At 45.1% G+C, this 72,089-nt stretch overlaps 1 protein-coding gene across 1 annotated transcript; it reads left to right on the top strand.

Moving 5' to 3' along the window:
- The first annotated feature begins 43,241 nt into the window (after positions 1 to 43,241).
- LOC142929098 (uncharacterized) lies at positions 43,242 to 51,778 on the top strand. The gene is made up of 3 exons (XM_076069550.1): positions 43,242 to 43,257; positions 43,311 to 43,469; positions 50,036 to 51,778. The coding sequence occupies exons 1-3, from the start codon at positions 43,242 to 43,244 to the stop codon at positions 51,670 to 51,672; spliced, it is 1,812 nt and encodes a 603-aa protein (XP_075925665.1). The 3' UTR covers positions 51,673 to 51,778.
- Positions 51,779 to 72,089: the final 20,311 nt, after the last annotated feature.

Raw genomic sequence — 72,089 nt, 5'->3', positions numbered from 1 at the left:
CGGGCTCCGGGCAGCCTCGGAGACGCACTGCTGCAGCAGCCGGCCGTGAGCAGTGGGTTCCAGATTGAAGATCCACAGGAGCAGGGAGGCGGGTTTGTCGCGTCCTTGGACGTGCAGGACTTCTCCCCACAGGACCTGGCCGTGAAGGTGTCTGGAGACAAGCTGGTGGTGGCCGGACGGCGCGAGGTGAAGAGCGGAGAAGTCAGCAGCGGCAGCTACAGCCACAGCTGCCAGGAGTTCCACAGGGAGACGCAGCTGCCCAGGGACGTGGACCCGCAGAGCGTGAGCTGCTGCTTGACTGAAGACGGGAAGCTGAAGTTCAAGGCTCAGCGCCGCGCCCTCCCTGCAGCGGCCGAGAGGGTGGTGGTCATTGAGCAGCCAGCGACAGCGACTCCTGGCACGGCCTCTCAGTCCACTGGCACCACTCACGCGTAGAGTGGCGCCTGGAGCATCCATTCCAGCAACCTGCTTCATTGATGTTTTAATTGTATGGATATTTTGTTAAATCAGTTTCTTCTATTCACGATATGTTCAGTAATATTTACGTGTTTCAGCGTTCACATTCAACTTCACTGGATTAAGTGTATCGCTGTAAAGGATTGTCAAATCGTATCGCATCGTTTTAATTTGCCATTACACGTTCATATATTCTAATAAGATAATGATAAATGTTATATTCAAGTATTTTTCATCATTACACATGACTATTTTCTACAGTCTAATTTTCGAACTACTATAATACTATACTGTTTGTGTGAATGGTAATGATTTTTGTAATAAAATGCCTTTCAATTTCCTGCAACATTTGCAACTGTTCTTTTTTCTACATTGTGTTTGTTTCATCGTTACTGTGGATCAGAGTTCTGGACACAGAATTCCCCAAAACTAAGACAACCGGTAACGCGGCCTCATTGCTCCCTGACCATGACAACTCCCAAGGTGCCAGGCTCACGCCGTCGGCCCTGCCGAGTCACTCCGCACTCAGAATCTGGGATTGGCTTGCAATGATCTAAGATCAATCTTACCACTTCACATTTCACTTGTATCATCCTTCAATTGGTAGTAAATCCTTCGCTAAGGAATTGGTCCTCAAATCGTGGGGACAAGCGTACCACGGAAAGATTAGTTGCCATTTAATGTTTGCGACACAGAGAATGTAAATAGTTACATGACCACCTCGCTGCTGTAGCAGTGTAAGTCATGCTGCTATTAATATATTCTATGTTTCGAGTTTCCTGGCTGGCTGCTGGCTGTGCTTCTCTCCATCCCAACAATAACTCCGTTGTTAGTGGGTGCAGGAGACAATAGGGACACCAACAAGGTGGGAATAACCAGAACAGTATTTGAAGACTGACACGGTTCATTTAAAATTGCACTTTCAATGTATGCGCCAATTAACGTCATTCTTTTTGACAAAATAACTTGTTTTATCCTAGAGAATTAGAAACTAAACCTGAAGACATTAAACTAGTACAATTAAAATGTACGATTAATTGTAAAGTTAGCAAAATAAATAAATGATCTAATTCATATACTATATTCTTGGTTCTTTCGGTAAAGTCACGTAGAAGGGAAACAATAAAATAATAAAGATAATCCCTCAGCTATTTGCACAAACCAATCCCTTAGCTATTTCAATGCTAAATTACTAGTTGCCTCTGTGGATGTGTAGGTTTTGACTTTAACATAGCCATTCCTGTGACCAGTCACAAGCTAATCCCTTAGCTATTTCAATGCTAAATTACTAGTTGCCTCTGTGGATGTGTAGGTTTTGACTTTAACATAGCCAATTCCGTGACCAGTCACAAGCTAATCCCTCAGCTATTGATATGTAAACCCCTTTGTCAAGGTGCTTCACTTATCCCAACCAGCTTAAAAGTCTCTACGAATCTTAACATCGTTAATTGAAGCTCTGTCGTCCCGACAGTTACCTTTCACCTAAAGACGGCCGCTTGCGTTGTGGCCAAAACGTCGTGAGAATTTTATCGTGTCATTTTATTATTTTATTCTCATTCTACGTGACTTTACCGAAAGAACCAAAGAAAATAAAATAATAAAGATATAAAACAATAAAATTATCCAAATCAAAATTCATATACTGTTGATTTATTCACTCCATATCCGCAGTGGACACTGCCGGTTGTGTTCCTTCCTTAGCTCCCATTCCCACGTTAGTCTCGACCACCGGCCGTCATCACTTCAAGTTGTGTGTCCTGCCTCACCCCACCTTTCTAAACTAAAATTACGTCCTTAATTTGCATATGAAGTCCAATTGACGTGTCCGTCTTCCAGTATCAGTGTTGTTCTTAGGATGCGCATCATCTCTACGCTTCCTTGTGCATTTCTAAACATTGGTTATATTTTCTGTTTGTGATGCATCTGTTTGAAAAAAACGTTCTGCTTAAGGCATATGGCTCAGTTACGTTTCATTATTAAGTTAAGATAAAAATAAGCACTTTGCTCTGCCCTGATACGCCTCTCTTAATCATTTTCATCCCTCTTCCCCTTCAACAACCGCCCTACGTGCAAATGCACTTCTGTGTTTTCAAGGCTGTGTCCCTGTTCTTTTTGCGTTCAGTTTGTCATTCCCCCGCACCTCCATTAAAGCATGGTTGGCAGCGTACGGTGCGAAAGAAGTTCACCATGCAAACATACGCTGCGTTGAAAAATGATTCTACTGATAGCAGACCAAACCTGGACAGATTTCTCAATACGAGTGCAATATCGAGGGTACAGATCAATACGACCTGAACACAGATGCTATTTCTCGGACGGTTGGCAACTCTAGCCATGCCCATACAAACGTACACAACATCTTGACCATGAATCGCCTATGCGGCAGATTAAATGTCAAGCATTTTACATTGAATTCCGATCTACTTTTGTTCGTTTTGATTGATTTTGGAGCAGTTTCAAGTAAGTATTTTTTATACAATTATTGTATTGTCATTTACTGTATAATTATGATAATAGACCAAGCACTGAGACATTGCCCAGGGTTGGTCTACAATCGAAAAGGTGGCAACCCCATAGCACACCCTCATGTGTTCCAGTGTTAACACATCGTATGTTTGTATCTTGAAATTCTTTCGCACCGTACGTAGCCCACCGTGCTAATCGGAGGTATGAGATAAGGACAAGGAACTAAACACAATAAGCAATTACTTAAGAAGAGTTTCAATTGAGTATGGGATGATTGCGAGTGCTGTCAATATGGCGGTGTTGACAACAAGCATCCACTTGAAACGAACGCGCTTCCGAAAATCTGCGATTTTATCATTTCATGCCGATACGTGGAGATGAGCGGGTTCACCGCGGGTCTTAAACAGCCCTTCCCCAGCCAACATGCACTGGGGGAAATTCCATCAATATTCTCATTAATAATCTGCTTTGGAAGACGAAGAAGAAAAAAGCTAATCCTGCAGGCATCGCGGATAATAAGATTAGAATATTACTTCGCCCCACATCACGGCGGATACGCACGAATGTTGAACGTCTTTGGGGCCGTCCATAAATGACGTCACGCACCTGGGGGGGGGGCGATCAGACATTTGTGACGATGTGTGACGAGGGGGGGGGTGAGAAATGTGACGTCACATCAAAATGCGCAACTTTAAGTAAATATAGACGACACGTTCTACTTAATTAAATATACTTTTTAATAAATGTTTTCTCCTACAACATCAGAGTGCAGCGCCACATTAAATACGCACTACAATGACAATAGTTTAAAGCGATTTGAAGCATGTTTTATTTGGTGGGAGGGGGGCCAGAGCTTTGTGACGTCATATTTGAGGGGGGGGTCTGACTTTTTGTGACGCCGTGTGACAATGGGGGGGTGGGGTCAAAAATCGTCAGAAGTCGCGTGACGTCATTTATGGACGGCCCCTTTGGCACCGTGCGTCGCCGAATCATTGCTCATCGGAGTGTCAGCTGTATGACAACGCGACGTGGCACGCAGTGCCAACGCACACCTGTCACCCCCTAACCATTGCCTCTCTTATTACAGACCAATTCAGACCTTATTGGTCACCCCGTGCCCCTTACAAATCTCAACGTTCATCCTACAAAATCCCATCACAAGGGGAGAAACACAAAACATTGTTTTGCCCGTTTTGAAACGGCTCTAGTAAGCCGTATGGACCTGAGAACTCAATCTCCCTGTACACCAATACGGGGTAACCCCGTACGGGTTGACACGGCATGCCAACGTGATACTGAATCGCGCCTTCGGCTCTAAGAGATTCGTTTGTGACTGAACTGGAGATTAATGAATGATAAACCAGCCAGGGCTTCCCTCGCTGTACGCGGGTTCGGTTTGTTGCGCTATTTCACGCTGTGGGGGCCGTCCATAAATGACGTCACGCGATTTTAGACGATTTTTGACCCCCCCTCCCATCGTCACGCGGCGTCACAAAGAGTCAGAGCCCCCCCTCAAATATGACGGTACAAAGCTGTGCCCCCCCCCCCCAAAATAAAGCATGCTTCATATCGCTTTAAACTATTGTATCGTGGTGCTTATTTAATGTGGCGCTGCACTCTGATGTTGTAGGAGAAAATATTTATTAAAAAGTCTATTTAATTACGTAGAACGTGTTGTCTATATTTATTTAAAGTTGCGCATTTTGATGTGACGTCACATTTCTCACCCCCCCCCCCCCCTCATTTATGGACGGCCCCAGTACAATGCGGCTACCTCTGACCCAAAAGTCGCTCTCTGGAGCTGCTGTGCACGTGTGTGGTGGGGGGAGCGGTGGGCTACGTACGGTGCGAAAGAATTTCAAGATACAAACATACGATGTGTTAACACTGGAACACATGAGGGTGTGCTATGGGGTTGCCACCTTTTCGATTGTAGACCAACCCTGGGCAATGTCTCAGTGCTTGGTCTATTATCACAATTATACAGTAAATGGCAATACAATAATTCTATTAAAAATACTTACTTGAAACTGCGCCAAAATAAATCAAAACGAACAAAAGTAGATCGAAATTCAATGTATAATGCTTGACATTTAATCTGCCGCATAGGCGATTCATGGTCAAGATGTTGTGTATGTTTGCATGGGCATGGCTAGAGTTGCCACCCGTCCATGAATTAGCATCTGTGTTCAGTTGGTATTGATCTGTACCCTCGATATTGCACTCGTATTGAGAAATCTGTCCAGGATTGGTCTGCAGTCAGTAGAATCATTTTTCAACGCAGCGTATGTTTGCATGGTGAACTTCTTTCGCACCGTACGCAGCCAACCATGCTTTACTGGAGGTGCGGGGGAATAACAAACTGAACGCAAAAAGAACAGGGACACAGCCTTGAAAACACAGAAGTGCATCTACACGTAGGGCGGTTGTTGAAGGGGAAGACGGATGAAAATGATTAAGAGAGGTGTATCAGGGCAGAACAAAGTGCTTATTGTTATCTTAACTTAATAATGAAACGTAACTGAGCCATATGCCTTAAGCAGAACGTTTTTTTTCAAACAGATGCATCACAAACGGAAAATAGAACCAATGTTTAGAAATGCACAAGGAAGCGTAGAGATGATGCACATCCTAAGAATTACACTGATACTGGAAGACGGACACGTCAATTGGACTTCATATGACTTCATATAATTAAGGACGTAATTTTAGTTTAGAAAGGTGGGGTGAGGCAGGACACACAACTTGAAGTGATGACGGCCGGTGGTCGAGACTAACGTGGGAATGGGAGCTAAGGAAGGAACACAACCGGCAGTATCCACTGCGGAGATGGAGTGAATAAATCAACAGTATATGAATTTTGATTTGGGGAATTTTATTGTTTTATATCTTTATTATTTTATTTTCTTTGGTTCTTTCGGTAAAGTCACGTAGAATGAGAATAAAATAATAAAAAAACACAATAAAATTCTCACGACGTTTTGGCCACAACGCAAGCGGCCGTCTTTAGGTGAAAGGTACAGTACTGTCGGGACGACAGAGCTTCAATTAACGATGTTAAGATTCGTAGCGACTTTTAAGCTGGTTGGGAGAAGTAAGGCACCTTGACAAAGGGGTTTACATATCAATAGCTGAGGGATTAGCTTGTGACTGGTCACGGAATTGGCTATGTTAAAGTCAAAACCGACACATCCACAGAGGCAACTAGTAATTTAGCATTGAAATAGCTAAGGGATTAGCTTGTGACTGGTCACAGGAATGGCTATGTTAAAGTCAAAACCTACACATCCACAGAGGCAACTAGTAATTTAGCATTGAAATAGCTAAAGGGATTAGCTTGTGCAAATAGCTGAGGGATTAGCTTGTGACTGGTCACGGAAATGGCTATGTTAAAGTAAAAACCTACATCTTCTTTGGTTCTTTCGGTAAAGTCACGTAGAATGAGAATAAAATAATAAATTTATAAAATAAAATAACACAATAATATTCTCACGACGTTTCGGCCACAACACAAGCGGCCTTCATCAGGTGAAGGGGGCGAGACTGTCTGGTAGGACAGCGCTGGAGTGAGAGAGCCACGTTCAGATCACGGCTTTTAAGCTGTGTGAGAGGAACAAAGAGCCTTGACGAAGGAATTAGCATAAAATTTAGCATTGAAATGGCTGAATGATTAGCTTGTGACTGGTCACAGAAATAGCTATGTTAAAAGTTAAAGCGTACACATCCGCAGAGGCCCCCATTGTTAAAAGGAATTAGCATAGAATTTAGCATTGAAATAGCTAAGTTAAGGCATACACATCCGCAGAGGCACCCCTTGACAATGGGATTAGCATAGAATTTAGCATTGAAATGGCTGAGTGACTCGCTTGTAACTGCTACAGAAATAGTTACGTTGAAGTCAGAGCATACACATTCACTGAGGCACTTAGTACAAATCAAAACAGGAGAATTTAGCATTGAAATAACTAGGCGAATTTAGCATTGAAATAACTGGGTGATTTGCTAGTGACTGGTCACAGAAATATATGTTAAAGTAAGGCCTACACATCCACAGAGCTTCAATGAACGCTGTTAAGATTCGTAGCGACTTTTAAGCTGGTTGGGAGAAGTGAGGAGTGAGGCTCCCTCCTCTGCCGATGTTCTGTCTCAGATGTGAATAATTAGTATTGTATTACAATTCTATAAACAATACAGTGTTGTAGTGCATCACGTGTTGATGTTCCATTGCACAGCCACGTTCCAAATGCTATAATGACGTAAGAGCCGTGGAAACCTCTGACGTCACGGTGACGTCATGGCCCGGTGACGTCACGGCAGAGGTCAGAGTGGAGTCGGCTCCTGGAGAGGAAACCACCTCACCCCACGCTGCTCCTCCACTTCGAGTTCTTCAGAGACCTTCGCCACCATCACCACCATGGCGATCTTCACGGCTGTCCTCACTGTGGTTCTGCTGCTCACGCAGCCGATGGTGGAGCTCCTCGGAGGATCTCGGCGTGGGGGTTCGGACATTAACGCCTCCAACACCACCACCACCACGATCAACTACTCGGGACTCGTGAAGAACGTCTCTGCATCAGCAGGGGTCGCCACCTGGGGACCGATGTTCAGTAGCCACAGTGAGGACATTGTGGACAGCGTGCTCCCTGCCCTCCTGCAGGCTATGGGTGAGCTGAGCAGCAGCTGCCAGGCCATAGTGGACAGCGCGCTCCCTGCTCTGCTCCACGCTGTGGGTCAACTGTACAGCGGCTGCAAGGAGGCCATCAGCTCCACCGTGCTGCTGAACACCCTGCACATCGCCGTGCATCTCTGGCGTTTCATACGTCGCCAAGTGAGTGAGCAACATCCATCATCATCACCACCATCAGCCATGGTCAATCCACTAGTGGGTAGAGACCTCCACGACCCGTCGCCACCTCCCACGATGCCGCTGTGCAGTAATCCACCCAGCACCTGCACGTGGAGCGATTTCATTGCTTCATCTCCCCACTGGGCACCCTCTCGGATGACCCCCTCGCAGCCCGTCGGCATCACTCGCCCCCTTCACACCTCCACCGATCCCCCTCAACTCCACTCACGGTGTCTTCAACAGCCTGGTTGGGCACTGGAACAGTATCCCGGACAGTGCCGGATTAAGCTCGTGCGGGTCCTGTAGCTTATATTATAAAGGTGCCCAGAATAAATAAAAAAACAATTATAAAGCACGAAGTTTTTAACTTGCATAGTAAAGTAATTGTAATTTTACTATAGTAATAGAGCAAGTACAGAATCACTGAACGGGGATTTATAGGGTGAGATCATTTAGCGCGGGGCGCTTGAAAGTGCGGGGCCCACAGCTAATGATTATTTTGTTCCGAGGATATTCCGGCACTGATCACGGATTGAGTATGAGGAGCAGTGATGAGATGTAAAGTATTTTTTAACATGTTATTAAAATGTTATGTTTAATAGAAAATATAATGTTGTTTATCTCTTAGCTGTGATTCGTAAAAACACTGTTGTTACTCAATGGTCTTTCGGTAAAGTCACGTAGAAAAAATAAACAAAATAATAGAATACGACGTTTCGATTGCAACTCAAGCAGTCGTCATCAGGTGAAACTAAAGTTGAGAGAGAGAGACCAAACACAGACAGGGAGACACAAAGATCCCCCGTATAGCCTGAACAGACTGTAGGGGCAAGTGCTGTTAGCGAGCACCTGTGAAGGCCGGAACAGTACACGAGGGGGTGGGTGGCCAGCACCACGCCCGACCGCCTTTGTCTCCCTAGTGGCGATGTTTACACACCGCACCAGGTACTCATTTGAGGCTGAGTCGACCTAGGGGAGGCCCGGGACCGGTTCAGATAATCGTCACTGGTGTTGGCCGTGAGCGGGAATCGAACCCGGGTCGCCAGGTTCATAGCGCAGCGTAGCGCTAACAGCTGCACCACCGCTCCCCACACACAGGGAGACACACAAGCAGAGAAGGACGGTGATCAACCAGGCAAAGTATTATTTGTTGTGTTGGCCGACTCAATGAGTTGCATTACATTTCTAAGTTTGCTGAGTTTGATCCTCTTTCTATCAGCTTGTACCCTCTGTAAATTTCACCCCCACTATCTCGCCCGTTACGGCAGCCCCTCCGCTCCCACTCCCCCTCGGAGTAGCCGAGGGATTAGCCGGGGTATGCTTGCTCTGCGATCTTACATTTACTTGCAAATCCCACCACAAACGTATATAGTGTAACCTTTGGTTGCAGTAGCTCTCTCGCTACATTTCTTCCTGTCTCAGCAGTCCGCCTGCTGTATTATTTCACCTGAAGACGATTGCTTGTGTTGTGACCACGTGTATACTGTTTACTACAGTACTATGGTGTTGTGACCACGTGTATACTGTTTAATATAGTACTATAGTGTTGTGACCACGTGTATACTGTTTACTATAGTACTATAGTGTTTTGACCACGTGTATACTGTTTACTATAGTACTATAGTGTTGGGACCACGTGTATACTGTTTACTACAGTACTATAGTGTTGTGACCACGTGTATACTGTTTACTATAGTACTATAGTGTTGTGACCACGTGTATACTGTTTACTATAGTACTATAGTGTTGGGACCACGTATATACTGTTTACTACAGTACTATAGTGTTGTGACCACGTGTATACTGTTTACTATAGTACTATAGTGTTGTGACCATGTGTATACTGTTTACTATAGTACTATAGTGTTGTGACCACGTCTATACTGTTTACTACAGTACTATAGTGTTGTGACCACGTGCATACTGTTTACTATAGTACTGTAGTGGTGTGACCATGTGTATACTGTATACTACAGTACTATAGTGTTGTGACCACGTGTATACTGTTTACTATAGTACTATAGTGTTGGGACCACGTGTATACTGTTTACTACAGTACTATAGTGTTGTGACCACGTGTATACTGTTTACTATAGTACTATAGTGTTGTGACCATGTGTATACTGTTTACTATAGTACTATAGTGTTGTGACCACGTCTATACTGTTTACTACAGTACTATAGTGTTGTGACCGCGTGCATACTGTTTACTATAGTACTGTAGTGTTGTGACCACGTGTATACTGTATACTACAGTACTATAGTGTTGTGACCACGTGTATACTGTTTACTATAGTACTATAGTGTTGGGACCACGTGTATACTGTTTACTACAGTACTATAGTGTTGTGACCACGTGTATACTGTTTCCTATAGTACTATAGTGTTGTGACCATGTGTATACTGTTTACTATAGTACTATAGTGTTGTGACCACGTCTATACTGTTTACTACAGTACTATAGTGTTGTGACCACGTGCATACTGTTTACTATAGTACTGTAGTGTTGTGACCACGTGTATACTGTATACTACAGTACTATAGTGTTGTGACCACGTGTATACTGTTTACTATAGTACTATAGTGTTGTGACCACGTGCATACTGTTTACTATAGTACTGTAGTGTTGTGACCACGTGTATACTGTATACTACAGTACTATAGTGTTGGGACCACGTGTATACTGTTTACTACAGTACTATAGTGTTGTGACCACGTGTATACTGTTTACTATAGTACTATAGTGTTGTGACCACGTGTATACTGTTTACTATAGTACTATAGTGTTGTGACCACGTGTATACTGTTTACTATAGTACTATAGTGTTGGGACCACGTGTATACTGTTTACTACAGTACTATAGTGTTGTGACCACGTGTATACTGTTTCCTATAGTACTATAGTGTTGTGACCATGTGTATACTGTTTACTATGGTACTATAGTGTTGTGACCACGTGTATACTGTTTACTACAGTACTATAGTGTTGAGACCAAGTGTATACTGTTTACTATAGTACTGTAGAGTTGTGACCACGTGTATACTGTTTACTATAGTACTATAGTGTTGGGACCACGTGTATACTGTTTACTACAGTACTATAGTGTTGTGACCACGTGTATACTGTTTACTATAGTACTATAGTGTTGGGACCACGTGTATACTGTTTACTACAGTACTATAGTGTTGTGACCACGTGTATACTGTTTACTATAGTACTATAGTTTTGTGACCACGTCTATACTGTTTACTATAGTACTATAGTGTTGTGACCACATGTATACTGTTTACTATAGTACTATAATGTTGTGACCACGTGTATACTGTTTACTACAGTTCTATAGTGGTGTGACCACGTGTGTACTGTTTACTATAGTACTATAGTGTTGTGACCACGTGTACACTGTTTGCTACAGTACTATAGTGTTGTGACCACGTGTGTAATGTTTACCACAGTACTATAGTGTTGTGACCACGTGTGTAATGTTTACCACAGTACTATAGTATTGTGATCACGTGTATACTGTTTACTACAGTACTATAGTGTTGTGACCACGTGTATACTGTTTACTATAGTACTATAGTGTGACCACGTGTATACTGTTTACTATAGTACTATAGTGTTGTGACCACGTGTATACTGTTTACTACAGTACTATAGTGTTGTGACCACGTGTATACTGTTTACTACAGTACTATAGTGTTGTGACCACGTGTATACTGTTTACTACAGTACTATAGTGTTGTGACCACGTGTATACTGTTTACTACAGTACTATTGTGTTGTGACCACGTCTATACTGTTTACTACAGTACTATAGTGTTGTGACCACGTGTATACTGTTTACTATAGTACTATAGTGTTGTGACCACGTGTATATTGTTTACTACAGTACTATAGTGTTGTGACCACGTGTATACTGTTTACTATAGTACTATAGTGTTGTGACCACGTGTTTACTGTTTACTATAGTACTATAGTGTTGTGACCACGTGTACACTGTTTACTACAGTACTATAGTGTTGTGACCACGTGTGTAATGTTTACTACATTACTATAGTGTTGGGACCACGTGTATACTGTTTACTACAGTACTATAGTGTTGTGACCACGTGTATACTGTTTCCTATAGTACTATAGTGTTGTGACCATGTGTATACTGTTTATTATAGTACTATAGTGTTGTGACCACGTGTATACTGTTTACTACAGTACTATAGTGTTGTGACCACGTGTATACTGTTTACTATAGTACTATAGTGTTGTGACCATGTGTATACTGTTTACTATAGTACTATAGTGTTGTGACCACGTCTATACTGTTTACTACAGTACTATAGTGTTGTGACCACGTGCATACTGTTTACTATAGTACTGTAGTGTTGTGACCACGTGTATACTGTATACTACAGTACTATAGTGTTGTGACCACGTGTATACTGTTTACTATAGTACTATAGTGTTGGGACCACGTGTATACTGTTTACTACAGTACTATAGTGTTGTGACCACGTGTATACTGTTTACTATAGTACTATAGTGTTGTGACCATGTGTATACTGTTTACTATAGTACTATAGTGTTGTGACCACGTCTATACTGTTTACTACAGTACTATAGTGTTGTGACCACGTGCATACTGTTTACTATAGTACTGTAGTGTTGTGACCACGTGTATACTGTATACTACAGTACTATAGTGTTGTGACCACGTGTATACTGTTTACTATAGGACTATAGTGTTGGGACCACGTGTATACTGTTTACTACAGTACTATAGTGTTGTGACCACGTGTATACTGTTTCCTATAGTACTATAGTGTTGTGACCATGTGTATACTGTTTACTATAGTACTATAGTGTTGTGACCACGTCTATACTGTTTACTACAGTACTATAGTGTTGTGACCACGTGCATACTGTTTACTATAGTACTGTAGTGTTGTGACCACGTGTATACTGTATACTACAGTACTATAGTCTTGTGACCACGTGTATACTGTTTACTATAGTACTATAGTGTTGGGACCACGTGTATACTGTTTACTACAGTACTATAGTGTTGTGACCACGTGTATACTGTTTACTATAGTACTATAGTGTTGTGACCACGTGTATACTGTTTACTATAGTACTATAGTGTTGTGACCACGTGTATACTGTTTACTATAGTACTATAGTGTTGGGACCACGTGTATACTGTTTACTACAGTACTATAGTGTTGTGACCACGTGTATACTGTTTCCTATAGTACTATAGTGTTGTGACCATGTGTATACTGTTTACTATAGTACTATAGTGTTGTGACCACGTGTATACTGTTTACTACAGTACTATAGTGTTGTGACCACGTGTATACTGTTTACTATAGTACTATAGTGTTGTGACCATGTGTATACTGTTTACTATAGTACTATAGTGTTGTGACCACGTCTATACTGTTTACTACAGTACTATAGTGTTGTGACCACGTGCATACTGTTTACTATAGTACTGTAGTGTTGTGACCACGTGTATACTGTATACTACAGTACTATAGTGTTGTGACCACGTGTATACTGTTTACTATAGTACTATAGTGTTGGGACCACGTGTATACTGTTTACTACAGTACTATAGTGTTGTGACCACGTGTATACTGTTTACTATAGTACTATAGTGTTGTGACCATGTGTATACTGTTTACTATAGTACTATAGTGTTGTGACCACGTCTATACTGTTTACTACAGTACTATAGTGTTGTGACCACGTGCATACTGTTTACTATAGTACTGTAGTGTTGTGACCACGTGTATACTGTATACTACAGTACTATAGTGTTGTGACCACGTGTATACTGTTTACTATAGGACTATAGTGTTGGGACCACGTGTATACTGTTTACTACAGTACTATAGTGTTGTGACCACGTGTATACTGTTTCCTATAGTACTATAGTGTTGTGACCATGTGTATACTGTTTACTATAGTACTATAGTGTTGTGACCACGTCTATACTGTTTACTACAGTACTATAGTGTTGTGACCACGTGCATACTGTTTACTATAGTACTGTAGTGTTGTGACCACGTGTATACTGTATACTACAGTACTATAGTCTTGTGACCACGTGTATACTGTTTACTATAGTAGTATAGTGTTGGGACCACGTGTATACTGTTTACTACAGTACTATAGTGTTGTGACCACGTGTATACTGTTTACTATAGTACTATAGTGTTGTGACCACGTGTATACTGTTTACTATAGTACTATAGTGTTGTGACCACGTGTATACTGTTTACTATAGTACTATAGTGTTGGGACCACGTGTATACTGTTTACTACAGTACTATAGTGTTGTGACCACGTGTATACTGTTTACTATAGTACTATAGTGTTGGGACCACGTGTATACTGTTTACTATAGTACTATAGTGTTGGGACCACGTGTATACTCTTTACTACAGTACTATAGTGTTGTGACCACGTGTATACTGTTTACTATAGTACTATAGTGTTGTGACCACGTCTATACTGTTTACTATAGTACTATAGTGTTGTGACCACGTGTATACTGTTTACTATAGTACTATAATGTTGTGACCACGTGTATACTGTTTACTACAGTACTATAGTGGTGTGACCACGTGTGTACTGTTTACTATAGTACTATAGTGTTGTGACCACGTGTACACTGTTTGCTACAGTATTATAGTGTTGTGACCACGTGTGTAATGTTTACTACAGTACTATAGTGTTGTGATCACGTGTGTAATGTTTACTACAGTACTATAGTGTTGTGACCACGTGTATACTGTTTACTACAGTACTATAGTGTTGTGACCACGTGTGTACTGTTTACTATAGTACTATAGTGTGACCACGTGTATACTGTTTACTACAGTACTATAGTGTTGTGACCACGTGTATACTCTTTACTACAGTACTATAGTGTTGTGACCAAGTGTGTACTGTTTACTACAGTACTATAGTGTTGTGACCACGTGTATACTGTTTACTATAGTACTGTAGTGTTGTGACCACGTGTATACTGTATTTGCTATAGTACTATAGTGTTGTGACCACGTGTATACTGTTTACTACAGTACTATAGTGTTGTGACCACGTGTGTACTGTTTACTACAGTACTATAGTGTTGTGACCACGTGTATACTGTTTACTATAGTACTATAGTGTTGTGACCACGTGTATACTGCGGGATTGTGGGTAATCGTCTCCCATGCTCGGTCTCAGTCGGTGTGCCTCACTCGTATAGTCAACATCCGTGCGAACCTATCTTGTTTACTATAGTACTATAGTGTTGTGACTACGTGTATACTGTTTACTACAGTACTATAGTGTTGTGACTACGTGTATACTGTTTACTACAGTACTGTAGTGTTGTGAATACGTGTGTGTGCGTAAAGCATTTTTTTATTTTGTGTCCATGTGTAGTGACTGTTCTTTAGTAACTGTCCTGCAAGTGAAAGTCGTCCTACACAATAACCATCCTCTATCTCGTCTCCCTCACACCAGCCACGATTAAATGTAATTAATAAATTTGATTACTTTATATTAAATAATAAAAATATAAAAAGGTATTTTGTATTAATATTTTTTATATGAATACGGTATTTTTGGTTTGTGGAACGAATCATCTGAGTTTCCATTATTTCTTATGGGGGAAATTCGCTTTGATATACGAGTGCTTTGGATTAAGAGCACGTTTCCAGAAGGAATTATGCTCGCAATCCAAGGTTTCACTTTATTAGTTATTTTTCTATCTACGTGATTTTACCGAAAGATACCAAAGAGTATGCTGTTGTTAGTTTAAATGTTTGGTAAGTAAGACTTAGTCTGTGCTGCTCTCCAGTTGCCTGGATGAAAAGTGGCCCAAGTTTTTCCCAATCCTGGCCTCCTGGCTCAAAAACGTAAAAAACAAACTCGCAAGTCTGTCCCCAGGGTCACAACGCACTCACAGACACGGAGCAGGGAGATTCAGCTAATGACGCCGTTGATGTTTTTCGTAACTTTTGCAGAGAGCGATGAGAATGAGGATGAGGACCGGAAGGAGGAAGATTTCCCGGGCGCTGCAGAGAAAGAAAGGTGGAGGTCTCGGCCGAGCACCGAGTCCCTGGGCTCGTATGGCCGCGGCGCGGAGACGAAAGCGGCGGGCGCAGGGGAGGGGAAACAGCCCCGGCACCAAGCAGAGCTGTGCTCCTCACCTGAAGAATCCAGCTCCACTCAGGCCATCGCTCCCACTGGGGCCATCGCCTCCACCTCCACTCGGGCCATTGCCTCCATCTCTACTCGGGCCATCGCCTCCACCGCTGCCATCGCCTCCCCCGCTGCCATCGCCTCCACCTCCACTCAGGCCATCGCCTCCATCTCTACTCAGGCCATCGCCTCCCCCACTGATATCAACTCCACCTCCAATGCTTCCATCGCCTCCACCTCCACTCGGGCCATCGCCTCCACCTCCACTCGGGCCATCGCCTCCACCTCCACTCGGGCCATCGCCTCCACCTCTACTCAGGCCATCGCCTCCACCTCTACTCAGGCCATCGCCCCCACCTCCACTCAGGCCATCGTCTCCATCTCTACTCAGGCCATCGCCTCCCCCACTGATATCAACTCCACCTCCACTGCTTCCATCGCCTCCACCTCCACTCAGGCCATCGCCTCCACCTCCACTCGGGCCATCTTCTCCACCTCCACTCGGGCCATCGCCTCCACCTCTACTCAGGCCATCGCCTCCACCTCCACTCAGGCCATCGCCTCCACCTCTACTCAGGCCATCGCCTCCACCTCCACTCAGGCAATCGCCTCTACCTCCACTCATGCCATCGTCTCCACCTCAACTCAGGCCATCGCCTCCACCTCCACTCAGGCCATCGCCTCCACCTCTACTCAGGCCATCGCCTCCATCTCTACTCAGGCCATCGCCTCCACCTCTACTCATGCCATCGTCTCCACCTCAACTCAGGCCATCGCCTCTACCTCTACTCAGGCCATCGCCTCCATCTCTACTCAGGACATCGCCCCCACTGCTGCCATCGCCTACACCTCCAATCGGGCCATCGGCTCCACTGCTGCCATCGCCTCCATCTCTACTCAGGCCATTGCCTCCACCACTGATATCAACTCTACCCCCACTGCAGACATCGACTCCACCTTCACTCCTGCCACTGCCTCAACCTTCACTTCTGCCATCGCCTCCACTGCCACTATCGCCACCACCGCCACTCGCACCATCACCTCCACCCATGAGTAATCAAGCTAACCCCCAGGATTGGGAGCTCCCTGCTTTCCACCTGCCTCCACCTCCACCAGAGCCCTGGGCTCCTCCACCCCACCGTGATACCAGACCGGGCCCGGCACACGAGTCTTTTGCTCCCTGTTCTTCACGGCAGCGTTACCGCAAGTCCCGCAACAGCCGCCTTCCTCCCCGCCTCCGCAAACCTCCTCTCGAATCCTCAACTCCACTGCTGCCATCGCCTCCATCTCTACTCAGGCCATTGCCTCCACCACTGATATCAACTCTACCCCCACTGCTGACATCGACTCCACCTTCACTCCTGCCATTGCCTCAACCTCCACTTCTGCCATCGCTTCCACTGCCACTATCGCCACCACCGCCACTCGCACCATCACCTCCACCCATGAGTAATCAAGCTAAACCCCAGGATTGGGAGCTCCCTGCTTTCCACCTGCCTCCACCTCCACCAGAGCCCTGGGTTCCTCCACGCCACCGTGATACCAGACCGGGCCCGGCACACGAGTCTTTTGCTCCCTATTCTTCACGGCAGCGTTACCGCAAGTCCCGCAACAGCCGCCTTCCTCCCCGCCTCCGCAAACCTCCTCTCGAATCCTCAACTCCATCCGCATTGATTCGTCCCATCCACCCGGACCGAGAGCACCTTCCCCCCGGCCTCGCTCCACCTGCAGGGCAGCGGATCCCCCCCCAGCCCAGGTGCAACGGCCGGGGTCCCGCGTACGGAGTCCCAGGTGCCCCTTCTGCCTGGCACCACTCCCACGAGTCGCGCTTCACGCGGCGTCCCGCCCTCCTCCCCACGCCTCCACCGGATCAGTGGATTCCTCCCCACCTTCGTCCCAGCCGAGCGGCTCCTGCTCCACACTGGGCCACCCGTCCCACTTTTGTTCCATGCCGCTCCACAGATTTCCACGACAGACATCATCATCCGCCCCTTGTCCAACCCACACCACTGCATCACCATAGCCCGGCGACATTCACGGACTGCTCACACACGTGACTCCTGCTGGTCGGGTGACCGTGATGAACTATATGTGTCGCGTTGATGGCCATGTGATGGACATTGCTTTGAGTGGCAGAGCAGGTGGTTGTCATGATTAATACATTTGTGTTGTTATTGGACACTGCAGTGTGCGTGTGAGTTGCTGTGCGGTGCAACAGAGCACGTATTTGGTGTCGATCTTCGCGTGTGTGTGATTGTGTGGAGCGGTAGTGTCATGGTTAACGCTACACCGCGCTTCGAAACCCAGGTTTGACCCGAGTTAGCTTTCCGCACACGGCCACAGCCGGTGCAAGCAGTTGCGCAACTCGGTTGCACACAACTGAAGTCACTCTACACGTGGAAGTCTCTGCAACCAATTTGCTTGGCGATTGGTGGCCAGAACCACGAGCGATCCACACAGCACAGGGTGCTGGTCAGTCTGACCAACCACCCATTTCACCTGACTTTCCACAAAATCACCATTAATGTTCCTTTCCCGGGCAGTGACACCAACTCTGCCAAAGTGTGTTAGGAACTAATGCTGTGTATGTTCGGCAGAAACTCTGCACGATTCTGCTGATAAGACACTTAATTTCGAAACCATTTGAGAATGTCGTATTTATAATAAATGTGCACCATTTTTTAGCTGCTTGCCGCCCCTGTACATAGTACCTCTGTATTGATTACAAGTCCTGTGTGCTCACCATTGTACCATGGCATGTGCCTAGGTGGCACTACCGGATGGCTCCCATCCATAGCTGCCAGGCCATCGGCCAGCACGATAAATATTCGACGCCAACCAACAAATATTTATTCCCACGAGGGGTGACGGGAACCGAACCAGGGATGTCCAGAGCAATCAACTCGTTAATGCGGGAGACCTGAATAGTTCCCGGCGCGTGACACAGTAACGCTGTTCGGCTGGCGACAGCACTCTGCTGCCGTATGCAACAACACACTCCACCCCGTTGACAACCTGGGACAGAACCGCGCCAATGCTGGTGTTGGTTGCGTCAGTATCAAGGACGCACGGCATGGCAAAGTCAGAGTAGCGGAGGGGAATTGCGAAGCGCAACAAATGCGGCTTCCTCCTCCCCCCAATGAAACCTCTGACCCATAACCGTCAAGGCGTGGAGAGGTTTTGCGAAGGTAGCGAACCCAGTGACAAACCGGCGATAATAAGACGCAAAACCAATAAAACTCTGCACCTGCATCATCAACGTGGGGGTCGGCCACGTCCGAACACACGTGGTTTTGTCGGGATCTATCGCAATGCCCGATTTACTGACAATATGACCGAGATACCGCACGGATTTCTGAAGGGGGTAACACTTCTGCGGCTTGAATTTGAGATGGGCCGCTCACATTTTAAGAAAGACAGCGCGTAACCAATCAAGATGTTCTTTGAACGTACGGCTGAAGACGATGACATCGTCGAGGTATTGTAAGCATGAGTCCCATTGAAGTCCAGCCAGCACCAGCTCCATCAGTCATTGGAACGTAGCCGGTGCTGCGTGGAGTCCCATGGGAAGCTGATTTAATTCAAACAGGCCTTGAGGTGTTCGAAAAGCCGTTTGGGTTTAGAGGCCTCATTTAGTGGCAAATGCCAAAATCCGGACAGGAGATCAAGGGTGGAGAAGTTCTGTGCTCCCGCCAGAGCGTCCAGGGAATCGTCCATCCGAGGGAGAGGATACGCGTCAGCCACCGATATCTTATGAAGCTTCCTAAAGTCGACACACAACTGCAAGCTACCATCGTGCTTCTTAATGTGGTGGGTAATTGTCAGGCGTAATACGCCGCCACCACTACTGGAAAATATGTAGCTGCAGTCAGGGCCCAACAGGCGGCAATAGCGGGTCCGGCCTGTACCAAGTAGGACTCGTAGGTAAGGCAATTTGGAGGGCGGTTTGGAACCGGAGGTGGACACCCCAGGCCCCCAGTGGGGGCTGGGGGATTGCGCCGACATCCCCGGGGCCGGTGGGTCGTCGTCCTCTTCATCTGGAGACCTGGTACGTATTGTTCGCCTAGTCTCCATAATCTATAGTTAATGAACTAACGTTTGGCCACTTCCAACACCAGTTGTAGTGGGCTCAAATGGAGACTCAGGCTTCTATAGGAGACAACACGTTTATTTAACATTAACACGCTAAAACTAGATTCAAAGTTTTCGTGACTGCAGGAATTACTCTTTGGTTTTTTCGGTTAAGTCACGTTGACAGAAAAAAAAATTAAATAATAGAATACGCCGTTTTTCTAGTGTCGCTCCTCCTATAATTTTGTTGACGGACAAATGGACAAAGGCACAATAGCTTAGTGTTTGTGTATGTATATGTTATGTTTTTAAGAGAAGACAAGTTTGTAAATATATTTTTGCCCCGGGAAACGCTGGGTACTTCCCGCTGGTACTGATATTAAAATATATATTTTAAACTGTGCCAAAATCAATCAAAACGAACAACAGTAGATCAGAATTAAATCTACAATGCTTGATATTTTATCATCCGCATAGGCGAGTGATGGTCAGGATGTTGTGTATGTGTAGTCACATAGAATTGGTCACTACATAGCATAGCGCTGGCTGCTGGCAGGGAAGGGGATCTGCAGAGTGAAGCAGCCCTGATTGACAGCAGACCACGTGATAGACCTGAGAAGGATCTCGGGTAGGACACGTCGAGATCCTGCTAGTAGATTCTAGAAGGGGAGCGTGGCCGGAGGGGAGCGAGGCCGCGCTAAGAGGATTAAAGGGGACCCCGAGCAGGGGATGAGGGCCATCGTTTGGAGTGGGATCGCCGTCGTCGTCGTCGTCGTTGCTGTTGAAGATCGTCGCCTTCGCCGCTGTCGTCATCCACTTGATAATTGTGCTGCTAGCAGTAGTTGCCTGTCTTAGTTCAGCGCCGTCAGTGTCAGATGGCGAGCGTTGTGTTGTAGGCTAGCCACGAGTGAGAGTTGCGTTTAAGCGAGGGACAGAGCGTTGTATTACAGCAGAGAGTGTGTAACAGTATGCTCGGTGTGTAATTAAAGAATTGCCTCGAAGAAGTTACGTCTCCAAGTTAGTCACTATATATTTTTTCATGGGCATGGCTAGAGTTGTCACCTGTCCAGGAATTACCATTTGTGTTTAGGTGGTGGGTATTCATTCTTACGAGATATAGCACCCGCATTGTGTCGTTTACTGTGTAGTTCTGATAATTCTAGACTGAGTGCTGACTGAGAAATCTGTCCAGGCTTGGTCTACAGTCAAAAATGTGGCAATCTCATAGCAGCACCCTCCTGCGTCTCCAGTGTGAATATGCTGTAGAGTAAGTTTTCAACGCAGCGTATGTTTGCATGCTGAACTTCTTTCGCACCGTACGCAGGCAACCATGCTTATTGGAGGTGCGGGGGAATAACAAATTGAACAAAAAGAACAGGGACACAACTTGAAAACATAGAAGTGCATTTATACGTGGGGCGGTTGTTGAAGGGGGAGAGGGATGAAAATTATTAAGAGAGGCGTATCAGGGCAGAGCACAGTGCTGATTGGAATCTGAACTTAAATCATGAAACGTAACAAAGCCATTTTCCTAAAGCAGAACGTTTTTTAATCAGTGGATATGACCTGCAACAACAGATGCATCACAAACATGGCCATTGACGAAGACAATGGAACCAATGTTGAGAAGTGCACAAGGAAGCATAGAGATGCACATGCTAGGAATTAAACTGAGAATGGAAGACGGACACGTCAATTGGACATCATATAATTTTAGTTTAGAAAGGTGGGGTGAGGCAGGACACACAACTTGAAGAGATGACGGCCGGTGGTCGTGACTAACGTGGGAATGGGAGCTAAAGGAGGGAACACAACCAATAGAGCGTCCACTGCGAAGATGGATCGAATAAATCAACCGGTGGGCAGTAGCCAGACAGATTTTTGCATTGCAAATCCGCAAGAGATGGTGATGGCTTCGGACAGAAGTGGAGAAATCACGGCTGGAGATGGTGACGGCTGCATAAGCAGCTTTGGAAAACATTTACACGATATCACCTTCAAAAACAACCATTCACTAAAACACATTTTCATTAAATGTGTATTCAGAAAGATAAACTAAAACAGTACAGGAATTATATCGTCTTTATTTTGCAAATTTTACAATAAAGGGTATGTTTTTTCATTGCACTAGTTTAAGATAAAAACATTTTTTGCCGAAATAATGACATTAATAGGCACATTAATTGAAAGTGCAATTTTAAATAAACCGTGTAATTATTCGATAGTTTTGGTTAGAGTCTGTGCCTGTGTTAGAGTGCCAGAAAAAGTCCTGGCAAGGATTATTCAACATCACCTTGCCAGGCATGCTGAGAAGAGGATTGGGGAGCCCCATTGTGGTTTCAGGCCAGGGCAGCCACAGATGCCACATCTTCCTTCCGTTTGCTACAGCAGAGGAGTGTTGAATTCCGACAGGACTTACATCTCTGCTTTATTGACCTGGTCAATGCCTATGATACCATCAATAGGTCTGGACTCTGGGTTGTTCTTCATGCTTTCGGAGTCTCTGACTCTCTGCTCACAATAATTAAGGACTTCCATGATATTGAGCAGGGCCGAGTAAAGCTACTTGGCCGGAAGACAAAGCTATTCCCCGTTAACCTTGGGGTTCGACAGTAATGTCCTCTGGCTCCGTACACTGTTTAAAATATTTTTGGTCCACGTCGTTCGAGAAAACTTCCATGTCCGTACCGGAGCAATCTATATCTGATATAGATACAATGGGAGGCGGATTGATGCCCGGGTGCGCTTGAGAGCTTGCTCCCGATTTGTCATCCATGTTACGTATGCGAATGATCTAGACCTGGAGTGTGCCACTAGACAGGGGTGGGGAACGTCCGGCCGGCCGGCCATGAGGCCTGCGAAATCATTTGGTCTGGCCCTGCCAAGGCAACCGCAGGCGGGACTCGAAATTCAATCAATCTTGGAGCAAACCTGGAAAAGCAGTTGCGAGTAGCAACATCATCAATACCAGCTAACATCATCAATGCCAGCTAATATCTCCACACGCCTCACCAAAGAGAAGCAGTTCCAGCCATCGCATTAGGGGTGAGTTAACTAAATGTTTGACCAAATATAATAGGCTCATTTTTAAGTTGATGATTTTGTATGGCCCGCGAATAATGTTATAAATATCCAAATGGCCCTTGGCACAAAAAAGGTTCCCCACCCCTGCACTAAGAGGTGGGGTCTTAACCATCAGCCCCACCAAAACTAAGCACCTGCCTCGCTATGTTGTGCCATTAAACAAGGGGTGGGCAATTTTTTTTACTCGCGGGCCACAATGGGTTCTAAAATTTGACAGAGGGGCCGGGCAAGGAACAGATGGATGGAGTGTTTGTGTGAACTAATATAAATGACATGTAAAAATCATTACATGAAAGGATTTGGCCTTTAACAGGTAGCAAAGCATTTATTTGCAAGGCAATTTAACAAATTGCACGAACATGAACAATACAAAAACATGTCGTAACGTGACTGATCAAACATCATGAAAACATCTGAGGCCTGCACCCAAACCAATTACCACATTCCCGGACAAAGTGCTCCATCTAATGGGGAAATGAGGGCATTACAGGTGAAAGGTAAAATTTAATTTAATAATATTTGGACAAGTTCGGGGGGCCGGATTAAAAAGCCCAGCCCATGTCTGCATTAAATCCTCCACCCCTTAACTCCCCATTGGTAATGGGGCAGTTGTAAATTGGATGGTTTTCCACATCTGGATAGTATGCTTATGACCAACTCCGGTTTGACAGAAGAGGTCTCACTCCGAATCAGTCGAGCGGCATTATCTTTTCATCGGTTGCATGACGCTGTGTGGAAGCTACCTGATATCTGTCGCTCCACAGCAGTCTTCGGATCTTCTCGGCCACGGTCATGCCCTTCCTTCTCGATGCTTGCCAAACGTGGACCCCCCTAATGGAACATCTTCGCCGGTAATAAACATTCAGGATGGCCTTCCTACGATCCATCCTGGGTTTAACCAGGCTGGATTGTGTGAGCTCACAATCCTTTACAGATCTGGACAAAGTCCCATCGGTAAGCGCCTCCAGCAGGTAATGCTACATTGGCTGGGTCATGTACCACGCCTCCCTAACCACTGCATTAAAGGGGTCTAAACAGGCGCGGCACGGGCTAGAGAAGAGATTAAATGATGTGGTACAAGAGGATGTGGAACTGAATTGACTTGCGAATGACTGGTACCAGCAGTGTAAAGAGCGGCCTATGTGGAGGAGACTCATGATGGACGATACTGGGCAGTTGGAGGTAGTCGCCCTCCAGCAACAACAGAGGGCAGCAGAGAGACGCTCACAACAACGAGCAGAGCCTCAGGCGTTTAAAACACATCAAGTTGGCACAGTAGGGGAGGCACAGCTTACACATCTGCCACTCATCTCAGTCAAACCATGGCAGCTGGATCTGACCCGTGATCACGTGGCCATAAAGTGCACTTAGCCTGGCACAAGTGCCGTGGCAACGTCACCGCCACTTAGTGGCGTTTGTTGTCCGTGTGTGTGTGTGCAATTGTGGTGACTCATTTCGCCCCTTACGACAAGCCAGCATCAGGATGCAAGGTATTTGAACATAAAATGTTTTTATAAATTTGTATGTATTTTATGTTTCACACAACGATCCCGACAGTCCTCGACTTATGAACTCAATTAGTTCCTGGGACCCGTTCGTGAGTCAAACGGTTTGTAAGTGGGAACACAATAATGTACACACGTGCGCGCACGCACACACGAGCACAAACACTGGAAGCGCGAGGATGACACAACTCGTGGAGGATCGCTCCGCTGAAAAAAGAATAGATCCTCGGTTCAGTTTGCAAGTGCGAGTTCGCGTTGTAATTCTCAATGTTAAAACATGTTTCATGGTAGCTGGTTCCTAAGTGCGGAAATTCGTAAGTCGAGTGTTCGTAAGTCGATGCCTGCATGTATGTGTAATGTTTATTTGTTACTGTAAACGGAAAAATCCGTGTAGCCAGTAATCCAGCTAGTTTCGGTGGAAACAGCTGGAACCCACTAACAGAGTTAATGTTGTGGTGGAGAGAAACCCAGCCAGTAAGGAAACTCGAGGCATAGATTATTGTAATAGTAGTATGACTTACATTGCTATAGCAGCGTTGATGAAAAATACTTGAATAACACATTTAGCATTATCTTATTGCAATATATTAAAGTGTAATGGCAAATTAAAACGACGCGAAACAATTTAGCAATCCTGTACAGCGATACACGTAATCAAATTAAGTTAATTGCAAACGCTGAAACACGTACATATTAGTGAACATATCGTGGATAGAAGAAACTGATTAAACAAAATATCCATACAATTAAAACATCAATGAAGCAGGTTGCTGGAATGGATGCTCCAGGCGCCACTCTACGCGTGAGTGGTGCCAGTGGACTGAGAGGCCGTGCCAGGAGTCGCTGTCGCTGGCTGCTCAATGACCACCACCCTCTCGGCCGCTGCAGGGAGGGCGCGGCGCTGAGCCTTGAACTTCAGCTTCCCGTCTTCAGTCAAGCAGCAGCTCACGCTCTGCGGGTCCACGTCCCTGGGCAGCTGCGTCTCCCTGTGGAACTCCTGGCAGCTGTGGCTGTAGCTGCCGCTGCTGACTTCTCCGCTCTTCACCTCGCGCCGTCCGGCCACCACCAGCTTGTCTCCAGACACCTTCACGGCCAGGTCCTGTGGGGAGAAGTCCTGCACGTCCAGGGACGCGACAAACCCGCCTCCCTGCTCCTGTGGATCTTCAATCTGGAACCCACTGCTCACGGCCGGCTGCTGCAACAGTGCGTCTCCGAGGCTGCCCGGAGCCCGCGTGTGGCTGCTGAGCTGATCGACTCCACGGAAGATTCTCTCCATCCTCTCAATCTCGCTCCTCATGTCTCGCTGCAGCTGCTGGAAGAGACTTTCACCGCGGGGGTTCCAGACCGGCCAGCCTGGCCAGACGTTCCTCTCCTTCACGTGCATCGCAGGAAAGTAAACGCTCAGGGCCATGCTTGTTGATGTGCTAGTTTAGAGAAGACGTCACACAGCTGAACCCCAGGTTTGAGTCACTGCTATTTGCTGTGGATGAGGGAAGCCCTGGGAGCAGCTGCGTCATTCTGGACGCTTCTGGCTCCCCTGGAATCTGCTCGTAGCTACTGCCAGGGCGATAAAAGCAGCTCCTGTAGCTGCACTGGCAGAACATCGGCAGAGGAAGGAGCAGCGCTCACAGCGCTAACAGGTGAAGCGAGCGTCACTGTGAAGCACATCAACAAGCAAGCATAAGATGTCCTTAATTAATGCTAAGACACATATTAATCAAAAACGCTAAGACACCTATTAGCAACATAAGTAAGGATGAGCGTTTTTTGCTTTCTCAATTAAAAAAGAGAGAGGACATCGTCATCATCTCAGCCGACAAGGGCAATTTCACTGTCCTCATGGAAAAAAAAAATACAATAACAAAATTCAGGACCTACTGAATGATGGTAGATTTACCAAAATCAATAGAGATCCCACCAACCGCCTTGTTACAAAAACCAACAATATCATCACTGATTCAACATCTTTAATCGAACCAACCAAGCGGCTTTCCTTAAAACCCTCTGCTGCTAGACCACCCAGACTTTATGGCTTACCAAAAATCATAAAGAAGATACACCCCTTCATCCTATCGTCTTCATTATTGACTCACTCACCTACAAACGGGCCCCATTTCTGTCTCAGACCTTACAACCATTCACTGGTAAGACCACCTCAGCTGTACTTAAATCAGCTCACTTGGTATCGTTAATTAATGACATCTCACTATTTCCAGGTGATTTGCTTGTCAGTTTCGATCTAGTATCGTTGTTTACTAAAGTTCCTGTGCCTTACACCGTTGCAATCATTGACGATTTGGTCCAACAAGGATTGAATGCTGATGTACCGGCCCTGGTTGGACACTGCCTCACCAACACTTACTTCACCTGGAATGGAACACTATACAAAGAAGTTGAAGCTACCCCAATGGGTTCGCCCTTATCTCCAGTTGAAGCCAATTTTTAATGGAAACATATTTTGAGACAGATGCCATCCAGGCATCCACCCTACGTCCTTGTCTAAGAGGTACATAGATGACACGTTCCTCATCTGGCCACATGGCCTACCAGCTTTGGGCCAATTCTTCAACCACATCAATTCCATACACCCAGCGATCAAATTCACCATGGAGGTGGAAAAGGATGGCAAATTACCATTCTTGGATGTTTTCATCGTACAGAGACCAGATGGCTCAATGGGACAATCTGTCTACAGGAAAGCCACCCATACGAATGCCTAACAAAACCTGACTCCCACCACCATCCATCCCAGAAGAATTCTCTCATCAAAACTCTACACCATAGAGCTCGATGTATTTCCGACCATCACCACCTAGCCAGTGAACTGGAACACGTACACCAAGCCCTCAAAATGAATGGATATTCAGAATACACAATCCGAAAAGCTATCACCCCAACTGTTGGGAAAGAACCATCTCAGTAACCAATCAAAACCATCACCTTGCCATATATAGCAGGGGTCACCAAAATATTTCTAAACTCATGAGGAAACACAAGATCCAGGTTCGATTCAACACAGTACATACAATTTGTGATCTGATCCCATCTGTGAAGGATGTGATCCCTGACATGCAATACCCCGGCGTCTAAAAACTAAGCTGTGTCTGCGGCAGTAGTTACATTGGGGAAATTAAGTGACATGTTTCGGACTATGTTCGTGAACATAAGCCAGATCTGAAACACGGTAGGACCAATACCTCAGCCGTGGCTGATCATTGTTTTAATGCTGTGGGCATACACGAAATTGATTTTTCCAAGACGAAGGTACTCTGCAAACCCACTGCCTATCAGCAAAGATTCGTTCATGAAGCAATGCAGATGTGTAAACACAGACACAATTTCAACCGAGAAGATGGGTACAAACTGAGCAATCATTGGAAGGACATTGTTAACCAGTTTAAGTCATAACGGGCCATTATGTTCCCAGCCTACCACCTTCCAATATTAGTTGTTTTTTTCGGCTCTCTGAGTTTTTTACATTAACAGATGTCATTTCTCACTAACACAGCTACCTCGTGTGCCATCCTCGAGGCTGCTGCTTCAGGATCTCCCATTAACATACTAATCTCTCACATTAACATAGCCACCTTGGCGCACTCGCCGTGAAGGAGTCTCGGCGATCTTGCATTGACATGCTAATTTCTGCCTGGCAGCCCTGTGATTGGTGGAAAGCCCACCACCGCCGCGGTCGCTACCCACCACTTGCAATGGCATTGGCTGCTGACATTTGGGCTATGCCCTTTTCAAAGCTTTATAAGCAGTTGTCTTTAGCAGCTAACCCCACTTTTCCTGATGACGACCGCTCATGTTGCGATTGAAACGTCGTGAAATTTTTATTATTTTTTTGGTTATTTTTTCTCTCTACGTGACTTTACCGAAAGACCCAAACAATATGAATTCCTGCAGACATGAACGCTTTAAGTCAAGGTTGATTAAATGGCAAGTATTGGAGATTTAATTCTGATACAATTATGTTCGTTTTTATTGATTTTGGTGCAGTTTATAATAATTATTTTTATATCAGTATTTACGTAACTACACTCATTTCCATTCGGCTGTACTCAGCTCACCATTCCTTTGAACTAATAAAAAACTTCTGCTTAACAATTATTAAACATCCTCAGTTGTGTGTCATTAGGTTCAGTATACAAACTGGACTAACAACATTTGGTTTTATGCAACAAAAACTTTATTTCAAAATGTATTTAAAAAAAAGTGTACTGACGAAAGCAACAAATTTGACGTTCTAAATTATATTGTACGTGTACTGCATACAATGTTAACAGTAAGAGCTCAAAGCAGGAACGTACATGTTCACCAAATAACTATATTCGTGTGTAAACAATAAATTGCTTACAATATTGTACTTAATGTTGCCCGGTGAAATGAATTCTAAATCTAATGAGTCGCATTGAAAATAACATCCTACAGGCTGTTAATATTACTGTTTAGATACGACACATTACATGTCTTTAACATTCTCATGAAGACAAATTACAAAATGCATGACATTGTATCACACTGAATTCCAGCACGAATACTGTTAAATAGTTAGACTACTGGAATGGATGCTCCAGGCACCACTCTACGCGTGAGTGGTGCCAGTGGACTGAGAGGCCGTGCCAGGAGTCGCTGTCGCTGGCTGCTCAATGACCACCACCCTCTCGGCCGCTGCAGGGAGGGCGCGGCGCTGAGCCTTGAACTTCAGCTTCCCGTCTTCAGTCAAGCAGCAGCTCACGCTCTGCGGGTCCACGTCCCTGGGCAGCTGCGTCTCCCTGTGGAACTCCTGGCAGCTGTGGCTGTAGCTGCCGCTGCTGACTTCTCCGCTCTTCACCTCGCGCCGTCCGGCCACCACCAGCTTGTCTCCAGACACCTTCACGGCCAGGTCCTGTGGGGAGAAGTCCTGCACGTCCAGGCTGGCCGGTCTGGAACCCCCGCGGTGAAAGTCTCTTCCAGCAGCTGCAGCGAGACATGAGGAGCGAGATCGAGAGGATGGAGAGAATCTTCCGTGGAGTCGATCAGCTCAGCAGCCACACGCGGGCCCCGGGCAGCCACGGAGACGCACTGCTGCAGCAGCCGGCCGTGAGCAGTGGGTTCCAGATTGAAGATCCACAGGAGCAGGGAGGCGGGTTTGTCGCGTCCCTGGACGTGCAGGACTTCTCCCCACAGGACCTGGCCGTGAAGGTGTCTGGAGACAAGCTGGTGGTGGCCGGACGGCGCGAGGTGAAGAGCGGAGAAGTCAGCAGCGGCAGCTACAGCCACAGCTGCCAGGAGTTCCACAGGGAGACGCAGCTGCCCAGGGACGTGGACCCGCAGAGCGTGAGCTGCTGCTTGACTGAAGACGGGAAGCTGAAGTTCAAGGCTCAGCGCCGCGCCCTCCCTGCAGCGGCCGAGAGGGTGGTGGTCATTGAGCAGCCAGCGACAGCGACTCCTGGCACGGCCTCTCAGTCCACTGGCACCACTCACGCGTAGAGTGGTGCCTGGAGCATCCATTCCAGTAGTCTAACTATTTAACAGTATTCGTGCTGGAATTCAGTGTGATACAATGTCATGCATTTTGTAATTTGTCTTCATGAGAATGTTAAAGACATGTAATGTGTCGTATCTAAACAGTAATATTAACAGCCTGTAGGATGTTATTTTCAATGCGACTCATTAGATTTAGAATGTTTCATTTCACCGGGCAACATTAAGTACAATATTGTAAGCAATTTATTGTTTACACACGAATATAGTTATCTGGTGTACATGTACGTTCCTGCTTTGAGCTCTTACTGTTAACATTGTATGCAGTACACGTACAATATAATTTAGAACGTTTAATTTGTTGCTTTCGTCAGTACACTTTTTAAAAAATACATTTTGAAATAAAGTTTTTGTTGCATAAAACCAAATGTTGTTAGTCCAGTTTGTATACTGAACCTAATGACACACAACTGAGGATGTTTAATAATTGTTAAGCAGAAGTTTTTTATTAGTTCAAAGGAATGGTGAGCTGAGTACAGCCGAATGTAAACGAGTGTAGTTACGTAAATACTGATATAAAAATAATTATTTGAAACTGCGCCAAAATCAATAAAAACTAACATAATTGTATCAGAATTAAATCTCCAATACTTGACATTTAATCAACCTTGATTCAAAGCTTTCATGACTGCAGGAATTCATATTGTTTGGGTCTTTAGGTAAAGTCACGTAGAGAGAAAAAATAAGAAAACATAATAAAAATATCACGACGTTTCAATCGCAACACGAGCGGTCGTCATCAGGAAAAGTGGGGTTAGCTGCTAAAAACAACTGCTTATAAAGGTATAAAGGTTTGAAAAGGGCGTGGCCCAAATGTCAGCAGCCAATGCCAATGCAAGTGGTGGGTAGCGACCGCGGCGGTGGTGGGCTTTCCACCAATCACAGGGCTGCCAGGCAGAAATTAGCATGTCAATGCAAGATCGCCGAGACTCCTTCACGGCGAGTGCGCCAAGGTGGCTATGTTAATGTGAGAGATTAGCATGTTAATGGGAGATCCTGAAGCAGCAGCCTCGAGGATGGCACACGAGGTAGCTGTGTTAGTGAGAAATGACATCTGTTAATGTAAAAAATCAGAGAGCCGAAAAAAACAACTAATATCAGAAGGTGGTAGGCTGGGAACATCATGGCCCGTCATGACTTAAACTGGTTAATAACGTCCTTCCAATGATTGCTCAGTTTGTACCCAAGTCTGTTGAAATTGTGTCCGTGTTAACCCATCTGGACGGCTTCATTAACGAATCTTTGCTGATAAGCAGTGGGTTTGCAGAGTAACTTCGTCTTGGAAAAATCAATTTCGTGTATGCCCACAGCATTAAAACAATGATCAGCCATGGCTGAGGTATTGGTCCTACCGTGTTTCAGATCTGCCTTATGTTCACGAACACGGTCCGAGACATGTCACTTAGTTTCCCCAATGTAACTACTGCCGCAGACGCAGCTTAGTTTTTAGACGTCGGGGTATTGCATGTCAGGGATCACATCCTTCACAGATGGGATCAGATCACAAATGTTATGTACTGTGTTGAATCGAACCTGGATCTTGTGTTTGCTCATGATTTTGGAAATATTTTTGGTGACCCCTGCTATGTATGGCAAGGTGATGGTTTTTATTGGGTCCTCAGATGGTTCCTTCCCAATGGTTGGGGTGATAGCTTTTCGGATTGTGTAGTCTAAATATCCATTCATCTTGAGGCCTTGGTGTACGTGTTCCAGTTCACTGGCTAGGCGGTGATGGTCGGAAATACATCGAGCTCTATGGTGTAGAGTTATGTTGAGAGAATTCTTCTGGGATGGATGGTGGTGGGAGTCAGGTTTTGTTAGGCATTCATATGGGTGGCTTTCCTGTAGACATAGTGTACCATTGAGCCATCTGGTCTCTGTACGATTAAAACATCCAAGAATGTTAATTTGCCATCCTTTTCCATCTCCATCGTGAATCTGATCGCTGGGTGTATGGAATTGATGTGGTTGAAAAATTGGCCCAGATCTGGTAGGCCATGTGGCCAGATGACGAACGTGTCATCTATGTACCTCTTAGACAAAGCCGTAGGGTGGATGCCTGGATGGCATCTGTCTCAAAACATTTTTCCATGAAAACATTGGCTATAACTGGAGATAAGGGAGAACCAATTGGGGTAACTTCACCTTGTTTATAGAATGTTCCATTCCAGGTGAAGTAAGTGTTGGTGAGGCAGTGTCTAACCAGGGCCGGTACATCAGCATTCAATTCCAGTTTGGAGCAAATCTTCAATGATTGCAATGGTGTCAGGCACAGGAACTTTGGTAAACAACGATACTAGATCGAAACTGACAAGCAAATCACCTGGAAATGGTGAGATGTCCTTAAATAACGATACCAAGTGAGCTGATTTAAGTACAGCTGAGGTGGTCTTACCAGTGAATGGTTGTAAGGTCTGATACAGAAATGGGGCCAGTTTGCAGGTGGGTGAGTTAATGATGAAGACGATAGGATGAAGAGGTGTATCTTCTTTATGGATTTTTGGTAAGCCATAAAATCTGGGTGGTCTAACAGCAGAGGGTTTTAAGGAAAGCTGCTTGGTTGGTTCGATTAAAGATGTTGAATCAGTGATGATATTGTTGGTTTTTGTAACAAGGCAGTTGGTTGGATCTCTATTGATTTTGGTACAGCTACCATCATTCAGTAGATCCTGAATTTTGTTATTGTATGGTTTTTTTTCCATGATGACAGTGACATTGCCCTTGTCGGCTGAGAAGATGACGATGCCCTCTCTCTTTTTTAATTGAGAAAGCTCAAAGCGCACATACTTACTGATGTTGCTAATAGGTGTCTTAGCGTTTTTGATTAATATGTGTCTTAGCGTTAATTAAGGACATTTTTCGATTTGAAGCTTTCGTGACTGCAAGGATTCATCTTATTTGGTTCTTTCAGTAAAATCACGTAGAATGAGAATAAAATAATAAAATATAACAATTAAATTCTCACGACGTTTTGGCCACTACACAATTGGCCTTCTTCAGGTGAAGGAACAAAAAACTGTCGGGACGACAGAGCTCCAATGAACGCTGCTAAGATTCGTAGCGTCTTTTAAGCTGGTTGAGAGAAGAGAGGCACCTTGACAAAGGGGTGAACATATCAAACAGGAGAATTTATCATTGAAATAGCTGATGGATTTAGCTTGTGACTGGTCACAGAAATAGCTATGTTAAAGTCAAAGCCTACACATCCACAGAGGCACCTAGTACAAATCAAACGGGAGAATTTAGCATTGAATAGCTGAGGGATTAGCTTGTGACTGTCGGGACGACAGAGCTCCAATGAACGCTGCTAAGATTCGTAGCGTCTTTTAAGTTGGTTGAGAGAAGAGAGGCACCTTGACAAAGGGGTTAACATATCAAACAGGAGAATTTATCATTGAAATAGCTGACGGATTTAGCTTGTGACTGGTCACAAAAATAGATATGTTAAATTCAAAGCCTACACATCAACAGAGGCACCTAGTACAAATCAAACAAGAGATTTTAGCATTGAATAGCTGAGGGATTAGCTTGTGACTGGTCAACGAAATAGCTATGTTAAAGTCAAAGCCTACACATCCACCGAGGCACCTCGTACAAGGATGCAAAAAGGGGGATGCAACAACTCAAATATCATACAGTAAACCGATGTGAAAAAACCTGAGTCCAAATTACATCAATATAATAAATGTACTCAATATATTCTTCAATAAGCAGAGCTCATAACAGCAACTGGGTATGCACTACACTATATAATGAATACCATATAGTAAACAGATGAAAAAAACTAAAATATAAACTACCTCAATGTTAACAATAAACTCTATATATTCTCCAATCAGCTGAGCTACCAACAATAAGTCGTTATATATCACGATGCTATATGGCGAAAAAATGGGTGGATTCTTACCCTCCACATCAGCACCACGGACAGCTACCAGCCCCGTTCAGACTGATGTGTCCATCCATGGTCGGAACAGAGGGAGGAGAGAAACAGCTGCGAGGCGCTGTTATAATCATGTTATAAACCATACCATTAACCGTGGTGTGAGAAGTATTAAGAGTCAATGCCAGTGAAAGAGCTGCCGTCTGAAGATCACCATAAAATTATTAATTAAGAACCGCAATGGTTTAAAACATCTTTCCAATGGTTACTAAGCCAGAATCCATCTTCTCGGTTGAAATTGTCTCTGTGCTTGTATATGTGGATAGCCTCATGAACGAATCTCTCATGGTAGCCGGTTGGCTTGCACAGAACCTCCGTCTTTGAGAAGTCAATGTCATGTGAGCCCACTGAATTATAACAGTGATCTGCCACGGCGGAGGAGTTCGTTCTAATGTGTTTCAAGTCTGCTTTATGTTCGCGGATGCGGTCCGAGATATGTCGTTTGGTTTCTCCAATGTAGCTACTACCACAGAGGCACTTTAGTTTGTAAACACCCGGGTACTGTATGTCTGGAACAGCATCTTTTACAGATGGAACCAGATCACGGATTTTATGTACTGTGTTGAATCGGACCTGGATCTTGTGTTTATTCAGGATTTTGTAGATCGTTTTAGTGACCCCTGCAATGTAGGGTAAGGTGATGGTTTTGAGTGGCTCCACAAGAGGATCCTTCTTCATAACTGGAGTGATGGCTTTGCGGATTGTGTAGTCGGAGTAACCATTAGCCCTGAGAGCCTGGTGTACGTGTTTGAGTTCACTGGTAATGTGTTCCTGGTCGGAATGCATTGGGCTCCATGGTATAGAGTCTTGATGAGGGAGTTCTTCTGGGATGGATGGTGGTGGGAATCCGGTTTCAAGTAAGCATCTGTATGGGTAGCTTTCCTGTAGACAGAGTGGCTCATTGAACCGCCAGGTCTCCTTTTAATTAAGATATCCAAAAAGGGTAGCTTTCCATCTTTTTCCACCTCCATGGTAAATCTGATGGCTGGGTGTATGGAATTGATGTGGTTGAAGAATTGGCCCAGAGCTGGTAGGCCATGTGGCCAGATGACGAACGTGTCATCTATGTACCTCTTAGACAAAGCCGTAGGGTGGATGCCTGGATGGCATCCGTCTCAAAACATTTTTCCATGAAAACAGTGGCTACAACTGGAGATAAGGGCGAATCCATCGGGGTAGCTTCAACTTGTTTGTACAATGTTCCATTCCAGGTGAAGTAAGTGTTGGTGAGGCAGTGTCTAACCAGGGCCGGTACATCAGCATTCAATCCTTGTTGGACCACATCTTCAATGATTGTAATGGTGTCAGGCACAGGAACTTTGGTAAACAACGATACTAGATCGAAAGTGACAAGCAAATCACCTGGAGATAGTGAGATGTCCTTAATTAACGATACCAAGTGAGCTGATTTAAGTACAGCTGAGGTGGTCTTACCAGTGAATGGTTGTAAGGTCTCAGACAGAAATCGGGCCAGTTTGTGGGTGGGTGAGTTAATGATGAAGATGATAGAACGAAGTGGTGTATCTTCTTTATGGATTTTTGGTAAGCCATAAAATCTGTGTGGTCTAGCAGCAGAGGGTTTTAAGGAAAGCCGCTTGGTTGGTTCGATTAAAGATGTTGAATCAGTGATGATATTGTTGGTTTTTGTAACAAGGCGGTTGGTGGGATCTCTATTGACTTTGGTATAGCTACAATCATTCAGTAGGTCCTGAATTTTGTTATTGTATGTGTTTTTTTTTCCATGATGACAGTGACATCGCCCTTGTCGGCTGAGAGGATGACGATGTCCTCTCTCTTTTTTAATTGAGGAAGCTCAAAGCGCTCATCCTTACTGATGTTGCTAATAGGTGTTTTAGCGTTTTTGATTAATGTGTCTTAGCGTTAATTAAGGACATCTCATGCTTCCATGTTGATGTGCTTCACAGTGAGGCTCGCTTCAGCTGTTAGCGCTGCTCCCTGCTCTTCCGATGTTCTGCCAGTGCAGCTACAGGAGCTGCTTTTATAGCCCTGGCAGTAGCTACGAGCAGATGCCAGGGGCAGCCAGAAGAATCCAGAATGACGCAGCTGCTCCCAAGAGCGTGACTCGTGTCTCGGGCTGCAGTCTGTGAGCAGTTTACTGCCATGGAATTCGCTCTGCACTGATAATTCACTATGTAACACGATTTTTGTTCCTGGGTAGTAAGTGTTATTTTCTAATTGCTTATGCCTCAAAACTATATAAAATGGGTATTATTATTCCCCATAAACTTTGCTTTTGTGACCAGGACTTTACGTGAAGGAATGACACAAATGCACACCACGTTTTCTCATTGACAATATGTACATTTCAAAATATCACTGTCCTGGTGTACTAAAGTGTATTAAAGTTGTGTCTTGCCTGCTTGTTTCCAATGGAAATATCATTTTTAGTTTAGAGAAGGCGTCACACAGCTGAACCCCAGGTATGAGTCACTGCTATTTGCTGTGGATGAGGGAAGCCCCTGGGAGCAGCTGCGTCATTCTGGACGCTTCTGGCTCCCCCTGGCATCTGCTCATAGCTACTGCCAGGGCTATAAAAGCAGCTCCTGTAGCTGCACTGGCAGAACATCGGCGGAGGAGGGAGCAGCGCTCACAACTGAAGCGAGCCTCACTGTGAAGCACATCAACAAGCATGGCCCTCAGTGTTTACTTCCCTGCGATGCACGTGATGGAGAGGAGCGTCTGGCCAGGCTGGCCGGTCTGGAACCCCCGCGGTCAAAGTATTTTCCAGCAGCTGCAGCGAGACATGAGGAGCGAGATCGAGAGGATGGAGAGAATCTTCCGTGGAGTCGATCAGCTCAGCAGCCACACGCGGGCTCCGGGCAGCCTCGGAGATGCACTGCTGCAGCAGCCGGCCGTGAGCAGTGGGTTCCAGATTAAGATCCACAGGAGCAGGGAGGCGGGTTTGTCGCGTCCCTGGACGTGCAGGACTTCTCCCCACAGGACCTGGCCGTGAAGGTGTCTGGAGACAAGCTGGCGGTGGCCGGACGGCGCAAGGTGAAGAGCGGAGAAGTCAGCATCGGCAGCTACAGTCACAGCTGCCAGGAGTTCCACAGGGAGACGCAGCTGCCCAGGGACGTGGACCCGCAGAGCGTGAGCTGCTGCTTGACTGAAGACGGGAAGCTGAAGTTCAAGGCTCAGCGCCGCGCCCTCCCTGCAGCGGCCGAGAGGGTGGTGGTCATTGAGCAGCCAGCAACAGCGACTCCTGGCACGGCCTCTCAGTCCACTGGCACCACTCACGCGTAGAGTGGCGCCTGGAGCATCCATTCCAGCAACCTGCTTCATTGATGTTTTAATTGCATGGATATTTTGTTAAATCAGTTTTTTTCTATTCACGATATGTTCAGTAATATTTACGTGTTTCAGCGTTCACATTCAACTTCACTGGATTAAGTGTATCGCTGTAAAGGATTGTCAAATCGTATCGCATCGTTTTAATTTGCCATTACACGTTCATATATTCTAATAAGATAATGATAAATGTTATATTCAAGTATTTTTCATCATTACACATGACTATTTTCTACAGTCTAATTTTCGAACTACTATAATACTATACTGTTTGTGTGAATGGTAATGATTTTTGTAATAAAATGCCTTTCAATTTCCTGCAACATTTGCAACTGTTCTTTTTTCTACATTGTGTTTGTTTCATCGTTACTGTGGATCAGAGTTCTGGAGACAGAATTCCCCAAAACTAAGACAACCGGTAACGCGGCCTCATTGCTCCCTGACCATGACAACTCCCAAGGTGCCAGGCTCACGCCGTCGGCCCTGCCGAGTCACTCCGCACTCAGAATCTGGGATTGGCTTGCAATGATCTAAGATCAATCTTACCACTTCACATTTCACTTGTATCATCCTTCAATTGGTAGTAAATCCTTCGCTAAGGAATTGGTCCTCAAATCGTGGGGACAAGCGTACCACGGAAAGATTAGTTGCCATTTAATGTTTGCGACACAGAGAATGTAAATAGTTACATGACCACCTCGCTGCTGTAGCAGTGTAAGTCATGCTGCTATTAATATATTCTATGTCTCGAGTTTCCTGGCTGGCTGCTGGCTGTGCTTCTCTCCATCCCAACAATAACTCCGTTGTTAGTGGGTGCAGGAGACAATAGGGACACCAACAAGGTGGGAATAACCAGAACAGTATTTGAAGACTGACACGGTTCATTTAAAATTGCACTTTCAATGTATGCGCCAATTAACGTCATTCTTTTTGACAAAATAACTTGTTTTATCCTAGAGAATTAGAAACTAAACCTGAAGACATTAAACTAGTACAATTAAAATGTACGATTAATTGTAAAGTTAGCAAAATAAATAAATGATCTAATTCATATACTATATTCTTGGTTCTTTCGGTAAAGTCACGTAGAAGGGAAACAATAAAATAATAAAGATAATCCCTCAGCTATTTGCACAAACCAATCCCTTAGCTATTTCAATGCTAAATTACTAGTTGCCTCTGTGGATGTGTAGGTTTTGACTTTAACATAGCCAATTCCGTGACCAGTCACAAGCTAATCCCTCAGCTATTGATATGTAAACCCCTTTGTCAAGGTGCTTCACTTATCCCAACCAGCTTAAAAGTCTCTACGAATCTTAACATCGTTAATTGAAGCTCTGTCGTCCCGACAGTTACCTTTCACCTAAAGACGGCCGCTTGCGTTGTGGCCAAAACGTCGTGAGAATTTTATCGTGTCATTTTATTATTTTATTCTCATTCTACGTGACTTTACCGAAAGAACCAAAGAAAATAAAATAATAAAGATATAAAACAATAAAACTATCCAAATCAAAATTCATATACTGTTGATTTATTCACTCCATATCCGCAGTGGACACTGCCGGTTGTGTTCCTTCCTTAGCTCCCATTCCCACGTTAGTCTCGACCACCGGCCGTCATCACTTCAAGTTGTGTGTCCTGCCTCACCCCACCTTTCTAAACTAAAATTACGTCCTTAATTTGCATATGAAGCCCAATTAACGTGTCCGTCTTCCAGTATCAGTGGTGTTCTTAGGATGCGCATCATCTCTACGCTTCCTTGTGCATTTCTAAACATTGGTTATATTTTCTGTTTGTGATGCATCTGTTTGAAAAAAACGTTCTGCTTAAGGCATATGGCTCAGTTACGTTTCATTATTAAGTTAAGATAATAATAAGCACTTTGCTCTGCCCTGATACGCCTCTCTTAATCATTTTCATCCGCGCAACTTTAAGTAAATATAGACGACACGTTCTACTTAATTAAATATACTTTTTAATAAATGTTTTCTCCTACAACATCAGAGTGCAGCGCCACATTAAATACGCACTACAATGACAATAGTTTAAAGCGATTTGAAGCATGTTTTATTTGGTGGGAGGGGGGCCAGAGCTTTGTGACGTCATATTTGAGGGGGGGGTCTGACTTTTTGTGACGCCGTGTGACAATGGGGGGGTGGGGTCAAAAATCGTCAGAAGTTGCGTGACGTCATTTATGGACGGCCCCTTTGGCACCGTGCGTCGCCGAATCATTGCTCATCGGAGTGTCAGCTGTATGACAACGCGACGTGGCACGCAGTGCCAACGCACACCTGTCACCCCCTAACCATTGCCTCTCTTATTACAGACCAATTCAGACCTTATTGGTCACCCCGTGCCCCTTACAAATCTCAACGTTCATCCTACAAAGTCCCATCACAAGGGGAGAAACACAAAACATTGTTTTGCCCGTTTTGAAACGGCTCTAGTAAGCCGTATGGACCTGAGAACTCAATCTCCCTGTACACCAATACGGGGTAACCCCGTACGGGTTGACACGGCATGCCAACGTGATACTGAATCGTGCCTTCGGCTCTAAGAGATTCGTTTGTGACTGAACTGGAGATTAATGAATGATAAACCAGCCAGGGCTTCCCTCGCTGTACGCGGGTTCGGTTTGTTGCGCTATTTCACGCTGTGGGGGCCGTCCTTAAATGACGTCACGCGATTTTAGACGATTTTTGACCCCCCCTCCCATCGTCACGCGGCGTCACAAAGAGTCAGAGCCCCCCCTCAAATATGACGGTACAAAGCTGTGCCCCCCCCCCAAAATAAAACATGCTTCATATCGCTTTAAACTATTGTCATCGTGGTGCTTATTTAATGTGGCGCTGCACTCTGATGTTGTAGGAGAAAATATTTATTAAAAAGTCTATTTAATTACGTAGAACGTGTTGTCTATATTTATTTAAAGTTGCGCATTTTGATGTGACGTCACATTTCTCACCCCCCCCCCCCCTCATTTATGAACGGCCCCAGTACAATGCGGCTACCTCTGACCCAAAAGTCGCTCTCTGGAGCTGCTGTGCACGTGTGTGGTGGGGGGAGCGGTGGGCTACGTACGGTGCGAAAGAATTTCAAGATACAAACATACGATGTGTTAACACTGGAACACATGAGGGTGTGCTATGGGGTTGCCACCTTTTCGATTGTAGACCAACCCTGGGCAATGTCTCAGTGCTTGGTCTATTATCATAATTATACAGTAAATGACAATACAATAATTGTATAAAAAAATACTTACTTGAAACTGCTCCAAAATCAATCAAAACGAACAAAAGTAGATCGGAATTCAATGTAAAATGCTTGACATTTAATCTGCCGCATAGGCGATTCATGGTCAAGATGTTGTGTATGTTTGCATGGGCATGGCTAGAGTTGCCACACGTCCATGAATTAGCATCTGTGTTCAGTTGGTATTGATCTGTACCCTCGATATTGCACTCGTATTGAGAAATCTGTCCAGGATTGGTCTGCAGTCAGTAGAATCATTTTTCAACGCAGCGTATGTTTGCATGGTGAACTTCTTTCGCACCGTACGCAGCCAACCATGCTTTACTGGAGGTGCGGGGGAATAACAAACTGAACGCAAAAAGAACAGGGACACAGCCTTGAAAACACAGAAGTGCATCTACACGTAGGGCGGTTGTTGAAGGGGAAGACGGATGAAAATGATTAAGAGAGGTGTATCAGGGCAGAACAAAGTGCTTATTGTTATCTTAACTTAATAATGAAACGTAACTGAGCCATATGCCTTAAGCAGAACGTTTTTTTCAAACAGATGCATCACAAACGGAAAATAGAACCAATGTTTAGAAATGCACAAGGAAGCGTAGAGATGATGCACATCCTAAGAATTACACTGATACTGGAAGACGGACACGTCAATTGGACTTCATATGACTTCATATAATTAAGGACGTAATTTTAGTTTAGAAAGGTGGGGTGAGGCAGGACACACAACTTGAAGTGATGACGGCCGGTGGTCGAGACTAACGTGGGAATGGGAGCTAAGGAAGGAACACAACCGGCAGTGTCCACTGCGGAGATGGAGTGAATAAATCAACAGTATATGAATTTTGATTTGGGGAATTTTATTGTTTTATATCTTTATTATTTTATTTTCTTTGGTTCTTTCGGTAAAGTCACGTAGAATGAGAATAAAATAATAAAAAACACAATAAAATTCTCACGACGTTTTGGCCACAACGCAAGCGGCCGTCTTTAGGTGAAAGGTACAGTACTGTCGGGACGACAGAGCTTCAATTAACGATGTTAAGATTCGTAGCGACTTTTAAGCTGGTTGGGAGAAGTAAGGCACCTTGACAAAGGGGTTTACATATCAATAGCTGAGGGATTAGCTTGTGACTGGTCACGGAATTGGCTATGTTAAAGTCAAAACCGACACATCCACAGAGGCAACTAGTAATTTAGCATTGAAATAGCTAAGGGATTAGCTTGTGACTGGTCACAGGAATGGCTATGTTAAAGTCAAAACCTACACATCCACAGAGGCAACTAGTAATTTAGCATTGAAATAGCTAAGGGATTAGCTTGTGCAAATAGCTGAGGGATTAGCTTGTGACTGGTCACGGAAATGGCTATGTTAAAGTAAAAACCTACATCTTCTTTGGTTCTTTCGGTAAAGTCACGTAGAATGAGAATAAAATAATAAATTTATAAAATAAAATAACACAATAATATTCTCACGACGTTTCGGCCACAACACAAGCGGCCTTCATCAGGTGAAGGGGGCGAGACTGTCTGGTAGGACAGCGCTGGAGTGAAAGAGCCACGTTCAGATCACGGCTTTTAAGCTGTGTGAGAGGAACAAAGAGCCTTGACGAAGGAATTAGCATAAAATTTAGCATTGAAATGGCTGAATGATTAGCTTGTGACTGGTCACAGAAATAGCTATGTTAAAAGTTAAAGCATACACATCCGCAGAGGCCCCCATTGTTAAAAGGAATTAGCATAGAATTTAGCATTGAAATAGCTAAGTTAAGGCATACACATCCGCAGAGGCACCCCTTGACAATGGGATTAGCATAGAATTTAGCATTGAAATGGCTGAGTGACTCGCTTGTAACTGCTACAGAAATAGTTACGTTGAAGTCAGAGCATACACATTCACCGAGGCACTTAGTACAAATCAAAACAGGAGAATTTAGCATTGAAATAACTAGGCGAATTTAGCATTGAAATAGCTAAGGGATTAGCTTGTGACTGGTCACAGAAATATATGTTAAAGTAAGGCCTACACATCCACAGAGCTTCAATGAACGCTGTTAAGATTCGTAGCGACTTTTAAGCTGGTTGGGAGAAGTGAGGAGTGAGGCTCCCTCCTCTGCCGATGTTCTGTCTCAGATGTGAATAATTAGTATTGTATTACAATTCTATAAACAATACAGTGTTGTAGTGCATCACGTGTTGATGTTCCATTGCACAGCCACGTTCCAAATGCTATAATGACGTAAGAGCCGTGGAAACCTCTGACGTCACGGTGACGTCATGGCCCGGTGACGTCACGGCAGAGGTCAGAGTGGAGTCGGCTCCTGGAGAGGAAACCACCTCACCCCACGCTGCTCCTCCACTTCGAGTTCTTCAGAGACCTTCGCCACCACCACCACCATGGCGATCTTCACGGCTGTCCTCACTGTGGTTCTGCTGCTCACGCAGCCGATGGTGGAGCTCCTCGGAGGATCTCGGCGTGGGGGTTCGGACATTAACGCCTCCAACACCACCACCACGATCAACTACTCGGGACTCGTGAAGAACGTCTCTGCATCAGCAGGGGTCGCCACCTGGGGACCGATGTTCAGTAGCCACAGTGAGGACATTGTGGACAGCGTGCTCCCTGCCCTCCTGCAGGCTATGGGTGAGCTGAGCAGCAGCTGCCAGGCCATAGTGGACAGCGCGCTCCCTGCTCTGCTCCACGCTGTAGGTCAGCTGTACAGCGGCTGCAAGGAGGCCATCAGATCCACCGTGCTGCTGAACACCCTGCACATCGCCGTGCATCTCTGGCGTTTCATACGTCGCCAAGTGAGTGAGCAACATCCATCATCATCACCACCATCAGCCATGGTCAATCCACTAGTGGGTAGAGACGTCCACGACCCGTCGCCACCTCCCACGATGCCGCTGTGCAGTAATCCACCCAGCACCTGCACGTGGAGCGATTTCATTGCTTCATCTCCCCACTGGGCACCCTCTCGGATGACCCCCTCGCAGCCCGTCGGCATCACTCGCCCCCTTCACACCTCCACCGATCCCCCTCAACTCCACTCACGGTGTCTTCAACAGCCTGGTTGGGCACTGGAACAGTATCCCGGACAGTGCCGGATTAAGCTCGTGCGGGTCCTGTAGCTTATATTATAAAGGTGCCCAGAATAAATAAAAAACACAATTATAAAGCACGAAGTTTTTAACTTGCATAGTAAAGTAATTGTAATTTTACTATAGTAATAGAGCAAGTACAGAATCACTGAACGGGGATTTATAGGGTGAGATCATTTAGCGCGGGGCGCTTGAAAGTGCGGGGCCCACAGCTAATGATTATTTTGTTCCGAGGATAATCCGGCACTGATCACGGATTGAGTATGAGGAGCAGTGATGAGATTTAAAGTATTTTTTTAACATGTTATTAAAATGTTATGTTTAATAGAAAATATAATGTTGTTTGTCTCTTAGCTGTGATTCGTAAAAACACTGTTGTTACTCAATGGTCTTTCGGTAAAGTCACGTAGAAAAAATAAACAAAATAATAGAATACGACGTTTCGATTGCAACTCAAGCAGTCGTCATCAGGTGAAACTAAATTTGAGAGAGAGAGACCAAACACAGACAGGGAGACACAAAGATCCCCCGTATAGCCTGAACAGACTGTAGGGGCAAGTGCTGTTAGCGAGCACCTGTGAAGGCCGGAACAGTACACGAGGGGGTGGGTGGCCAGCACCACGCCCGACCGCCTTTGTCTCCCTAGTGGCGATGTTTACACACCGCACCAGGTACTCATTTGAGGCTGAGTCGACCTAGGGGAGGCCCGGGACCGGTTCAGATAATCGTCACTGGTGTTGGCCGTGAGCGGGAATCGAACCCGGGTCGCCAGGTTCATAGCGCAGCGTAGCGCTAACAGCTGCACCACCGCTCCCCACACACAGGGAGACACACAAGCAGAGAAGGACGGTGATCAACCAGGCAAAGTATTATTTGTTGTGTTGGCCGACTCAATGAGTTGCATTACATTTCTAAGTTTGCTGAGTTTGATCCTCTTTCTATCAGCTTGTACCCTCTGTAAATTTCACCCCCACTATCTCGCCCGTTACGGCAGCCCCTCCGCTCCCACTCCCCCTCGGAGTAGCCGAGGGATTAGCCGGGGTATGCTTGCTCTGCGATCTTACATTTACTTGCAAATCCCACCACAAACGTATATAGTGTAACCTTTGGTTGCAGTAGCTCTCTCGCTACATTTCTTCCTGTCTCAGCAGTCCGCCTGCTGTATTATTTCACCTGAAGACGATTGCTTGTGTTGTGACCACGTGTATACTGTTTACTACAGTACTATGGTGTTGTGACCACGTGTATACTGTTTAATATAGTACTATAGTGTTGTGACCACGTGTATACTGTTTACTATAGTACTATAGTGTTTTGACCACGTGTATACTGTTTACTATAGTACTATAGTGTTGGGACCACGTGTATACTGTTTACTACAGTACTATAGTGTTGTGACCACGTGTATACTGTTTACTATAGTACTATAGTGTTGGGACCACGTGTATACTGTTTACTACAGTACTATAGTGTTGTGACCACGTCTATACTGTTTACTACAGTACTATAGTGTTGTGACCACGTGCATACTGTTTACTATAGTACTGTAGTGGTGTGACCACGTGTATACTGTATACTACAGTACTATAGTGTTGTGACCACGTGTATACTGTTTACTATAGTACTATAGTGTTGGGACCACGTGTATACTGTTTACTACAGTACTATAGTGTTGTGACCACGTGTATACTGTTTACTATAGTACTATAGTGTTGTGACCATGTGTATACTGTTTACTATAGTACTATAGTGTTGTGACCACGTGTATACTGTTTACTACAGTACTATAGTGTTGTGACCACGTGCATACTATTTACTATAGTACTGTAGTGTTGTGACCACGTGTATACTGTATACTACAGTACTATAGTGTTGTGACCACGTGTATACTGTTTACTATAGTACTATAGTGTTGGGACCACGTGTATACTGTTTACTACAGTACTATAGTGTTGTGACCACGTGTATACTGTTTCCTATAGTACTATAGTGTTGTGACCATGTGTATACTGTTTACTATAGTACTATAGTGTTGTGACCACGTCTATACTGTTTACTACAGTACTATAGTGTTGTGACCACGTGCATACTGTTTACTATAGTACTGTAGTGTTGTGACCACGTGTATACTGTATACTACAGTACTATAGTGTTGTGACCACGTGTATACTGTTTACTATAGTACTATAGTGTTGGGACCACGTGTATACTGTTTACTACAGTACTATAGTGTTGTGACCACGTGCATACTGTTTACTACAGTACTATAGTGTTGAGACCAAGTGTATACTGTTTACTATAGTACTGTAGAGTTGTGACCACGTGTATACTGTTTACTATAGTACTATAGTGTTGGGACCACGTGTATACTGTTTACTACAGTACTATAGTGTTGTGACCACGTGTATACTGTTTACTATAGTACTATAGTGTTGGGACCACGTGTATACTGTTTACTACAGTACTATAGTGTTGTGACCACGTGTATACTGTTTACTATAGTACTATAGTTTTGTTGACCACGTCTATACTGTTTACTATAGTACTATAGTGTTGTGACCACGTGTATACTGTTTACTATAGTACTATAATGTTGTGACCACGTGTATACTGTTTACTACAGTTCTATAGTGGTGTGACCACGTGTGTACTGTTTACTATAGTACTATAGTGTTGTGACCACGTGTACACTGTTTGCTACAGTACTATAGTGTTGTGACCACGTGTGTAATGTTTACCACAGTACTATAGTGTTGTGATCACGTGTGTAATGTTTACTACAGTACTATAGTGTTGTGACCACGTGTATACTGTTTACTACAGTACTATAGTGTTGTGACCACGTGTATACTGTTTACTATAGTACTATAGTGTGACCACGTGTATACTGTTTACTACAGTACTATAGTGTTGTGACCACGTGTATACTGTTTACTACAGTACTATAGTGTTGTGACCACGTCTATACTGTTTACTACAGTACTATAGTGTTGTGACCACGTGTATACTGTTTACTACAGTACTATAGTGTTGTGACCACGTGTATACTGTTTACTACAGTACTATAGTGTTGTGACCACGTCTATACTGTTTACTACAGTACTATAGTGTTGTGACCACGTGTATACTGTTTACTATAGTACTATAGTGTTGTGACCACGTGTATATTGTTTACTACAGTACTATAGTGTTGTGACCACGTGTATACTGTTTACTATAGTACTATAGTGTTGTGACCACGTGTTTACTGTTTACTATAGTACTATAGTGTTGTGACCACGTGTACACTGTTTACTACAGTACTATAGTGTTGTGACCACGTGTGTAATGTTTACTACATTACTATAGTGTTGGGACCACGTGTATACTGTTTACTACAGTACTATAGTGTTGTGACCACGTGTATACTGTTTCCTATAGTACTATAGTGTTGTGACCATGTGTATACTGTTTACTATAGTACTATAGTGTTGTGACCACGTGTATACTGTTTACTACAGTACTATAGTGTTGTGACCACGTGTATACTGTTTACTATAGTACTATAGTGTTGTGACCATGTGTATACTGTTTACTATAGTACTATAGTGTTGTGACCACGTCTATACTGTTTACTACAGTACTATAGTGTTGTGACCACGTGCATACTGTTTACTATAGTACTGTAGTGTTGTGACCACGTGTATACTGTATACTACAGTACTATAGTGTTGTGACCACGTGTATACTGTTTACTATAGTACTATAGTGTTGGGACCACGTGTATACTGTTTACTACAGTACTATAGTGTTGTGACCACGTGTATACTGTTTACTATAGTACTATAGTGTTGTAACCATGTGTATACTGTTTACTATAGTACTATAGTGTTGTGACCACGTCTATACTGTTTACTACAGTACTATAGTGTTGTGACCACGTGCATACTGTTTACTATAGTACTGTAGTGTTGTGACCACGTGTATACTGTATACTACAGTACTATAGTGTTGTGACCACGTGTATACTGTTTACTATAGTACTATAGTGTTGGGACCACGTGTATACTGTTTACTACAGTACTATAGTGTTGTGACCACGTGTATACTGTTTCCTATAGTACTATAGTGTTGTGACCATGTGTATACTGTTTACTATAGTACTATAGTGTTGTGACCACGTCTATACTGTTTACTACAGTACTATAGTGTTGTGACCACGTGCATACTGTTTACTATAGTACTGTAGTGTTGTGACCACGTGTATACTGTATACTACAGTACTATAGTCTTGTGACCACGTGTATACTGTTTACTATAGTACTATAGTGTTGGGACCACGTGTATACTGTTTACTACAGTACTATATTGTTGTGACCACGTGTATACTGTTTACTATAGTATTATAGTGTTGTGACCACGTGTATACTGTTTACTATAGTACTATAGTGTTGTGACCACGTGTATACTGTTTACTATAGTACTATAGTGTTGGGACCACGTGTATACTGTTTACTACAGTACTATAGTGTTGTGACCACGTGTATACTGTTTCCTATAGTACTATAGTGTTGTGACCATGTGTATACTGTTTACTATGGTACTATAGTGTTGTGACCACGTGTATACTGTTTACTACAGTACTATAGTGTTGTGACCAAGTGTATACTGTTTACTATAGTACTGTAGTGTTGTGACCACGTGTATACTGTTTACTATAGTACTATAGTGTTGGGACCACGTGTATACTGTTTACTATAGTACTATAGTGTTGGGACCACGTGTATACTGTTTACTACAGTACTATAGTGTTGTGACCACGTGTATACTGTTTACTATAGTACTATAGTGTTGTGACCACGTCTATACTGTTTACTATAGTACTATAGTGTTGTGACCACGTGTATACTGTTTACTATAGTACTATAATGTTGTGACCACGTGTATACTGTTTACTACAGTACTATAGTGGTGTGACCACGTGTGTACTGTTTACTATAGTACTATAGTGTTGTGACCACGTGTACACTGTTTGCTACAGTACTATAGTGTTGTGACCACGTGTGTAATGTTTACTACAGTACTATAGTGTTGTGATCACGTGTGTAATGTTTACTACAGTACTATAGTGTTGTGACCACGTGTATACTGTTTACTACAGTACTATAGTGTTGTGACCACGTGTGTACTGTTTACTATAGTACTATAGTGTGACCACGTGTATACTGTTTACTACAGTACTATAGTGTTGTGACCACGTGTATACTGTTTACTATAGTACTGTAGTGTTGTGACCACGTGTATACTGTATTTGCTATAGTACTATAGTGTTGTGACCACGTGTATACTGTTTACTACAGTACTATAGTGTTGTGACCACGTGTGTACTGTTTACTACAGTACTATAGTGTTGTGACCACGTGTATACTGTTTACTATAGTACTATAGTGTTGTGACCACGTGTATACTGCGGGATTGTGGGTAATCGTCTCCCATGCTCGGTCTCAGTCGGTGTGCCTCACTCGTATAGTCAACATCCGTGCGAACCTATCTTGTTTACTATGGTACTATAGTGTTGTGACCACGTGTATACTGTTTACTACAGTACTATAGTGTTGTGACTACGTGTATACTGTTTACTACAGTACTGTAGTGTTGTGAATACGTGTGTGTGCGTAAAGCATTTTTTTATTTTGTGTCCATGTGTAGTGACTGTTCTTTAGTAACTGTACTGCAAGTGAAAGTCGTCCTACACAATAACCATCCTCTATCTCGTCTCCCTCACACCAGCCACGATTAAATGTAATTAATAAATTTGATTACTTTATATTAAATAATAAAAATATAAAAAGGTATTTTGTATTAATATTTTTTATATGAATACGGTATTTTTGGTTTGTGGAACGAATCATCTGAGTTTCCATTATTTCTTATGGGGGAAATTCGCTTTGATATACGAGTGCTTTGGATTAAGAGCACGTTTCCAGAAGGAATTATGCTCGCAATCCAAGGTTTCACTTTATTAGTTATTTTTCTATCTACGTGATTTTACCGAAAGATACCAAAGAGTATGCTGTTGTTAGTTTAAATGTTTGGTAAGTAAGACTTAGTCTGTGCTGCTCTCCAGTTGCCTGGATGAAAAGTGGCCCAAGTTTTTCCCAATCCTGGCCTCCTGGCTCAAAAACGTAAAAAACAAACTCGCAAGTCTGTCCCCAGGGTCACAACGCACTCACAGACACGGAGCAGGGAGATTCAGCTAATGACGCCGTTGATGTTTTTCGTAACTTTTGCAGAGAGCGATGAGAATGAGGATGAGGACCGGAAGGAGGAAGATTTCCCGGGCGCTGCAGAGAAAGAAAGGTGGAGGTCTCGGCCGAGCACCGAGTCCCTGGGCTCGTATGGCCGCGGCGCGGAGACGAAAGCGGCGGGCGCAGGGGAGGGGAAACAGCCCCGGCACCAAGCAGAGCTGTGCTCCTCACCTGAAGAATCCAGCTCCACTCAGGCCATCGCTCCCACTGGGGCCATCGCCTCCACCTCCACTCGGGCCATTGCCTCCATCTCTACTCGGGCCATCGCCTCCACCGCTGCCATCGCCTCCCCCGCTGCCATCGCCTCCACCTCCACTCAGGCCATCGCCTCCATCTCTACTCAGGCCATCGCCTCCCCCACTGATATCAACTCCACCTCCAATGCTTCCATCGCCTCCACCTCCACTCGGGCCATCGCCTCCACCTCCACTCGGGCCATCGCCTCCACCTCCACTCGGGCCATCGCCTCCACCTCTACTCAGGCCATCGCCTCCACCTCTACTCAGGCCATCGCCTCCACCTCCACTCAGGCCATCGTCTCCATCTCTACTCAGGCCATCGCCTCCCCCACTGATATCAACTCCACCTCCACTGCTTCCATCGCCTCCACCTCCACTCAGGCCATCGCCTCCACCTCCACTCGGGCCATCTTCTCCACCTCTACTCGGGCCATCGCCTCCACCTCTACTCAGGCCATCGCCTCCACCTCCACTCAGGCCATCGCCTCCACCTCTACTCAGGCCATCGCCTCCACCTCCACTCAGGCAATCGCCTCTACCTCCACTCGGGCCATCGCCTCCACCTCTACTCAGGCCATCGCCTCCACCTCTACTCAGGCCATCGCCTCCATCTCTACTCAGGCCATCGCCTCCACCTCTACTCATGCCATCGTCTCCACCTCAACTCAGGCCATCGCCTCCACCTCTACTCAGGCCATCGCCTCCACCTCCACTCAGGACATCGTCTCCATCTCTACTCAGGCCATCGCCTCCCCCACTGATATCAACTCCACCTCCACTGCTTCCATCGCCTCCACCTCCACTCAGGCCATCGCCTCCACCTCCACTCGGGCCATCTTCTCCACCTCCACTCGGGCCATCGCCTCCACCTCTACTCAGGCCATCGCCTCCACCTCCACTCAGGCCATCGCCTCCACCTCTACTCAGGCCATCGCCTCCACCTCCACTCAGGCCATCGCCTCCACCTCTACTCAGGCCATCGCATCCATTTCTACTCAGGCCATCGCCTCCACCTCTACTCATGCCATCGTCTCCACCTCAACTCAGGCCATCGCCTCTACCTCTACTCAGGCCATCGCCTCCACCTCTACTCAGGCCATCGTCTCCACCTCTACTCAGGCCATCGCCTCCATCTCTACTCAGGACATCGCCCCCACTGCTGCCATCGCCTACACCTCCAATCGGGCCATCGGCTCCACTGCTGCCATCGCCTCCATCTCTACTCAGGCCATTGCCTCCACCACTGATATCAACTCTACCCCCACTGCTGACATCGACTCCACCTTCACTCCTGCCATTGCCTCAACCTTCACTTCTGCCATCGCCTCCACTGCCACTATCGCCACCACCGCCACTCGCACCATCACCTCCACCCATGAGTAATCAAGCTAACCCCCAGGATTGGGAGCTCCCTGCTTTCCACCTGCCTCCACCTCCACCAGAGCCCTGGGCTCCTCCACCCCACCGTGATACCAGACCGGGCCCGGCACACGAGTCTTTTGCTCCCTGTTCTTCACGGCAGCGTTACCGCAAGTCCCGCAACAGCCGCCTTCCTCCCCGCCTCCGCAAACCTCCTCTCGAATCCTCAACTCCACTGCTGCCATCGCCTCCATCTCTACTCAGGCCATTGCCTCCACCACTGATATCAACTCTACCCCCACTGCTGACATCGACTCCACCTTCACTCCTGCCATTGCCTCAACCTCCACTTCTGCCATCGCTTCCACTGCCACTATCGCCACCACCGCCACTCGCACCATCACCTCCACCCATGAGTAATCAAGCTAAACCCCAGGATTGGGAGCTCCCTGCTTTCCACCTGCCTCCACCTCCACCAGAGCCCTGGGTTCCTCCACGCCACCGTGATACCAGACCGGGCCCGGCACACGAGTCTTTTGCTCCCTATTCTTCACGGCAGCGTTACCGCAAGTCCCGCAACAGCCGCCTTCCTCCCCGCCTCCGCAAACCTCCTCTCGAATCCTCAACTCCATCCGCATTGATTCGTCCCATCCACCCGGACCGAGAGCACCTTCCCCCCGGCCTCGCTCCACCTGCAGGGCAGCGGATCCCCCCCCAGCCCAGGTGCAACGGCCGGGGTCCCGCGTACGGAGTCCCAGGTGCCCCTTCTGCCTGGCACCACTCCCACGAGTCGCGCTTCACGCGGCGTCCCGCCCTCCTCCCCACGCCTCCACCGGATCAGTGGATTCCTCCCCACCTTCGTCCCAGCCGAGCGGCTCCTGCTCCACACTGGGCCACCCGTCCCACTTTTGTTCCGTGCCGCTCCACAGATTTCCACGACAGACATCATCATCCGCCCCTTGTCCAACCCACACCACTGCATCACCATAGCCCGGCGACATTCACGGACTGCTCACACACGTGACTCCTGCTGGTCGGGTGACCGTGATGAACTATATGTGTCGCGTTGATGGCCATGTGATGGACATTGCTTTGAGTGGCAGAGCAGGTGGTTGTCATGATTAATACATTTGTGTTGTTATTGGACACTGCAGTGTGCGTGTGAGTTGCTGTGCGGTGCAACAGAGCACGTATTTGGTGTCGATCTTCGCGTGTGTGTGATTGTGTGGAGCGGTAGTGTCATGGTTAACGCTACACCGCGCTTCGAAACCCAGGTTTGACCCGAGTTAGCTTTCCGCACACGGCCACAGCCGGTGCAAGCAGTTGCGCAACTCGGTTGCACACAACTGAAGTCACTCTACACGTGGAAGTCTCTGCAACCAATTTGCTTGGCGATTGGTGGCCAGAACCACGAGCGATCCACACAGCACAGGGTGCTGGTCAGTCTGACCAACCACCCATTTCACCTGACTTTCCACAAAATCACCATTAATGTTCCTTTCCCAGGCAGTGACACCAACTCTGCCAAAGTGTGTTAGGAACTAATGCTGTGTATGTTCGGCAGAAACTCTGCACGATTCTGCTGATAAGACACTTAATTTCGAAACCATTTGAGAATGTCGTATTTATAATAAACGTGCACCATTTTTTAGCTGCTTGCCGCCCCTGTACATAGTACCTCTGTATTGATTACAAGTCCTGTGTGCTCACCATTGTACCATGGCATGTGCCTAGGTGGCACTACCGGATGGCTCCCATCCATAGCTGCCAGGCCATCGGCCAGCGCGATAAATATTGGACGCCAACCAACAAATATTTATTCCCACGAGGGGTGACGGGAACCGAACCAGGGATGTCCAGAGCAATCAACTCGTTAATGCGGGAGACCTGAATAGTTCCCGGCGCGTGACACAGTAACGCTGTTCGGCTGGCGACAGCACTCTGCTGCCGTATGCAACAACACACTCCACCCCGTTGACAACCTGGGACAGAACCGCGCCAATGCTGGTGTTGGTTGCGTCAGTATCAAGGACACACGGCATGGCAAAGTCAGAGTAGCGGAGGGGAATTGCGAAGCGCAACAAATGCAGCTTCCTCCTCCCCCCAATGAAACCTCTGACCCATAACCGTCAAGGCGTGGAGAGGTTTTGCGAAGGTAGCGAACCCAGTGACAAACCGGCGATAATAAGACGCAAAACCAATAAAACTCTGCACCTGCATCATCAACGTGGGGGTCGGCCACGTCCGAACACACGTGGTTTTGTCGGGATCTATCGCCATGCCCGATTTACTGACAATATGACCGAGATACCGCACGGATTTCTGAAGGGGGTAACACTTCTGCGGCTTGAATTTGAGATGGGCTGCTCGCATTTTAAGAAAGACAGCGCGTAACCAATCAAGATGTTCTTTGAACGTACGGCTGAAGACAATGACATCGTCGAGGTATTGTAAGCATGAGTCCCATTGAAGTCCAGCCAGCACCAGCTCCATCAGTCATTGGAACGTAGCCGGTGCTGCGTGGAGTCCAATGGGAAGCTGATTTAATTCAAACAGGCCTTGAGGTGTTCGAAAAGCCGTTTGGGTTTAGAGGCCTCATTTAGTGGCAAATGCCAAAATCCGGACAGGAGATCAAGGGTGGAGAAGTTGTGTACTCCCGCCAGAGCGTCCAGGGAATCGTCCATCCGAGGGAGAGGATACGCGTCAGCCACCGATATCTTATGAAGCTTCCTAAAGTCGACACACAACTGCAAGCTACCATCGTGCTTCTTAATGTGGTGGGTAATTGTCAGGCGTAATACGCCGCCACCACTACTGGAAAATATGTAGCTGCAGTCAGGGCCCAACAGGGGGCAATAGCGGGTCCGGCCTGTACCAAGTAGGACTCGTAGGTAAGGCAATTTGGAGGGCGGTTTGGAACCGGAGGTGGACACCCCAGGCCCCCAGTGGGGGCTGGGGGATTGCGCCGACATCCCCGGGGCCGGTGGGTCGTCGTCCTCTTCATCTGGAGACCTGGTACGTATTGTTCGCCTAGTCTCCATAATCTATAGTTAATTCACTAACGTTTGGCCACTTCCAACACCAGTTGTAGTGGGCTCAAATGGAGACTCAGGCTTCTATAGGAGACAACACGTTTATTTAACATTAACACGCTAAAACTAGATTCAAAGTTTTCGTGACTGCAGGAATTACTCTTTGGTTCTTTCGGTAAAGTCACGTTGACAGAAAATAAATTAAATAATAGAATACGCCGTTTTTCCAGTGTCGCTCCTATAATTTTGTTGACGGACAAATGGACAAAGGGCACAATAGCTTAGTGTTTGTGTATGTATATGTTATGTTTTTAAGAGAAGACAAGTTTGTAAATATATTTTTCCCCCGGGAAACGCTGGGTACTTCCCGCTGGTACTGATATGAAAATATATATTTTAAACTGTGCCAAAATCAATCAAAACGAACAACAGTAGATCAGAATTAAATCTCCAATGCTTGATATTTTATCATCCGCATAGGCGAGTGATGGTCAGGATGTTGTGTATGTGTAGTCACATAGAATTGGTCACTACGTAGCATAGCGCTGGCTGCTGGCAGGGAAGGGGATCTGCAGAGTGAAGCAGCCCTGATTGACAGCAGACCACGTAATAGACCTGAGAAGGATCTCGGGTAGGACACGTCGAGAGCCTGCTAGTAGATTCTAGAAGGGGAGCGTGGCCGGAGTGGAGCGAGGCCACGCTAACAGGATTAAAGGGGACCCCGAGCAGGGGATGAGGGCCATCGTTTGGAGTGGGATCGCCGTCGTCGTCGTCGTTGCTGTTGAAGATCGTCGCCTTCGCCGCTGTTGTCATCCACTTGATAATTGTGCTGCTAGCAGTAGTTGCCTGTCTTAGTTCAGCGCCGTCAGTGTCAGATGGCGAGCGTTGTGTTGTAGGCTAGCCACCAGTGCAGAGTTGCGTTTAAGCGAGGGACAGAGCGTTGTATTACAGCAGAGGGTGTGTAACAGTATGCTCGGTGTGTAATTAAAGAATTGCCTCAAAGAAGTTACGTCTCCAAGTTAGTCACTATATATTTTTTCATGGGCATGGCTAGAGTTGTCACCTGTCCAGGAATTACCATTTGTGTTTAGGTGGTGGGTATTCATTCTTACGAGATATAGCACCCGCATTGTGTCGTTTACTGTGTAGTTCTGATAATTCTAGACTGAGTGCTGACTGAGAAATCTGATTAGCTTGTGACTGGTCAACGAAATAGCTATGTTAAAGTCAAAGCCTACACATCCACCGAGGCACCTCGTACAAGGATGCAAAAAGGGGGATGCAACAACTCAAATATCATACAGTAAACCGATGTGAAAAAACCTGAGTCCAAATTACATCAATATAATAAATGTACTCAATATATTCTTCAATAAGCAGAGCTCATAACAGCAACTGGGTATGCACTACACTATATAATGAATACCATATAGTAAACAGATAAAAAAAACTAAAATATAAACTACCTCAATGTTAACAATAAACTCTATATATTCTCCAATCAGCTGAGCTACCAACAATAAGTCGTTATATATCACGATGCTATATGGCGAAAAAATGGTTGGATTCTTACCCTCCACATCAGCACCACGGACAGCTACCAGCCCCGTTCAGACGGATGAGTCCATCCATGGTCGGAACAGAGGGAGGAGAGAAACAGCTGCGAGGCGCTGTTATAATCATGTTATAAACCATACCATTAACCGTGGTGTGAGAAGTATTAAGAGTCAATGCCAGTGAAAGAGCTGCCGTCTGAAGATCACCATAAAATTATTAATTAAGAACCGCAATGGTTTAAAACATCTTTCCAATGGTTACTAAGCCAGAATCCATCTTCTCGGCTTGTATATGTGGATAGCCTCATGAACGAATCTCTCATGGTAGCCGGTTGGCTTGCACAGAACCTCCGTCTTTGAGAAGTCAATGTCATGTGAGCCCACTGAATTATAACAGTGATCTGCCACGGCGGAGGAGTTCGTTCTAATGTGTTTCAAGTCTGCATTATGTTCGCGGATGCGGTCCGAGATATGTCGTTTGGTTTCTCCAATGTAGCTACTACCACAGAGGCACTTTAGTTTGTAAACACCCGGGTACTGTATGTCTGGAACAGCATATTTTACAGATGGAACCAGATCACGGATTTTATGTACTGTGTTGAATCGGACCTGGATCTTGTGTTTATTCAGGATTTTGGAGATCGTTTTAGTGACCCCTGCAATGTAGGGTAAGGTGATGGTTTTGAGTGGCTCCACAAGAGGATCCTTCTTCATGACTGGAGTGATGGCTTTGCGGATTGTGTAGTCGGAGTAACCATTAGCCCTGAGAGCCTGGTGTACGTGTTTGAGTTCACTGGTAATGTGTTCCTGGTCGGAATGCATTGGGCTCCATGGTATAGAGTCTTGATGAGGGAGTTCTTCTGGGATGGATGGTGGTGGGAATCCGGTTTCAAGTAAGCATCTGTATGGGTAGCTTTCCTGTAGACAGAGTGGCTCATTGAACCGTCAGGTCTCCTTTTAATTAAGATATCCAAAAAGGGTAGCTTTCCATCTTTTTCCACCTCCATGGTAAATCTGATGGCTGGGTGTATGGAATTGATGTGGTTGAAGAATTTGCCCAGAGCTGGTAGGCCATGTGGCCAGATGATGAACGTGTCATCTATGTACCTCTTAGACAAGGACGTAGGGTGGATGCCTGGATGGCATCCGTCTCAAAACATTTTTCCATGAAAACATTGGCTACAACTGGAGATAAGGGCGAATCCATTGGGGTAGCTTCACCTTGTTTGTACAATGTTCCATTCCAGGTGAAGGAAGTGTTGGTGAGGCAGTGTCTAACCAGGGCCGGTACATCAGCATTCAATCCTTGTTGGACCACATCTTCAATGATTGTAATGGTGTCAGGCACAGGAACTTTGGTAAACAACGATACTAGATCGAAAGTGACAAGCAAATCACCTGGAGATAGTGAGATGTCCTTAATTAACGATACCAAGTGAGCTGATTTAAGTACAGCTGAGGTGGTCTTACCAGTGAATGGTTGTAAGGTCTCAGACAGAAATCGGGCCAGTTTGTGGGTGGGTGAGTTAATGATGAAGATGATAGAACGAAGTGGTGTATCTTCTTTATGGATTTTTGGTAAGCCATAAAATCTGTGTGGTCTAGCAGCAGAGGGTTTTAAGGAAAGCCGCTTGGTTGGTTCGATTAAAGATGTTGAATCAGTGATGATATTGTTGGTTTTTGTAACAAGGCGGTTGGTGGGATCTCTATTGACTTTGGTATAGCTACAATCATTCAGTAGGTCCTGAATTTTGTTATTGTATGTGTTTTTTTTTCCATGATGACAGTGACATCGCCCTTGTCGGCTGAGAGGATGACGATGTCCTCTCTCTTTTTTAATTGAGGAAGCTCAAAGCGCTCATCCTTACTGATGTTGCTAATAGGTGTTTTAGCGTTTTTGATTAATGTGTCTTAGCGTTAATTAAGGACATCTCATGCTTCCATGTTGATGTGCTTCACAGTGAGGCTCGCTTCAGCTGTTAGCGCTGCTCCCTGCTCTTCCGATGTTCTGCCAGTGCAGCTACAGGAGCTGCTTTTATAGCCCTGGCAGTAGCTACGAGCAGATGCCAGGGGCAGCCAGAAGAATCCAGAATGACGCAGCTGCTCCCAGGGGCTTCCTCCATCCGCACAGAATCAAGAGCGTGACTCGTGTCTCGGGCTGCAGTCTGTGAGCAGTTTACTGCCATGGAATTCGCTCTGCACTGATAATTCACTATGTAACACGATTTTTGTTCCTGGGTAGTAAGTGTTATTTTCTAATTGCTTATGCCTCAAAACTATATAAAATGGGTATTATTATTCCCCATAAACTTTGCTTTTGTGACCAGGACTTTACGTGAAGGAATGACACAAATGCACACCACGTTTTCTCATTGACAATATGTACATTTCAAAATATCACTGTCCTGGTGTACTATAGTGTATTAAAGTTGTGTCTTGCCTGCTTGCTTCCAATGGAAATATCATTTTTAGTTTAGAGAAGGCGTCACACAGCTGAACCCCAGGTATGAGTCACTGCTATTTGCTGCGGATGAGGGAAGCCCTGGGAGCAGCTGCGTCATTCTGGACGCTTCTGGCTCCCCCTGGCATCTGCTCATAGCTACTGCCAGGGCTATAAAAGCAGCTCCTGTAGCTGCACTGGCAGAACATCGGCGGAGGAGGGAGCAGCGCTCACAACTGAAGCGAGCCTCACTGTGAAGCACATCAACAAGCATGGCCCTCAGTGTTTACTTCCCTGCGATGCACGTTATGGAGAGGAGCGTCTGGCCAGGCTGGCCGGTCTGGAACCCCCGCGGTGAAAGTATTTTCCAGCAGCTGCAGCGAGACATGAGGAGCGAGATCGAGAGGATGGAGAGAATCTTCCGTGGAGTCGATCAGCTCAGCAGCCACACGCGGGCTCCGGGCAGCCTCGGAGATGCACTGCTGCAGCAGCCGGCCGTGAGCAGTGGGTTCCAGATTGAAGATCCACAGGAGCAGGGAGGCGGGTTTGTCGCGTCCCTGGACGTGCAGGACTTCTCCCCACAGGACCTGGCCGTGAAGGTGTCTGGAGACAAGCTGGCGGTGGCCGGACGGCGCGAGGTGAAGAGCGGAGAAGTCAGCATCGGCAGCTACAGCCACAGCTGCCAGGAGTTCCACAGGGAGACGCAGCTGCCCAGGGACGTGGACCCGCAGAGCGTGAGCTGCTGCTTGACTGAAGACGGGAAGCTGAAGTTCAAGGCTCAGCGCCGCGCCCTCCATGCAGCGGCCGAGAGGGTGGTGGTCATTGAGCAGCCAGCGACAGCGACTCCTGGCACGGCCTCTCAGTCCACTGGCACCACTCACGCGTAGAGTGGCGCCTGGAGCATCCATTCCAGCAACCTGCTTCATTGATGTTTTAATTGCATGGATATTTTGTTAAATCAGTTTTTTTCTATTCACGATATGTTCAGTAATATTTACGTGTTTCAGCGTTCACATTCAACTTCACTGGATTAAGTGTATCGCTGTAAAGGATTGTCAAATCGTATCGCATCGTTTTAATTTGCCATTACACGTTCATATATTCTAATAAGATAATGATAAATGTTATATTCAAGTATTTTTCATCATTACACATGACTATTTTCTACAGTCTAATTTTCGAACTACTATAATACTATACTGTTTGTGTGAATGGTAATGATTTTTGTAATAAAATGCCTTTCAATTTCCTGCAACATTTGCAACTGTTCTTTTTTCTACATTGTGTTTGTTTCATCGTTACTGTGGATCAGAGTTCTGGAGACAGAATTCCCCAAAACTAAGACAACCGGTAACGCGGCCTCATTGCTCCCTGTCCATGACAACTCCCAAGGTGCCAGGCTCACGCCGTCGGCCCTGCCGAGTCACTCCGCACTCAGAATCTGGGATTGGCTTGCAATGATCTAAGATCAATCTTACAACTTCACATTTCACTTGTATCATCCTTCAATTGGTAGAAAATCCTTCGCTAAGGAATTGGCCCTCAAATCGTGGGGACAAGCGTACCACAAAAAAAAATTAGTTTCCATTTAATGTTTGCGACACAGAGAATGTAAATATTTACATGACAACATCGCTGCTGTAGCAGTGTAAGTCACGCTGCTATTAAAATATTCTATGTCTCGAGTTTCCTGGCTGGCTGCTGGCTGTGCTTCTCTCCACCCCAACAATAACTCCGTTGTTAGTGGGTGCAGGAGACAATAGAGACACCAACAATGTGGGAATAACCAGAACAGTATTTGAAGACTGACACGGTTAATTTAAAAATGCACTTTCAATGTATGCGCCAATTAACGTCATTCTTTTTGACAAAATAACTTGTTTTATCCTAGAGAATTAGAAACTAAACCTTAAGATATTAAACTAGTGCAATTAAAGTGTACGATTAATGATAAAGTTAGCAAAATAAATAAATGATCTAATTCATATACTATATTCTTGGTTCTTTCGGTGAAGTCACGTAGAAGGGAAACAATAAAGTTATATTTTTCGATTTGAAGCTTTCGTGACTGCAAGGATTAATCTTCTTTGGTTCTTTCGGTAAAGTCACGTAGAATGAGAATAAAATAATTAAAAAACACAATAAAATTCTCACGACGTTTTGGCCACAACGCAAGCGGCCGTCTTCAGGTGAAAGGTAAAGAACTGTCGGGACGACAGAGCTTCAATGAACGATGTTAAGATTCGTAGCGACTTTTAAGCTTGTTGGGAGAAGTGAGGCACCTTGACAAAGGGGTTTACATATCAATAGCTGAGGGATTAGCTTGTGACTGGTCACGGAAATGGCTATATTAAAGTCAAAACCTACACATCCACAGAAGCAACTAGTAATTTAGCATTGAAATAGATAATGGATTCGCTTGTGACTGGTCACAGGAATGGCTATGTTAAAGTCAAAACCTACACATCCACAGAGGCAACTAGTAATTTAGCATTGAAATAGCTAAGGGATTAGCTTGTGCAAATAGCTGAGGGATTAGCTTGTGACTGGTCACAGAAATGGCTATGTTAAAGTAAAGACCTACACATCCACAGAGGCAACTAGTAATTTAGCATTGAAATAGCTAAGGGATTAGCTTGTGACTGGTCACAGAATTAAATGTTAAAGTAAAGGCCTACACATCCACAGAGCTTCAATGAACGCTGTTAAAATTCGTAGCGACTATTAAGCTGGTTGGGAGAAGTGAGGCACCTTGACAAAGGGGTTTACATATCAAATAGCTGAGGGATTAGCTTGTGACTGGTTACGGAAATAGCTATGTTAAAGTCAAAACCTACACATTCACAGAGGCAACTTGTAATTTAGCATTGAGATAGCTAAGGGATTAGCTTATGACTGGTCACGGAAATGGCTATGTTAAAGTCAAAACCTACACATCCACAGAGGCACCTAGTACAAATCAAACTGGAGAATTTAGCATTGAAATAGATAAGGGATAAGCTTGTGACTGGTCATAGAAATACCTATGTTAAAGTCAAAGCCTACACATCCACAGAGGCACCTCGTACATGGACGCCAAAGGGGGCTGCAACAACTCAACTGTCATACGGTAAAGCGATGTGAGAAACCTAATTCTAAATTACATCAATATAATAAATGTACTCAATATATTCTTCAATAAGCTGAGCTATTAACATTAACTGGGTATACACTACACTATATAATGAATATCATATAGTAAACCAATAAAAACTAAAATATAAACTACCTCAATGTTATATCACAATGTTATATGGTGAAAAAACGGGTGGATTCTTACCTTCCTCACCACGGACAGCTACGCTCAGACGGACGAGTCCATCCATGGTTGGAGCAGAGGAGGAAGGAGGGGAGAAACAGCTGCGAGGCGCTGTTATACTCCATGTTATAAACCATACCATTAACCGTGGTGTGAGAGGTATTAAAAGTCAGTGCCAGTGAAAGAGCTGCAGTCTGAAGGTCCTCGTAAAATACAATTAATTAAGAACCGAAATGGTTTAAAACATCTTTCCAATGGTTACTAAGCCAGAATCCATCTTCTCGGTTGAAATTGTCTCTGTGTTTGTATATGTGGATGGCCTCATGAACGAATCTCTCATGGTAGCCGGTTGGTTTGCACATCGCTTTACTGTATGACAGTTGAGTTGTTGCAGCCCCCTTTGGCGTCCATGAACGAGGTGCCTCTGTGGATGTGTAGGCTTTTACTTTAACATCTATTTCTGTGACCAGTCACAAGCTAATCCCTTAGCTATTTCAATGCTAAATTACTAGTTGCCTCTGTGGATGTGTAGGTTTTTACTTTAACATAGCCATTTCCATGACCAGTCGAAAGCTACTCCCTCAGCTATTTGCACAAGCTAATCCCTTAGCTATTTCAATGCAAAATTACTAGTTGCCTCTGTGGATGTGTAGGTTTTGACTTTAACATAGCCATTCCTGTGACCAGTCACAAGTTAATCCCTTAGCTATTTCAATGCTAAATTACTAGTTGCCTCTGTGGATGTGTAGGTTTTGACTTTAACATAGCCATTTCCGTGACCATTCAGAAGCTAATCCCTCAGCTATTTGCACAGGCTAATCCCTTAGCTATTTCAATGCTAAATTACTAGTTGCCTCTGTGGATGTGTAGGTTTTGACATTAACATAGCCATTTCCGTGACCAGTCACAAGCTAATCCCTCAGCTATTGCTATGTAAACCCCTTTCTCAAGGTGCCTCACTTCTCCCAACCAGCTTAAAAGTCGCTACGAATCTTAACATTGTTCATTGAAGCTCTGTCGTCCCGACAGTACTGTACCTTTCACCTGAAGACGGCCGCTTGCGTTGTGGCCAAAACGTCGTGAGAATTTTATTGTGTTATTTTATTATTTTATTCTCATTCTATGTGACTTTACTGAAAGAACCAAAGAAAATACAATAATAAAGATATAAAACAATAAAATTCTCACAAATCAAAATTCAGATACTGTTGATTTATTCACTCCATCTCCGCAGTTGACACTGCCGGTTGTGTTCCCTCCTTAGCTCCCATTCCCACGTTAGTCTCGACCACCGGCCGTCATCACTTCAAGTTGTGTGTCCTGCCTCACCCCACCTTTCTAAACTAAAATTACGTCCTTAATTTGCATATGATGTCCAATTGACGTGTCCGTCTTCCAGTATCAGTGTTTTTCTTAGGATGTGCATCATCTCTACGCTTCCTTGTGCATTTCTAAACATTGGTTCTATTTTCCGTTTGTGATGCATCTGTTTGAAAAAAAAACGTTCTGCTTAAGGCATATGGCTCAGTTACGTTTCATTATTAAGTTAAGATAACAATAAGCACTTTGCTCTGCCCTGATACGCCTCTCTTAATCATTTTCATCCCTGTAGTCGGGGTTCGTAGCGCAGCGCGCTAACTGCTGCGCCACCGCTCCCCCCACAACACATGCGCACAGCAACCCCAGAGAGCGACTTTTGGGTCAGAGGTAGCAGCATTGCACTGGGGCCGTCCATAAATGACGTCACGCACGTGGGGGGGGGGGGGGGGTCAGACATTTGTAACGATGTGTGACGATGAGGGGGGGGGGGGTTGAGAAATATGACGTCACCTTAAATAAATATAGACAACACGTTCTACTTAATTAAATATACTTTTTAACAAATCTTTTCTCCCATAACATCAGAGTGCAGCGCCACATTAAATATGCACTACAATGACAATAGTTCAAAGCGATTTGAAGCATATTTTATATTTTGGGGGGGGGGGGGGGCGGAGCACAGCTTTGTGACGTCATATTTGAGGGGGGGGTCTGACTTTTTGTGACGCCGCGTGACGATGGGGGGGGGGGGGTCAAAAATCGTCCAAAATCGCGTGACGTCATTTATGGACGGACTCCACAGCGTGAAATAGCGCAACAAACCAAACCCGCGTACAGCGAGGGAAGCCCTGGCTGGTTTATCATTCATTAATCTCCAGTTCAGTCACAAACGAATCTCTTAGAGCCGAAGGGAAATTTAGTTTTTCAGGTCCATACGGCTTACTAGAGCCGTTTCAAAACGGGCAAAACAATGTTTTGTGTTTCTCCCCTTGTGATGGGACTTTGTAAGATGAACGTTGAGATTTGTAAGGGGCACGGGGTGACCAATTTGGCCCCGCGGTGTGGTAGCGGGTAGTTTGTGATAAACTACCTCAGGGCGTGACGACCCTGCCTTACGCGAGTCCCAGGCACAGCTGGCCCGGCTGTCAGTAGCTGGTAAGGGCCCCTTCCAGGGTTACGCGGTTTTCTCACTGCCTTGTGAGTGTCTCGGGAGAGTCAATGGCTAAGGGAGTAAACCCCGACAGAAAATCAGGAGTGGGGCCCCTCAGGCGGTTTTGTGACACACTGCGGCACATTCCCGGCAGCCCCTGCAGCCAAACTGGTACCAAACGTCGTGCTACGCACTCCTTTGGACATCACCGGCAAGGTCGAGGGGGGATCCTGACGCATGGGCAACCCAGGATTTCCAGAATAACCTGCCCAGGCTTTGCGCTAACAAGAGGTGCAAAAATGGGGAGAGGACACTCCTCGGCCACCTAATCGTGGCCAAGAAACACGGATGGCAGCAGTCACGGGTTATAAGCTCATTTTAGATTGGCGTAAAAAATGGGCGCCACGGGTTTCCATCGTCGGTGGGAGGGGTCATTGCACCCCAATGGATAGCTACCGCCACCCGCCTCAGGCTGGGCAGCCCCCGGCCAATAAGGTCCTTTCCCGCCACGGCTCACCTGCTCCAATGGGTGCTTGGACCTTATGGTTCATCAACAGACAAGTGGGCTGCAAAACTTGCACCAGACAAAAGCAAAACAAAACGAAAGAAGGTTCCAGCCCTTCATTTTGCAAGCTGGAATGTACGCACAATGTGTTCTGGACTCTCCGAAGATCTATTGCAGATTGAGGACATCCGCAAGACTGGAGTTATCGACAGGGAGTTGGCGAGACTCCATGTCGATATTGCAGCACTGCAGGAGACCCGGCTTGCTGGCAGTGGCTCACTACGAGAGAGTGACTACACTTTCTACTGGCAAGGAAAACAGCAGAACGAACCAAGGCAACATGATGTTGGGTTTGCTGTCAAAAACACACTCCTTGGCATGATAGAACCACCGACTGCAGGCTCCGAGCGGATTCTACTCATGAGATTGCTCACTGCTTCTGGCCATGTAAACATCCTGAGTGTCTACGCCCCAACACTCTACTCACCTCCGGAGATTCATGACCAATTCTATGAAGAGCTTCACAATATTATTCGCAAAATCCCCAGCTCTGAGCACATGTTTCTGTTAGGAGACTTCAATGCAAGGGTTGGGGCTGACCACGACGCGTGGCCCGCATGCCTTGGCTATCATGGCATTGGAAAGATAAATGCCAGTGGCCAAAGACTACTGGAGCTTTGTTCATACCACAATCTCTGTATCAGAAACTCATTCTTTCTCACAAAACCATGCCATAAAGTATCATGGAGACATCCAAGGTCTCTTAATTGGCACCAACTGGACCTCATCATCACCCGACGAGCCCTCCTCAACTCGGTACTCATCACACGCAGCTACCACAGTGCAGTCTGTGACACCGATCACTCGCTGGTATCCAGCAAGGTCAGACTACGCCCCAAAAAGATACACAGACTCAAACAAAAGCGCTACCTACGCATCAACTCTGCCAAGACATCCCTCCCAGAGCTCCCTCAATTTTCCAGCACAGCCTTGAGCAGTCCCTACACGACACACCAGATGGAAGCGTGGAGACAAAGTGGGCATACATCAGAGACGCCATCTTTAATGCAGCCATCAATAGCTTCGGCAAGCAGACAAGGCGGAACACAGACTGGTTTGAGGAACACCTGGCTATATTGGAACCCATCCTCCAAGCCAAACGCATGGCGCTCTTGAAGTACAAGAAAGTCCCAAGTACAGGATCGTTAAGGGCACTGAAAGCTGCTCGCAGTGCAGCTCAAACGACCGCCAGACGCTGTGCCAACGACTACTGGGTGAATCTCAGTAGTAGGATCCAACTCGCCTCTGACACCGGCAATATCCGTGCCATGTATGAAGGCATCAAGACAGCCTTTGGTCCAAACATCAGGAGGACTGCCCCCCTTAAATCCAGCACAGGGGCCATCATCACTGATAAACAAGAGCAAATGGCCAGGTGGGTAGAACACTACTCAGAGCTCTACTCACGAGACAATGGTGTAGTAGCTTTAGAACACTTGAGTCTTAAACTGAGGAATAGGGAAGGGGAGTTGTCCCATATCTGGGGCCCCCTCATGAATGCCACTCCAGAGACCCTGAGTTTACTTGACTAAACTGGAAATTAGGCTGACTCCCCTCCCTCCCACACACGATAATTCACACCTGCTTAACCAGCCCCATGCATAACCAGCCCCATGCATAACCAGCCCCATGCATAACCAGCCCCATGCATAACCAGCCCCATGCATAACCAGCCCCATGCATAACCAGCCCCATGCATAACCAGCCCCATGCATAAGCAGCCCCATGCATAAGCAGCCCCATGCATAACCAGCCCCATGCATAACCAGCCCCATGCATAACCAGCCCCATGCTTAACCAGCTCCATACACAACCAGCTGCTTCCTGACGTATGTACGAAAAAAAACTCACTAACTTGTAAGATTCTTTCATGATTGAAATTATAATTTTGGATGGTCGGTGACATTGTATGCTTGTGCGAGGCAGGACACTAAGTGCATGGCTATGAATAACAGACGTGTCATAACATTCCGCCACCGCAAAGATTGTTCCATTGCAGCAGTTACAGCAAATGATCAGATTCCACTTCAAGAAATCTAATCAGGCACCAATGCTGCTGCGTACCCTGTTTGCAGTAGGTACAACGGAGAAGTGTCATCTCCATGGGTCTCATCACACTGGTTTGGCCTCAAACAGTTACCATTTAAAGATATTGGTCCAAGATTATCAGTAACATTGGGTAAGCATTATTTTTGTCCGTAGATATTTTTTCTAGATGTTTACTTTGAGAGCAGCTGTAAGCAGTGGAGAAGTTCCATAGCCGACTCAGCCAAGCGGATTAAAGAAAAACGTGAAAGAGCCCATCGGCATCAACACCAGTAACGGCACAACACAAGTCCCATTCAGCAGACGAGCAACTCTTGCCGACAGTGCGATCGATGCTTCCGCTCAAGTTGCTGGGCTCTTCCCACCAGTGTGCAGGAAAATGCTACGAGCAGCTCTTCTCGGCAGTCATCATCGTTTGCGATGGCCAACCCGAAGATTTTTTTTTCAGCAATCAAATCCCGCTTGTCTAACTTTTCACCCTTAACTGCTGAAACATATCTATCAAACAGAGCATTGCACGCTAGTTGCCCCTCGGTCGTGGTGATATCGCAACGGCACTTATGTCAGTCTGAGTGCACTCTGCAAACCGTGCATATAGACAACACAACAAAGATATTTATGGAGCGGAGGGAGCTCACTGGACAGGAACATGGGATGGATTGCCTCCATACCAGATGTTGTGGTTAATGGGAGGATGAATGGCAATTATGACTTCACACAATTACAATGCACCCATCAACTATTTACAATGTTCAGATTTTATTTCACTATAAATATAAAAGTGGCGTATCCAAAACATTTACATGTGCATTTCAATAAGATTTCAGATGCACGTGGAAATCCAAAGGAAACAGGGACATAGTTCACCTTTACAAAGCAGCCTCCACTGTCACATCATGAGCTGCCTTAAATTATTTGAGGAAAATCGCATGTGAAGAGGAAATATTTCTGTGTTTGAAACTATTGGGACATCTGTGAAACTATGGGGACATCTGTTAACCTACTGGAATATCTGTAAAACTTCTGGGACATCTGTGAAACTATTTGGGATATCTGTTAAACTATTGGGACATCTGTGAAACTACTGGTACATCTGTTAAATTATTGGGACATCTGTGAAACTATTGGGACATCTGTAAAACTACTGGGACATATGTGAAACTATTGGGAAATGTGTGAAACTATTGGGACATCTGTGAAACTATTGGGACATCTGTGAAACTACTGGTACATCTGTGAAACTATGGGGACATCTGTTAACCTACTGGGATATCTGTAGAACTACTGGGACATCTGTGAAACTATTGGGACATCTGTGAAACTATTGAGACATCTGTGAAACAACTGGGACATCTGTTAAACTATTGGGACATCTGTTAAACTCCTGGGACATCTGTGAAACTATTGGGACATCTGTCAACCTATTTGGGACATCTGTTAAACTATTGGGACATCTGTGAAACTACTGGTACATCTGTTAAATTATTGGGACATCTGTGAAACTATGGGGACATCTGTGAAACTAATGGGACATATGTGAAACTATTGGGGCATCTGTGAAACGACTGGGTGATATGTGACACTACTGGGACATCTGTTAAACTTCTGGGACATCTGTGAAACTATTGGGACATCTGTGAAACTATTTGGGACATCTGTTAAACTATTGGGACATCTGTGAAACTACTGGTACATCTGTGAAACTATGGGGACATCTGTGAAACTAATGGGACATATGTGAAACTATTGGGGCATCTGTGAAACTACTGGGATCATCTGTGAAACAACCGGGACATCTGTAAAACTACTGGGACATCTTTGAAACTATTGGGACATCTGTGAAACTATGGGGACATCTGTTAACCTACTGGAATATCTGTAAAACTTCTGGGACATTTGTGAAACTATTTGGCACATCTGTTAAACTACTGGGACATCTGTGAAACTACTGGTACATCTGTTAAATTATTGGGACATCTGTGAAACTATTGGGACATCTGTAAAACTACTGGGACATATGTGAAACTATTGGGAAATGTGTGAAACTATTGGGACATCTGTGAAACTATTGGGACATCTGTGAAACTACTGGTACATCTGTGAAACTATGGGGACATCTGTTAACCTACTGGGATATCTGTAAAACTACTGGGACATCTGTGAAACTATTGGGACATCTGTGAAACTATTGAGACATCTGTGAAACAACTGGGACATCTGTTAAACTATTGGGACATCTGTTAAACTCCTGGGACATCTGTGAAACTATTGGGACATCTGTCAACCTATTTGGGACATCTGTTAAACTATTGGGACATCTGTGAAACTACTGGTACATCTGTTAAATTATTGGGACATCTTTGAAACTATGGGGACATCTGTGAAACTAATGGGACATATGTTAAACTATTGGGGCATCTGTGAAACGACTGGGTGATCTGTGACACTACTGGGACATCTGTTAAACTTCTGGGACATCTGTTAAACTATTGGGACATCTGTGAAACTATTTGGGACATCTGTTAAACTATTGGGACATCTGTGAAACTACTGGTACATCTGTGAAACTATGGGGACATCTGTGAAACTAATGGGACATATGTGAAACTATTGGGGCATCTGTGAAACTACTGGGATCATCTGTGAAACAACCGGGACATCTGTAAAACTACTGGGACATCTTTGAAACTATTGGGACATCTGTGAAACTATGGGGACATCTGTTAACCTACTGGAATATCTGTAAAACTTCTGGGACATCTGTGAAACTATTTGGGACATCTGTGAAACTATTGGGACATCTGTAAAACTACTGGGACATATGTGAAACTATTGGGAAATGTGTGAAACTATTGGGACATCTGTGAAACTATTGGGACATCTGTGAAACTACTGGTACATCTGTGAAACTATGGGGACATCTGTTAACCTACTGGGATATCTGTAAAACTACTGGGACATCTGTGAAACTATTGGGACATCTGTGAAACTATTGAGACATCTGTGAAACAACTGGGACATCTGTTAAACTATTGGGACATCTGTTAAACTCCTGGGACATCTGTGAAACTATTGGGACATCTGTCAACCTATTTGGGACATCTGTTAAACTATTGGGACATCTGTGAAACTACTGGTACATCTGTGAAATTATTGGGACATCTGTGAAACTATTGGGACATCTGTAAAACTACTGGGACATATGTGAAACTATTGGGAAATGTGTGAAACTATTGGGACATCTGTGAAACTATTGGGACATCTGTGAAACTACTGGTACATCTGTGAAACTATGGGGACATCTGTTAACCTACTGGGATATCTGTAAAACTACTGGGACATCTGTGAAACTATTGGGACATCTGTGAAACTATGGGGACATCTGTTAACCTACTGGGATATCTGTAAAACTACTGGGACATCTGTGAAACTATTGGGACATCTGTGAAACTATTGAGACATCTGTGAAACAACTGGGACATCTGTTAAACTATTGGGACATCTGTTAAACTCCTGGGACATCTGTGAAACTATTGGGACATCTGTCAACCTATTTGGGACATCTGTTAAACTATTGGGACATCTGTGAAACTACTGGTACATCTGTGAAATTATTGGGACATCTGTGAAACTATTGGGACATCTGTAAAACTACTGGGACATATGTGAAACTATTGGGAAATGTGTGAAACTATTGGGACATCTGTGAAACTATTGGGACATCTGTGAAACTACTGGTACATCTGTGAAACTATGGGGACATCTGTTAACCTACTGGGATATCTGTAAAACTACTGGGACATCTGTCAAACTATTGGGACATCTGTGAAACTATGGGGACATCTGTTAACCTACTGGGACATCTGTGAAACTACTGGGACATCTGTTGAACTATTGGGACATCTGTGAATCTACTGGGACATCTGTAAAACTACTGGGACATATGTGAACCTATTGGGACATCTGTGAAACTATTGGGACATCTGTGAAACTATTGAGACATCTGTGAAACAACTGGGACATCTGTTAAACTATTGGCACATCTGTTAAACTCCTGGGACATCTGTGAAACTATTGGGACATCTGTCAACCTATTTGGGAAATCTGTTAAACTATTGGGACATCTGTGAAACTACTGGTACATCTGTTAAATTATTGGGAGATCTGTGAAACTATGGGGACATCTGTGAAACTAATGGGACATATGTGAAACTATTGGGGCATCTGTGAAACGACTGGGTGATCTGTGACACTACTGGGACATCTGTTAAACTTCTGGGACATCTGTGAAACTATTGGGACATCTGTGAAACTATTTGGGACATCTGTTAAACTATTGGGACATCTGTGAAACTACTGGTACATCTGTGAAACTATGGGGACATCTGTGAAACTATTGGGACATATGTGAAACTATTGGGGCATCTGTGAAACTACTGGGATCATCTGTGAAACAACCGGGACATCTGTAAAACTACTGGGACATCTGTGAAACTATTTGGGACATCTGTTAAACTACTGGGACATCTGTGAAACTACTGGTACATCTGTTAAATTATTGGGACATCTGTGAAACTATTGGGACATCTGTAAAACTACTGGGACATATGTGAAACTATTGGGAAATGTGTGAAACTATTGGGACATCTGTGAAACTATTGGGACATCTGTGAAACTACTGGTACATCTGTGAAACTATGGGGACATCTGTTAACCTACTGGGATATCTGTAAAACTACTGGGACATCTGTGAAACTATTGGGACATCTGTGAAACTATTGAGACATCTGTGAAACAACTGGGACATCTGTTAAACTATTGGGACATCTGTTAAACTCCTGGGACATCTGTGAAACTATTGGGACATCTGTCAACCTATTTGGGACATCTGTTAAACTATTGGGACATCTGTGAAACTACTGGTACATCTGTTAAATTATTGGGACATCTGTGAAACAACTGGGACATCTGTGAAACTAATGGGACATATGTGAAACTATTGGGGCATCTGTGAAACGACTGGGTGATCTGTGA

The sequence above is a fragment of the Petromyzon marinus genome, chromosome 25 (assembly GCF_048934315.1).
Source record: "Petromyzon marinus isolate PM22_M1 ecotype Great Lakes invasive population chromosome 25, UKy_Petmar_22M1.pri1.0, whole genome shotgun sequence".
Lineage (NCBI taxonomy): Eukaryota > Metazoa > Chordata > Hyperoartia > Petromyzontiformes > Petromyzontidae > Petromyzon > Petromyzon marinus.
This window is presented reverse-complemented; position numbering and strand designations above follow the sequence as displayed.

What these genes read in the sequence shown, in the direction of transcription:
- LOC142929098 (XM_076069550.1), top strand. An exon ending in GGCGTTTCATACGTCGCCAA is followed by an intron (nt 43,470 to 50,035) that starts GTGAGTGAGCAA and finishes TAACTTTTGCAG; the next exon opens with AGAGCGATGAGAATGAGGAT.